Source organism: Ornithodoros turicata, chromosome 9 (assembly GCF_037126465.1).
Source record: "Ornithodoros turicata isolate Travis chromosome 9, ASM3712646v1, whole genome shotgun sequence".
Taxonomy (NCBI): Eukaryota; Metazoa; Arthropoda; class Arachnida; order Ixodida; family Argasidae; genus Ornithodoros; species Ornithodoros turicata.
Genome location: NC_088209.1, coordinates 10489503 through 10561167, shown reverse-complemented (window position 1 = coordinate 10561167; position 71665 = coordinate 10489503). Strand labels below are relative to the sequence as shown.

At 46.0% G+C, this 71665-nt stretch overlaps 3 protein-coding genes and 1 non-coding gene across 4 annotated transcripts; 1 reads left to right on the top strand and 3 right to left on the bottom strand.

Annotated features, from left to right (window-relative positions):
• Positions 1-2103: 2103 nt before the first annotated feature.
• Positions 2104-3058, bottom strand: LOC135369387 (uncharacterized). Its single transcript, XM_064602979.1, has 2 exons — positions 2580-3058; positions 2104-2485 (listed from the first exon to the last, which is right to left on the bottom strand). The coding sequence occupies exons 1-2, from the start codon at positions 3056-3058 to the stop codon at positions 2104-2106; spliced, it is 861 nt and encodes a 286-aa protein (XP_064459049.1).
• Positions 3059-3955: 897 nt separating this feature from the next.
• Positions 3956-6833, bottom strand: LOC135369386 (uncharacterized protein K02A2.6-like). The gene is made up of 3 exons (XM_064602977.1): positions 6518-6833; positions 6344-6401; positions 3956-5093 (listed from the first exon to the last, which is right to left on the bottom strand). Exons 1-3 carry the CDS (start codon positions 6831-6833, stop codon positions 3956-3958), a joined length of 1512 nt encoding a protein of 503 aa, XP_064459047.1.
• Positions 6834-15891: 9058 nt separating this feature from the next.
• On the bottom strand, positions 15892-69583 carry LOC135369299 (uncharacterized). The gene is made up of 11 exons (XM_064602897.1): positions 69406-69583; positions 64889-65055; positions 62434-62502; positions 62177-62319; positions 50968-51017; positions 46375-46483; positions 42215-42280; positions 38135-38273; positions 17259-17384; positions 16389-16424; positions 15892-16072 (listed from the first exon to the last, which is right to left on the bottom strand). The coding sequence occupies exons 1-11, from the start codon at positions 69482-69484 to the stop codon at positions 15932-15934; spliced, it is 1125 nt and encodes a 374-aa protein (XP_064458967.1). The 5' UTR covers positions 69485-69583; the 3' UTR covers positions 15892-15931.
• Positions 63900-63972, top strand: Trnat-ggu (transfer RNA threonine (anticodon GGU)). Its single transcript has one exon. It is a non-coding gene; the product is annotated as a tRNA-Thr (tRNA).
• Positions 69584-71665: the final 2082 nt, after the last annotated feature.

Genomic DNA, 71665 nt, shown 5'->3' with positions numbered 1-71665 from the left:
TTCAATAAACTTGTAAAGATTTGGTAAATAATAGCAAGTGAATGAAGCACGTGACGGTTTCTTCAGATGGGTTGCTGTTCTCACTACTGTCCCCTGAGCAGCATCAATATTATTGTGACCACAGTGCATTACAGGTACACGACAATGTAAGAAATACAAGAAATTGCTTTACCTTCTGTGATGTTGGCCGATGTGTCATATCTGTTGCACACAGACTTCGCAGCTCGTCGCCTTGCCCTTTCGTAGCGGCTAGTCGCTGATACAAGATTCAAGGGGCTCCATTGAATTTGAAAACACGTTTATTTAGGCAATAAAACGTTCTGCTTACCTTTCACGAAATGTTTACTACACACTCTGGCGCTATCCATCTTTGCTGCACTCAAATCTGAACGCTTCATTCGTGCCAACCACAGTCTCCGTCTGTTTCCACTTAACTCCATTTCGGACTTTCCTTGGGTTCTGATAATCTTTGGTATTCTAAAAAAGCGGACACTTTCAACTGTGCCTGCCTTCGGTCGTCTGCTGCTCCTGCTCGAGCAGTGCACGATTGCACAAATCACCATAGCCGACCTACTGGTGTTAGCGTAAACAACGCTCGGCTAGCTCGAATTCAGTGGTCCCGCCGCGTCGGTGGTTCACCACTATGGCGGCGCCTCCCCATCATGCATCGCGGTGTGACGTTATCGCACCCGACCTATACAGTATTAAACTATACTACTCCCGTCAGGGTGTTCAAGACACATCTGAAAGCCCAGTGCAAAGCCAGTCAAGTGTATGAGGGAAAAGAAAATTAGCAAGAGCTCTATGGCTGCACGTGTAGGATATGTTTGTAAGTCAAACGTCGCCATGCCAGTACTGGAGAGCTGTTTCGGCCTTGTTGGGCCATGATCAGCAGTACGCAGGTAGGCAACGTTTGAGCGGATGGCGGCAGAAGGTCACGTGGCACGTGGTGCCTCCCGTCAGGGTGTCCTAAGACACCTCTGAAAGCCCAGTGCAAAGCCAGTCAAGTGTATAAGGGAAAAGAAAATTAGCAATAGCTCTTTGGCTGCACGTGTAGCATATGTTTGTAAGTCTACTTAATAATGTTCTTTTTTAAAAGCTGTCTCTCTGACACCATCTACAAGCTGCGCACCGTGCGAATGAGTGCAATGCAGTCATCACTTAAATAAAAATTCAAATGTGTTTCCTGGCATTAAGATAGGTACTAGCGGTTCTGGGACTTTCGGTGGACACCTTTTAGAGAGAAATCTGCCACCGAATCGGGTCATAAGTTGCAGTAATTAATTGGTTTTGGATTGCATATTTTCGTCGCGGTGAAGGGCAAAAGGACGCCCTTCCGCTTCCTTATCCACCGAGGAATTACATGCTCTGTTTTTTCTGCTGGTTTTAGTCAGTATGATGTGTGGTTCCACCAACCAGGAGCTAAGACTAACTGTGCTAGAAATATCAAACGATATATCCCTGTCACACACAGATCTAATATATTAGGCCTATATGGTCTATGTGGACCTTCAACGTTGCTGAGGCCAGATTTCACCGGTGGCTTTTAGTGAAAATCGAAGTACAGTTGACAGGAGAATTGCAGAGCGGTGTTAGGGAATGCTAGTTCCATTAGTTGCTTTTAGTATAGCCCAGATAAAGGAACACAACTACGTCTGTTCGGTGAACACCCACTCTGACTTTATTCCTGACAAAAGCAGTAACTCTCACAAGGAGAAATAGGAGGAGGGAAGGAAACGCCAGACTAAACAAAACGGGAAGCAGAGATTAACTTCGACTTTGATCCGATTTCACCGTGGCGTGATGGATCTCGGGGGTCATGTGCACAAACTCGGTGCGTAATATATGGTGTTAACACAAATAAAAAACAGGGAACACAAATAAAAAAACAGAAATAATGCACTGGACCTGTTGTATTTTCCAACTGTTTAATTGATATTACATCAGGGTACATAGGAGCATAGTTTCCATTACGGGAGTCTGTGCGTGACTGACGCGTTGAGCGCGTGTTACACTGTGTTGCGCAATATCCCACAGTTGCCAGGGGTGATTGTTTATCTGCCGATATCAGCCGAACACGACATCTCCTCCCCGCCAAATTCTTTAGTCCAGTCCCACAATCAGCCTTTCCGGAGGTCTTCTTTTTCGTTGGGGACGGGGCGTCTTTGCGACTTGTGCATTCCCATTTCCTAGATCAGGGACTGCTGTATTCGGAGCGTGCACATTCTCAGGAGTCGTGTGCAACTCGCTCGGAGGAGTAACTTCTGCTTCTGGTTGGTGTGGTCGATCCGCTACCATGGGCTCTGGAGCAACAGAGTAATTTGAAGTTGGTCTGCGGTTTTCTTCGCGAGCGTTTTGGCGTTCGCAGGCACCCGGTTTCAGCTGCTCGATGTGCCGGCGCCAGATTTTGTCACCAACCTTTACTTCATAGGACAATGGTCCGTAGCGTCTGAGGACAAGACCAGTGGTCCACCTATCAGTTCCTCTGTAGTCACGAACAGAAACATGTTGTCCCAGTTCAAAGTAACGTTCTCTCCCATGGTTCCGCTCGAACAATTTATCTTGCTTGTCTCGTATACTGTCTTGAACACTTGTCCTGATAAGTGACAGGCGGGTGAGAATTTCGCGTCCCAGGAAGAGTTTTGATGGAGTTTCCCCAGTCCTTGTGTGGAGGCAAGTGCGATATGCAATAAGGAACTTTGCGAGATTCTCGTGGATACTCCCTTCCCCCTGCATAGATTTCAGGCCTGATTTGAGTGTCTGGACAAAACGCCCAGCAAGTCCATTGGTTGCTGGGTGGTATGGTGCTGTCAAGGAATGTCGAATTGTTCCTCATGAACTGCATGAACACGCTTGATGTGAACTGCGGTCCATTGTCAGTGACGATACGTTCGGGTATGCCGTTTCTGGCAAAGATCGTCAGTATGACATCTACAGCGTGAGAAGCAGTAGTAGAGCTCATGACGATTACTTCAGGCCATTTGGAGAAGGCGTCCACAACCACCAGGAACATTTTGTCTTGGAATGGCCCGGCGAAGTCCAATGGACTCGTTTCCATGGTCCGTTAGGAATTTCCGACGGATGATATGGAGCTTTCGGTGGCTCATTTTGGTTCTTCAGACAACCTTCGCAATTATTTGCAACAGCTTCGATGTCGCGATTGATGTTTGGCCACCATACGTAGGATCGTGCCAAAGCTTTCATTTTAACGATTCCCATGTGACCACGGTGAAGCTCGTCAAGAATTGACTGTACGAGTTTCGCGGGAATGACGGTGCGAGTGCCCCATGTTAGAACTCCTTGTTGCACAGATAGTTTATCTTTGCGTCGGATGTAAGGCACAAGATCTTCGTCCTAGTTAGAACTGTCCCAGCCATTCATGACATTCCGATATATCTTGGACAGAATAACATCTCGTCGAGTTGCGTCTCGCAGTTGTGAATGAGTAACAGAAAGTTGCTCAAATTGGCTTAAATGGTAAAGCTCAGCTCCATCTGGGCCCTCCGGTGGAACATCCGGTAGAGGTAACCGTGACAAACTGTCAGCATTGCCGTTGTCTTCTGACCTCTTATACACTATGTCGTAGTCCATGCCGGAGAGAAAGAGAGCATAGCGTTGGAGACGTGCTGCTTGCATTGCAGGTATACCCTTCATTGGCGAGAAGATCTGCGTCAACGGTTGATGGTCCGTTATAAGTCTGAAATGTCTGCCATATAAATAAGCGTAGAACTTCTGTACTCCCCAGACAATGGCTAGGGCCTCTTTGTCAATTTGTGAGTAGTTCTTTTCTGCCGTTTTAAGGGTTCTCGAGGAAAATGCGATTGGCCTTTCCGTCCCATCAGACATTTCGTGAGAAAGAAGTACGCCGAGACCATGTGGTCCGGCATCGCAAGCGAGACGGAGTGGTAGCTGCGGATTGTAGTGGACAAGGACTGCGTCAGACGCAGTTATATCTTTAGCTTTTTGGAAGGTTACTTTGCAGCCTTTTGTCCACTTCCACTTCGCAGATTTTTCCAAAAGTGCGTGCAAAGGTCGCTGTCCGGTATAAATTTTCCGAGTGGTTGATTAGCCCAAGAAAGGAACGCAGCTGACTGACGTTTTGTGGTGCTGGAGCTTCAAGTACTGCACGGATCTTGTCTTGGGTCTTGTGTAAACCTTCGCTGCTGATCTTGTATCCGCAGTACACAATGCTGTCCTGGAAGAAGGAGCACTTCTGCAGGTTAGCTTTTAGACCAAACGATTCCAGGCGCATGAGGACTTTCGAAAGATTTTCGAGATGATCCTCTTCAGTAGTACCACTCACTACTATGTCGTCTTGCGTTGCATGTGTCATAGGAACACCCTGTAGAACTTGTTCGATGGTGCGTTGCCAGATCGCAGGTGCGGGAGCAATAGCAAACACCATCCTGTTATACCGGAAGAGTCCCTTTTCTGTATGGATAGTTAGCAAGTGCTTGGACTTCTCATCCACTTCCATTTGAAGGAATGCTTGCCGGAGATCAATTTTTGTATATATCTGACCACCAGATAACTTCGCGAAAATGTCCTCAACCAGTGGTAGAGGATACTGATCCACGACTAAGTGTTGATTGATGGTGCTCTTGAAATCTCCACATATCCTGACTGTCCCATTGGGCTTTACTACAGGAACTATGGGAGTAGCCCATTCAGTGACATTGACTTTGGTCAGAATACCTTCCGATTCTAGTCGGTCCAATGCGGCAAAGACTTTTTCCTTGAGTATGTATGGAACTTGACGAGCACGAAGGAACTCGGGCTGAACATTTTCCTTCAGGTTTAAGGATGCCTTGATTCCATTCAACTTCCCGATGGAGTCTTCAAATGCGACCTTGTGAGTTTCTAGAATCTGGTTCAGCTTAGTTTTTACTTCTTCTTGAGAAGCTGTCGTTGCAGTCGGTGTCTTGAAGATTCCATTTGTTTCTTCAAGCAACTTGAATTCTTGAATCCACTCTCGGCCAAACAGTGCTGGTCCTGGGATTCTTGCAACATAGAGTTGGAGCCTTGAACATTTCTCTCGAAATTTTACTTGAACTGTGTCTACGCCAGTCCTCCTCAGGTAACCGAGGATGCGGCTGTAGAGTATGTAACACTACGCCAATCTACAACGTTGCAAGCTCATCGGCCTAGACCGTGTGCGCGCTCCGATTGGTCGACAATGTTTTGAAATCGCATTTTCTACGCGCGCATGTGCGTGTGCAGCGTCCGGCGGTCGTTTCGAAATAGCTCGCATCGGTCGGCACGGCGTCCGTCGTCTTGTGTTCCGTGTTTCAGTGATGTCAGTCAGCAGAACAGTTTGTGATTCTACGCTTGTTGTGCTGTTCTTGGGCACGACTATTATCCCACGTACAGTCTATCAACTACGGAACTGGAATGCTTCGTAGGTTGGAGCGGTTGGAGAGTGAAGAACGCGTTCGGGCGCCGTTGGATTTTGAGGGCCGACAACAAAGACAGCATTACGATTACGTGCCACACAAGTGCCTTCTGCTCTGCAAGCAACGAAAGAAGATGATTATCATAAAATCGGCCGGCACGGCGTCCTCTTGTGTTCGGTGTTTCAGTGATGTCAATCGGCAGAACAGTTTGTAGAAGTGTTCGCGGGTTTATTCATGCGTCGATGTGATTCAACGTGTGTTGTGCTGTTCCTGGACACGACTATTATCCCACTAACAGTCTATCAACTCCGGAACTGGAATGCTTCGTGAGTTGGAGCGGTTGGAGAGTGAAGAACACGCTCGGGCCGTGTCGGATTTCGAGGGCTGTGTTCGTTTTGCTCGAAGTTCGAACTACACAACGTAGTGGATCTTTGATCCGTGGTATCAGATCTTTGAATCAGTGCTTTGTGTGAAATAAATATTTCTTTTAGCCAAAAAGAAGCTTCAATTATTTTGAATATCGGGTAATGGCGGTAGGAATGAAATCCGGTAGAAGTCGACGGTAGCCAGAACCGACCGAAAGCTCAGCCAAAGTTAAGGCTCCTGATTGGCCGACTGGCATTGCATAATATCTACAACGTTGCACTCTCATTGGTCGTGTGCCCAGTGTTGTGTGAAGTATCTCAAACTATGGGCTCTATGGGGAGCTGTTGGAGCCTGGCTACGCCATCAGGTAAGAAGCATTCACTTGTCACAGTTCGAAATTTCATCGAGGTAGGTTCCAGTGTAATGTGGCTGAAATGCTCCGAGTAGACAACTTCGGGTACAATAGTATACTTTGACCCTGTGTCCATTTCCATTGGAATTACATGACCCTCAATTTCTGGTTTTAACCAAATGGGCTTCTTTCTCGGTATGTAGTTCCTCCACACCTTTGGCTGCGAGCTCACATGACACCGCTTCTTGAAGCGCCTTTGTCAAGGTCAAATCCTTCATGGTGAGCATGCGCTGTTGAACAGAGGTGCTTCGCAGGCCACAGACAAATTTGTCTCTAAGGGCTTCATCAAGGAACGTGCCAAAATTGCAATGTTCGGACAGTTTACGTAACTCAGCCAAAAACTCACTTGCTGATTCGGACTGTCCTTGAAGACGATTGTAGAAACGATGCCGCTCTGACATTTCCAACGGCGTCGGAGAGAAATAGTCCGTGAGGTACTTTTTGATCTCGTTGAACTTTAACTCCGAAGGCTTCTTTGGGCATGTCAATTTGCGGAGAGTGTTATATGTTTTCGCTCCCATGCTGGTTATAAGCGCTGCCACTTTCTTGTCTTCTTGAAGATTGTTGAGGACAAAATACTCCTCTACACGTTCAACGTAGGAGGTCCAGCTCTCGACGTTTTCATCGAAGGCATCAAGTCTTCCGACAAGGGGTGCACTCATTTCAGTAGCAAATTCCTGAACTTACAGCCCGCAGATCGATGATTCTACGTCATAAAACACATGCGATAAGTCGATGATTCCATCGATGGGGGAGATCCCATCGGTGTGAGAGATCCCATCCTCGTCGCCATTTGTTGTATTTTCCAACTGTTTAATTGATATTACATCAGAGTACATAGGAGCATAGTTTCCATTACGGGAGTCTGCGAGCGACTGACGCGTTGAGCGCGTGTTACACTGTGTTGCGCAATATCCCACAGTTGCAACGGGTGATCGTTTATCTGCCGATGTCAGCCGGACACGACAGTACCAACAACATGAATGTTTATGGCATGAGGTGATTCACCGCAACAATTGCGGTGCCATACCCGAGTGCCTGTGGGATAGTACATGAGAGGGATGACGATGAGGCATACACACTCGCACACATGACAGACGCATATGAGATATATCACGCACGTGGGTGCGCCGTAACTGATGGGATAGTGGTTCATCCGGCCCGCTACCGGAGATGAAATGCTGTGAAGATCCTTCGAAGACGACCTTGTAGACTGCAAAGTGAAACCGTCCGCCACGGCTGTGTTAGTTTTGTTCCTTCTAGAAGCTATTATATGCTAACAGCCTGCCTGTAGGATTGTCTCCCTATGTGTACCCTCATGAGGATAATATCCCAATCGTGGGAGACCCTCCTTGAACCAAACATAACCATGCGGAAGGAGTTATTTCGTCTAGCATCATGGGTTTGCTCCTGAAGTGTAATCAGATATTCACGGGATGTACAACAAGGACAAAAAATGCAGGATTCTGTCACACATTTTGAAATCGTATTGCCAACTGTAGGGTGGGACAAGCTGCAGCTTGCCTACATCCTTTTGCCTTTATAGAAAAGCCTCCATCCTTTTCCCTTTTTAGAAAACCAAGCGCCACCTGCGGCACGAAAGAGCTCATGGGAACTTAAAGCGTCTTACTACGCCCGGGGCACTCGGCGTGTTTCGCGGCCAAGCCGGGAATGACGCCATGGTAGGGTAGACGAAAGCGCCCTCACTTCATAGGATTTCCACAAACACGAGGGAGTCCTTTCTCTAGTCGTTCATATTATTATTGTGTTCATGAAACAAGTTGAAATAAAAATGTCTCCAAAAGCTGATAATGTCTGCTTATTTCTTAAGAAATATCGTTCACGTGACTCCCACTTTCGACCAATCCCATGGTCTTGCGAAACCGAAACTTTGGAGCGCGCGCGCTATGAAACCGTTGCAAAGGTCGTCCGGCAGCCGCTTCTCTCCGTGCCCGCAAGCTGCTTTCGTTCGCGGAAGATCTGCTTTGTTCTCTCAAAAATTTTCACTTGCAACTTGTTTCCACTGCAATATGCCACCTGGACGTCATTATCACGTCAACTGTTGTGCAAGATGGTGCAACAATTCAAGAAGAACGCCCAGCCGGAAATTGTTTCGGGTACCTGCTGATGAAAGGTACATGCGCTTACGATATCTTAAACTTTTTGTGTGACTATATTTAGGGGTTCAAGGAACAAAAGTTAAATGTAATGGCTCTTAAAATTGTACAGTGCATTTAGTGGCGGTGGTCCAACTTCTACGTCACACTTTACCTGTCGTCCGTCCTTACTTTTTATTTATGCATTTCCGTGACACTTCCATCTCTAATAGATTCGATAAGTGGCTCCACTACGCAAACAGGTCAGATCTGATGAATAAACCACGGCTTAAAGTCAATAAGAGCTATCTGTTGTGCTCGAAGCATTTTGGGGCATCAGACTACATGGACCCGGCACGACCGCGTTTAAAAAAATCAGCTGTCCCCAGCCTTCCAGTAGAAGAGGACCGGGTGAGGTTCCTTGCTCGACATGGTAAGTAACTGCTGAACTTTCACACTTTTGCTAAAATAATTTGGAAGGTAATTAGTCTGCACCATGCTGGCCGCGCGTTTAGCTGCCCTTCATGCCTTTTCTCTCTCTCCCTCTTGTAATAATCGTCATTGCAATTTACACGTACAGGTCTTCTTGGGAAACATCGTAATCACGACTACACAACGCAGTAGCAGCAGGGCAGTGTTCCACCTTGCACAGGTAACAGCAGAATGTTCTTTTTGCTATACATTCTGCGGTGAAGTATAGTTTTTTACTTGCAAGATAGGCGTGAAGTCTGGTATGATAAATGGAAGCAGCAGATGAAACAGTACACTCTCTACTGTTGAGTATAAAAAGAGATTTGTAGAACTGGTTTGGGTCCTTTGTTCTCCCAGCCTTATCTTGCAGCTAATGTTGTGTGGCAATGAAAAAAAAAACAGGCAAAGTTAAAACTTTAGTTTTAAAAAACAAGATGACATATTGCTCGTGCTCACATAACTAATGACGAGTTTCACAGCCATAGATCCAGATGACCCAGACATTCTGGCACCCCCAATCGAGACAAATGAGGGATCAACCCCTTCACAAGACCCATGTCACAGTATATGTAAGCAATAATTGACACTCGGTAGACATAATCATTGAGGGACACTATTATTTAAAAAATCATCTCAACACTCAGTGCTAAGCATGGACGAGGAGCCTCAAGCTCTCGAAAAGATAGTTGGTAAGGAAATACTCACTTCCCCTCTGTTTAAAATTGTACCGGTTCTGTTAAAACTTTTCTGACGGCATGCAAAACTTGCTTGCTGCAGTTCCCGACACTGGGTCGACATGTCTTGAAGAACAGGTTGACTGCATTGATGAGTTGAAGCTATTCGTCTTTAGAATGCGTATTTATTCTTCAGTTGCGGTTTCATATGCAACATTTACTGTGTTGGCACCAGTGCTTTATTGCAAAATATCCTCAGCAGATTCCACTCATTTCGTCTCTTCACGAGACAAAACCGGTAATTATAACATTTGACTGGGAGCAAGGTTCTCGCATGACTGTTCCCTTTTAACACATGACTCTCAATTATCTCAATGTGCAGGTGCAATGTTCATCGCAGCTAGGACCTCCAGCTTAGAAAGGTGCGCAGGTATGTGTGCATAAAACTTTTTTACACAAAGAGCCAAGGCCTTATGTCATCACATTTCTTGCTGTCCACAGATGCCAACCCTGCTGTGTCCTCTTCAAAGGAGGCACCAAGCTCGAATGCAACACCTGGTATGTATTGGTTTACCCAATTGTGCATGACCTTCTTATTGCGTGTGGCCCCTTCATCACAATGGACCCAAATTGTGCATTTCTTTACATCACAAACCCCATCAAAAAGAGATTGACTGCCGGCCCTGTTTACTAAGCATAGCTTTCTAGCTTTTAAAAGAAAAGAAAATTTAACAAATCCGTACATGCAAATTCCACTACATAGTTTGTAGTGGAATTACTACTCTAATTGTATCTACTATGTATGTATATCGACTCTGTATGTACTACTCTATTTTATCTCTATATTGTAATCACTACTCTATTTGTATTAAAATGATAGCACTGCATAACGCTTAATAAATTATAGTTCTGCCTATAACTGTTTTTACCGCTTTTATAAAGGTAGCCATTACACAGTGTAATTGTGGCGTTACAAGTTTCCATGTCGTTTTTCGTGGAGACAGGTTCAAATAATATTTCTGTATTTCTAGATACAACAACGGGACAATCTGAAGCTCCCCAGCGAAACAAGAGGAGCTACTCCCCTCGAATACATAAGCGCATAGCAATGCTCCAGAGAAAAGTCAACCAGTACCGCAAGGCACTGAACCGGATGAAGTTGAAGGAACAACGGACCAACATCAGGAAACAAGATGCACTTCAAGTAATGAAACGTTTCATCCCCCCAGTTGCGTACACACTGCTGTCTGCGCAGATACACCTTCTTTCTGTGAAAAAACTTGGCAAGAGATGGTCAGAATACATAAAAAAGTTCGCAACGAAGCTGTATTTTCATAGTCCGAAGGCGTACAGATTTATAGCACGTGTCATGAAGGTGCCGTCGGTGCGCAGTATTAGGAGGTGGCTCTCAAATATAAACATGAGTCCTGGCATCATCCCTGGTATCATCCGCATAGTAGCCAAGGCAACCGAAAACTGGACAAGGCGGGACCGAGCCTGTACTCCTATGTTTGACGAAATGTCCTTGAGTCAAGTGCTCCAGTATGATATCAAGAGGGATGAAGTCACAGGATATGAAGATGACGGAAAGAAAAGAACGGTCCACATTGTCGCTATCGTTGTTTTGGTATCCGGGATCTCGAGAGCGTGGGTGCAGCCGATAGCATATGCCATATCCCACAACTCGACACCAGCGGACACCATTAAGAACCTTTTGCAGGAGATAATTACAAAACTTCAAGCGGTGGACATTTGGGTGAAGGCAGTTATATGCGACCAAGGTGCCAACAACGTATCTGTGGCAACACGGCTTAACGTCACCCCGGAGCAGCCATAATTCATGGTCCGTGGTGAGAGAGTCTACTTTCTTTTTGATATCCCACATTTGCTCAAGTGCACCAGAAACAATCTTCGTGCCCACCAGCTGCAAATAGGAAAGGGAACTATAGACTGGTCGTACATCGCCACCACCACTTGCTCCCACCACCTTCGACGCCATCTCGCACCAAACCTGACAGACAAACATGTCTATAAGTTTGCTTTTGGGAACATGACTTTAAAGAGGGCGGCACAGGTGATGACTGCAACAGTGTCGTTGGCACTTCTCGTTTTGATGTCCTTGAATGAAATTCCAGCAACAGCAAAATCCACAGCAGAATTCCTTGAGAGGATGGACAAGCTTTAAAAGTTCTATCATCAAGAAGAAAGGCCAGAAACTGCGTTATGCATTTTCAGATACCTGTGAGCATCGCTAATTTCTTGAGGAATGTCTGCAGGGGATCCCAAAGTGGAAGTCCAAGAGCCCACGGCATCCACACACGATTGAAGTGTGGCAGGTCACAATAAAGGGAGTCCTTCTTCTATGGGGAGACCTGCGTGCCAACTTCTGCTTCCGGCACCTAATGACAAGACGTCTCCAGCAAGACCCGTTGAAGAACCTATTTGACCGGATTCGGGAAGAGAACGGATGTAACGAGCATCCAAATGTTTTTCGTTTACAGCTGGGCTGAAACATATATCGATTTCGAAGATAATGAAATTGTCGAAGGACAGTAACTGTGAAGACGACACCACAATGCTGTTATCGGAGCTTCAAGACATCACAATACCTGAAGAAACAGACAGTGAGGACACTGAAAGGGCATCAGCATCGCAGACACAGGAGTCGACCCACAAAGCTGGAGTCAGCCCCGACATTGTCGCGGAAAATGTTGTGTTTTACGTTGGTGGTTGTCTCGTGAAGGAATTCCTTGCTCGGAAAGCAGACGGCTGCAACAGATTCCTGACGGCCGAGGACGCTGTCTTGCCAGTTGGTCCACACCAGTTCCTAGTGATGCTAAAAGAAAATGACGTGCCGGAGGACCTCGTCAGCGACATCAGCATCCCCTCAGAAGACTGTTTGAATTTGGTGCAGAAAATGGAACAAGTATTTAGTGAATACATCGGAAGTACTTTGCATGTTTCAAATGTCTGAGGTTCTGTCCGCTGTACTCACTTTAGAAACTGACATTTTTTGTTGCGTCGAATGCCAAACCAGATTTGTAAACTGTTTTGCCAAACAAGACTGAAGTGGCACCTCAGGTTTATCAACCGTTCACTCAAGGCACATCGTTCCAGGTATTCAGCTGCAACACGGAAAATGCGAAAAATGAAATCAGCACGAAAGGCTAGCCCTGGTTCTGCGAAAGGCCAAGTACCAGTTTCTGTACACAGCCCCAGTGTTTGAGAATAGAACTGCCTTACTGTGAACGTAACCAAAAAGAACAATTGTGCAATAGTGACCTTTACAATTTTTATTTCAAAAAAAAATTCTGTACATATTTCTGTGCAAATTTTTCTTTGTTCACCTATGTACTGTGCAAAACATGACACCTTCTGTTTGGTATTCTAGTGAACTCAAAACTGCAGTGGTGTATCGCATGATCTGTTCGTTACAGCATCCTTTTTTGCGCGTTCTTGCTTGTAACTGGTGCAGATGTGTTTGCAACATGGTCTTCATTTCTAGTTTTCTTTAGTCTTTGAACGCTCCTGATGTTTGTACAATTGTGCCTGTAGTTTTTCGAATATATTCTTTTTAACATCACTATTCATTATTATGTTCTTTTTCTGATGCACTGCACGATTACACTCTAATTTGCTCTGCATTCTACTTACCATTGGCTCTTGAAATAACGGTAGTGCACTGCATGCTCTGTTCAACTTTGCACGTGATTTGAATGAATACATGAATCACATTTTTCTTTATTCACAGTGTCTCGTCTTACATATTGAAGATACTGCCGAAATAGTATCGCCGCGTTCTTAAAATGAACTTTTAACGCTCTTTCTTGTGACTGCGGTACGTAGTGTACTCTGTTCTGCATTGTAATGCGCATTGCGGCTATCTACCGTAATCGTTTCAGATGCCGTGATTTACGAAGTGCGGCGATTTAAACGAATTGCAGGCATTGGATGCATGTGTACCTTGAAGGTGTATCTTCATTGGCATCTCAAATATCGCTCGTACACCGGTGGACGAATGTGCAATTGATATATACAAGAGACAGTAAAGGCTGTTCTGTTTACCGTTCCATTCTTTGTGATCAGCGAGTGTATAAGACTGATTGGAACATTCTGAAGAGGAACTTTTTATAAAAGCGCTAATAAAAGCATTGCCTTTCTCAGAGTAGATACTTGTTTGTACTGTACTACTTCCGCCGCGATTGCAATTAAAAAAAACATTGAAACGGCACCCTGAACCGCATCACGAACAGAATTCGCCATATTGGATCGGTATAAGAAATAAGCAGCACGGCGGAGCAACCAACGCGCTAAAAGGCACCCCCGTACTAGAAATGCACATGCTCAGTGCAAAGCCGATGACTACTTGTGTCGCTGCTGTGCTCGAAAAGTGGCTCCACATAGCGAACGGGAGTGTCCCGGCCCTGGTCTTACAGCATTACGAGACAGCCAGAGGCAGAGGTAGAGGAAGAACAACAGCATTCTCGGTGTACGCAGCAGCAGCGTCAACCGGGGATAAACCATAACCCAAGCAGACGACAGAGCAGTGCCCCTCAAAGTTCCCATGCTGCTCTAAGCCGCGCGCTTGGTGTCGCACACATCTTTTTAAAATGGTCTATTAAGCCATAGTCGGGCTTGGGGGAAAGGGGGCGAATGTTAACTTACGGGAGACACAACGTTATTTTCAACGGAACTCACATTTTTTGTTGTGTGTGTGAACATTTCTACCTTTACTAATAATGCGTCTTGTAACAACAGCTGGAAAAATTGAATTATGCAGAAGAGGACGCGCGTATGAGGACAGAAATGGCAAGCGTTCGATCTCGAAATCGAGGGTCTCAAAGAAAAAAAGAGAAGAAGAGGAAATAAAAATAATCGAATATAGACAAAAATAAATAAATAAAAACGCACGCACACACACGCACAAAGGAGATACTCCATTGCTTCGTAAGATCATATGCCGCGAATCACATGTAACTTTGCCAGAGTTTACAGATTATATTTTTGAAAAGTTATGTTGAGACGTGGATTTTATATCGAGAAAAGCGAAATGGCGCAATTTTTTTTCGAGAAACAGCACATGCCGAAAGCGAAATTTTTATGTGAGTTATTTTTCGATGTTCTATTCTTCAACGATTTATTTCGTCGTCGTCTTGAACGATGCACATATTCTGAGCGTCCAACTGGTTTTCGAAGCAGTTACGTCTCTCCGCGAAGTGGATAACCATAAAAATTGCACACGGAGCGGAACAGCAATAGAACGTCCACGTGGGGGACATATATATGAAAGATGAGAGCCTTTCATCGTTAATTTATTAGGCAATTTGAGGTCTTGCTTGTATTTGTCCCTTATATGTTGTTCCAGCCTCAGAACACCAGTTCTCTCATGAGATATATATGTTCACTATGAAAAGAAAGAAGGAAAAGGTAGGCTGCGCTACGGTGCTGTCACGGGTTTCCTATTGTCAGCAAAAAACAAAAAAAGAAGAAGAAGAAATAAATAAATAAATAAATAATCTCGAAATTGATCGCAGTTCACTCAGAAGGCAACAGATCCGCAGGAACTGAATACGCGTCTTTGTCACCTGACTGTGTTGGTCGGGACCTAGCAGCACAGCTAAGGAAACGTCCGAGGACGTTGTTGCCGAAAACGGGTGGGCATTGAAGAGTAAGGTGCGGATTGTCTCCTTTAACATGACATGGGGTTTAACGAGACAATTGGGCGACGAACGGTGGTCCATCTTAAAGAGGAGCAGAGGAGTACGCGCCACATTCAGACGAAGCCTGTGGCGCAAGGACACTTCCTCCCTGGGGTAACGTCCTACCAGTGTGTGGGTCATCGTAGGGTCAGCCGAGAGCAAGGAAGAGTGCGTACTGACAGCGTCTTGGAAAAAGGCTTGACAGCTATTCGTGCAGCATCGACAAATGGCTAAACGACAGACAGACGGGGTAAGCGTGACAGAGCTAGTGCCACGATCGCTTGCCGCAGGATCGACGAGGACATTCCCCGAGATGTCAACGTTGCCCAGAAGACACTGCAACCACACAGTGCCGCCTGGAAACAGTATGGCAAGCAGGCCGAGGATCTCCGTGTAGAAGCCGTTGATAGCTTTGGGGGCATACGATGCCAGGGCCTCCAAGGGCGGTCTACTGTCTGAAAGAATAGTCCACGCTCTTGGTGTCAACGAAGAGATGTGCCGAAGAACAGATCATATAGCAAAGGCATTTTATGCAAAATATAGCACAATATAATAGCATAATATAGCAAAGGTCTTTTAGAACTTGAACCCTAAGCGACCCAAAACAAACCGCCAAGGAGATGAACAGTCTCTGTTCGAAATATCGGCGGCTTCTGTCCTGAGGCAACTCCCTTCCTACGTACCAATAAAAAGTTTGACGCAATGCTCGTTTTCATGCGCATTACATTTAATGATTTCAGGTCAGCACGAGGTGATGATACAGTTCACTCTGAAGCGAAATACTTGTTCAAGTTGTTTATTTCGACATCAAAACAAAACGTCATTTATTTTGCAAACGACAGATAACGGGGTCTAAGTCTGGTAGTTCGTAGTCGTCCAGGTCCCATATGTAGGCGAGTGTCCTCTGGAATTTCTTGTAGGTTAAGTCCAGTGTGTGTTCGTTGCCAAAGCCTGCGCAAATCTGAATCCCGAAGAAATGCTAGAATTCAGATCGAAGCTGCAGAAGTAGTTCTTTTCTGTATGGTGTAACACCGTGAGGGTGCTGCTCTACGTTCAAGATGCAAATAAGCACTGTACGGCTCGTGCACATGATATATTACTCGTGTGGCACTAGCGAACGTAGGGTTTAGGACAATCGTCGTTATCTTAGCGTTCCTTGCACTGTGTGGGCATTATTTGCCTCGCAATGTCCTTATTGTTCCCTCCAGCAATAACCCACATTCTCTGAACACATGTAGAGAGAAGGTATCATGCGAAATTGACAAGTGGATACTAACCTTATCGTCGGGTTCTGGGCAGAGGAGCGATTTTTTCTGAGTGTAGAAAATAACATTTTCAGAATTATTGGGAGTGATCTACAAAAGAGATCTCTCAAACGTGTCAACGATTTGGCAGTCACTTTGTAAAGCGTCCGTGGATCATGCTGTATGAACTGCGTTGAGCCTGGTATTTTGACTACATAACAACACATATTAACAGCATTCGAACACAACGATGTCATGTGTTACGTCAAATACTACTAAATGTGATAGAGAACTTGCGTTTACGGAAGATTTTCACACTAAGGATGTCAATGGTAAATCTGGCGTTTACATCGGGGCACATACATGATGTCAGAGAGACAAATTTTGGCAAGACGTTTATGCTGAATTTTAGAGACTTTTATTAACGGTCTTTTGACTGGAGCGAAAGTATTTTTGTTTCTTCTCTCGCATTTTGTGTCACATAATCTGAGTCCTTGCAGACCCCTTCTTATGTTCTTCCCATTTACTCTCAGAGGCAACAACAACACTTTTTTCTGACATGATGAATAGGGAATTTCATCACCACCACAGTTTTTCTACTCTATTTTTGGTGGTGGCGTGCGGAATGAAATAATGAGCCACGCTCTCAGAGGCAGTCGCTTCATTGCAGTACAGTTGTAGTCATCACTAAACCTACCACGGATGTGATTGTCGTCACTAGACAATCACCTGTTTATGAGGCCACTTGATGCGCAAAAGGAACAGCGGAAAGCACGCGCTGAACATACCTCAGTAAGTTTTTGTGTCTGTTAAATAACGTGCGAATTGTTTTCACACTCCCATATCTTACTGGGTGTTTTCCGGGTTATCCGTATGCGGCGTATATGCGGCACATGAACTTACCCAATAATCGGCTGCCTCGTTCCACACCCATCCTGGGGGTGTTCTATGCCACGTATGTAGACTTTCCCAATCTCGAACAAATCTGCCATCCGAGCAATGGGTCTGGCAATTATCCAGTTTCAGATCCTGAAAGAATGAACGAGAAATACCCATCGTTGTTAGGGCATGTTTCTTTTTTTGTTAACTATTCTCATTATTGTCGACCGTTACTAGGCAGATAGGAGTAGTGCGTTGCGATAATATGCCATGGTAGGGCGTGTTTCCTTATCAACCACAGTAACCGAAAGTTTGGTAATAATGTATGGTGCACGTGGTCTTACCCGAGAATTGCAAGTTTGCAACCCATTTTGCAAAGTCGCAAAGTTGGGAACTGTTTTCATTTACCAATAGTGATTCGCAATAATGTTCCAATATGGCGGCAGCCGCATAGTAGACGGCGTTTCTGTAACATTAGTGCCTCTAAATGATTACATTTACACATTTTACTGATTAGTTAGATCAAGCGAGGGTGACAATATCTAATATGTATATGGGCATTACGGTAGCAGGGAATAATATTACTTAAGAACAGCTACTTGGAGCAATTCGCGCCTGTCTACAAAAACATCAACCAGATGTATATCAACCAAATCAATATTATTTCCAGATACGATGAATTCACACGGCACGTCCGAGCAGCACACACCAAAAGAAGCTCAATTCCGACGTTCTGTTGTCCGCCCATTGGAAGCACGCTCCAGGATCACCAAGTTGCAAGAGACCACGACAACAGATAAATCCTGACTGCGACATGGATTGATTCAGCGATTGAGAGCGGATCCCTAACATATTGCTCAGTGTCGTGTATTATGAAAAAAAAAAGGTCATTAGTAGTTGATCAAAATGAGGCCCGACCTGTCAGTCAAAGCTGGACGCATTTCATACGTGGCCGTTTTCTATGGCTGCCTGAATCACACGAAAATGTTCCCATCATGGAAGCAGCAGGGTCGGCGAGAGAAATTGCGGCCCACGGACGACTTCGGATGAGTCCTGGAAGGAACCTCCTCCTCATGTCTTCTGCGGTGCGAGCAGCCCTCGTACCTTCAGTAGGGCGGGCCCCGGGGCTCCATCCCCGGGTGATCCCAGGATCGAACTGATTTTATTCTCCGTCGGCAGCTAGCCACGAAAGGAAATTCAAAAAACGTACCTTGGATGTACACGAGGGCGATTCCACGCGAAATGTTCCAGCGGACCTGCTCGGCCCTCACAAAACTATGGCAAATTTTTACGATTTTTTAGCGGTCTCTAATAGTGCAAAACGACATACCACCAAACGTTTCTTCCCAGATCTCACTGGGGCGGCTGCTAGACACGAGCAAAGCTCGCAGCACTGGCGAAAATCATGTCTGGCGTGAACGGCAGCTGCGGCTCACAGAAAGCACCTAGACGTGTGTGGTTTTCTTTTGCGTATAGAGGAAGCCATGCCATACACAGCGTCGCAAATCCCGCTTGTCATGCTATGATCAGTGCTGGTGTACAGAGGCCGGGATTTTCGCAATTTTCCTCCTCCTACTTCGCGATTTTTTTGTGGGATCAAGTCATTAAATTTTAATGAATATTTTTCTTTCCAAGGCCCCATGAAATACTTCAACAGGAAAAGTCGCAAGACACGTAACTTTCGTAGTCATTGGAAAAATAGGTGAAGTATGCGATTTTTCCAAACATTCGCTACAATCGAGCGTAAAACACGAAATGAAGGGGTCGGAAGAGACGTCTGAGACAAATGCGGCTTTATAGAACTAGCCTTCCTCAGCAACATATTAAAAAACCTCGAGGGTGTTTTTTTCTTCTACAACATTTTTTTTTGTTTTTATTTTTTGTAGTAGATGGTATTACGACCATAGTTACCCACGTTGCATGTATCCGGTGTTTCTTGGTCTTCTGTTTTGGTTATTTCCGTTTCCAATTTTTCTGGTCTGGTTGCTCGTAAAAAACGATGTCACTTGCACCTCACTACTCGGTCTTACCTATCTTGTTAGCTTTGGAAATATGTGTGGACAAAGTTTACACGCTTGTTAACCCGACCTGTGACGTTATGATAGCTGAATATCTAGATAACTCGATGAGTCGAGAAATGTAACACAACGATCATATTGAACAGCAAAGTCCGCGCTGTCCAATGATCTGTGCACCCAAGAGTATAGTCTCTTTTTTATATACCGAAGCGTCAAGACAAGAGGTAAGAAGCGACATTTATCGCTCTGGGCCTCTTTTCGTAATTTTTGGGGGAAATCTTCCCGGAAACAGCACCGCATAGAGTAGTCCCCATACGGCCGTTCATAGGCCGCGCAAAGGACTGCGATCCTTATTGAGAAGGGACTCATTATTTCATTCCCCGCATCACCACCAGCAATGGGGTAGAGTATCGCCCCTGGTGGTGAAACTCCCCATTCATCATCTCGCAATAAAGTTGTTGTTGTTGGCCGCGCAAACTGGGCCTCCTTTCGTAAGTTTATAACTAATGAATGGAATGAATAAATGAATAAAAACTTGTCCTTTCTTTGACTAAAATCGTTGTTCTAAAATTGTATTTCGTTATTTTATGTCTGAGAGTCAAAACAAGAGGTGAGCACGGACAGTTACCGCTCTGGGCCTCCTTTCGTTATTTTAATACAGAAGAGTCAACACAAGAGGTGGGCACCGACAGCTATCACTCTGGGCCTGCTTTTGTTATTGACGTGACGTCTGCAAGTTTGGTTTGGTAGCCAGATCAAAATTTACGGTGCCACGAAATTATGTCGAACTTGATGCCGCGATGACTCTAGCGAATTTGAGCGTGGATGTTCTGCTAGCCGTTTCAGGGCAACACGCGACGTGTTCCGGGGGTCGTTCTGGTGCAGTGTGGACTCGCGAACACTAACCCCGTGCAGGTTAGGCCCCACCGAGGATATCCCCCCCCCCCCCACCCCCGAGGATATCGGCGATGTGAACCAGAACACGAGCTCTTCCGCTTTTCGCTCCTGCTCACCCTCCTCTCCATTGTTTACACTTGCTCAACATTGCCTACATGAAACCGGCAGACCTACCGCAGAGCCTTTATACTCAGCCATTCGACAGATTTTTTTTTAATTCTGTTTCTTTTTTTTTTTTCTTTTTTTCTCACGGGCGAAGCGTCCTAAGAGGGAGAACTGCTTCGTGGACACCGTTTCGCCCAACTTGGACGATCACAGACTCGGGCTCGGATGGTACGAATGTGAGTTGTGAATGTGGATTCTGACATTGTCACGTGTTTTATATTTAAAATGCTTATTAAAGTGCTGTCCTCCGGCCGCAAATTTCTCCTGTACATCAGTTGCATGAGTTTTTGGAAAACACTCGCATTATGTAGCAGGATCTGCTGGGCGGATCGCTGTAAGCAGCACTGGTGCGGTTTTCCTGCACAGGCCCTACACTCTCGGTAAAGCAACTCTTAAAATACCTCTTAGTCCGTGTTTTACTCTTAGTAACCGTAATATGCGACGCCGACGCCCACTGCCCTATTCGTTATCATGTATTTTACTTCTAGTACCAGTTAAACCCCGCACTGTATCCGTTGAGGCACTTGTTTTTACCGCCATTTGTGCATTTACCCTTAGAAATTGACGCATAAATTTTCCCCTTGACGGATAAACCAACCCCGGACTCACGACTCACTGCTTTTACGCTTATTCTTGGTTAACCTTGCAAAAACAAAAAAGAAAGTCTGCGTGTGCGTGCACAGTGACGCAGGCTTTCTCGATTGGACCCTCCGCGTTTCGAGCAACCCAAAGTTTTCGGCTGCGGTCCCTCACGTGTGTACTCTGCTCGCGGCCGCTCGACGATGGTTATCAAATGGACTCCGTCGTGTCGTGCCGTTTTACATTTTGACTGGCGAGCCTGGACTTCAAGAGCGGCGGGAAGCACGTGCGTCTGTCGTGAAGTAGAGCGCGTTCAGGAGGTGAGTGTTGCAGACTTTTCGCTGGACCACGTGGGTGAGCCCTGCCGATTTCTTGTTTTATTCGGTGTGAATGCCCCTCGTTGTTATACAGAGCACAGGTGATGGTTGTACAAGCGCCAGTGGGGTGGCACAAACAACATCAACGGATTTAGTCAGTCAGCTGCGAGGACGCTGTCAAAACTGCGAAAACTGCGTTCGGGATACCCGTGGGCTGTAGACGCGTTTGCCTATGCTAAATGCCTCCCTGCCTGGTGTTTGATGTGTGGCCACCCGCCAGCAGACCACGGTCTTGTAGGTAAGTTACCCACACATTGGCATACACTGTGCTTCGTTCTGTTGTCGCGTGTCGCCCCCGGTGCCGTCTACTCTCTCTACATATGCCACTGTCTTCAATTTCACTAATGATGCTTTTCATTATCAAGGTTACAGGTGCAGCTGTTGCATCGGTTCTTCTAATTGCCCTTCTTCGGGGGTCGTCCTTTGTTGGCGCTGCAGCCGATGAGAGCGCAAGAGGAGCACGATGTTGCCCTTAGGGGACGAAGGGAGGGCACCTTGCACCGTTGACGGCTACAGAGCATTTTCGTTTATTCATGGTATGCGGTATAAGTGCTGCAATAGGCGGTAACATAAGAGTAAACATTTGGCGGATGGCGTAACCGTCAGCCCTTACTATCCGTCATCGCCCCAAGCGTAAGGTGATAACACGTAAAATAGCGGTCAAGAATCGAACGTTTTCTAACTTTTACTATCCGTTGCTTTTCCGAGAGTGTAGTCTGGCGCACCGCATTGACCTGGACTCAAACGACCAGCTGAATTCGCTATTTGTAAATAATAACCTAATAACAACAAATCGGCCAAATCAATTTAGCTCACACGTGCATGATTCTAGCTAACAAGATCGCTGGAGTGGCTGACGCAATCTCTGGCTGTGGCGTGCACAGGCGACAGTACCAGTACCAGTACCTGCGACCAATCTATCTCGTGAACGCGTAAATTTAGGAGGCCGGTGCAAGTGTCCTTGAAAAGCGCCGTCAGGATACTAACTACCACTGGGGCCAACGAGCCGCGGATGCCCATGCTTCCTACACATTGCAGGGCTGATTTTGAGTCAGTGTATATCACCCAGGAGCGGGAAGGGTAGTTGGAGACAGACTTTAGAGATAGCAAGATGGCATACACCTCCACAGAGGTCGACGAAGTGCCATGTGACAGGCGGAACCCACATGATAGTGACTCCTCCGGTATAAAAAGGCAGCGTAGAAGTCATCCGACGTAGACGAACCATCTGTGAACAGAGCCGTGCGGCCTCTGTACCATGTATCCATCATTTCCAAAGTAAACTGCTTGAGAGCCGGAACGGGGATCTGGCTCTTCGGCCCCAGGAGGCCAAGGATGTCTGTTGGGGGGGATGAGCTCGGCAGTGCCCATTGTGCCACTGAAGGGGCGGTCGGGGAAACATTGAAGCCAGGGATGTTTTCAGATGTTGCTGTAACACACAGCGAGAGTTTACTGTTTTTCTGCCTACGTAGCTTTTGAACCGGAGGACGGCACCGGTGGTGAGCGAGCAACCGTAAGTAGTGTCGGATGGTTTCTCTTCGGCAGAGGACATCGATAGGTATTTCTCCGGCATCGGCGATCACCGTCCGCGTCTCAGCGCTATGCGGGACACCAAGGCACGTCCGCAGGCTGCGTGCCAGTGTACACCGAAGCTTGTGTTCAGACGTGGCTGATATACCGTGCAATACGGGCAAGCTGTATAGCAGGGAGCCGCGAACCAGAGTTTTGTGGAGCACAAGAAGATCCAGTGCAGTCCCAGCGCACGCCGGCAAAGTGGCGAATCACATTCCCACAGCACTGAGCCTTTGAGATGATGAAGTCAATGTGCCTCCTCCACGACAGGTTGCGGTCCAGGATAACACGCAGGAACCTGTGAAACTTGACTTGTATGAGGGGGCAATCGCCAATCCGAAGTTGGAACCTCCGCATCTCTAGAAGAGTAGAAGGAAAGACAGCGCTTTTCTCGTTGGAGATATCCATCCCCGCGTTCAAAAAGAAGTTGTTGATGGCGTCGAGTGCTCTTTGCAACCGATGTTGAATTGCCGGCCGGGGCTTTCTCACAGTCCAGATACACACATCGTCCGCATATATGGAGACATTTAATTTCCTCGGTAGACATTCCTTGAGGTCAACCTTGACAATATGAAATAATAACGGGCTTAGGACACTTGCTTGCGGGGCACCCTGCGGTACAGCAGTCTTCTCTGCGTCACCCTCGCCTGTTCTGACAAAAATTTTCCTTTGGCTCAGGAAGTCGGAAAGCCATGCAAGCGCTTTCCCAGGCACTTGAGACCGGAGTAACGCATGGAGAACACCGGGGTGACTTACGGTGACATACGCCCGCTTGACGTCCAGGAAGACAGCCATCACGATTTGCCTCCGGGCTTTCTCTTCCTCAGCAGCAGAGACCAAATCCATCACCGAATCCATTGAACTACGATGCCTACGGAAGCCTGACATTTCCTGGGAGAGAACACATCTCCTCTCAAGCCACCATTCGAGCCTGTGCAGCACCATGCGCTCCAGGACTTTGCCTAGGCAGCTGGTAATGCTGACAGGCCGAAAAGACGCCAGATCCAAGGGGTGTTTTCCCGGTTTCAGTATGGGGACCACTAAGGCCTCCTTCCACTGAGCAGGGACTTGTCCATCCCTCCATGATTTGTTGTAGATTTCTAAAAGGACCAGGAGGCAGGTGTCAATCAGGTTACAGAGCGCAGCATAGGTGACCAAGTCCGGACCAGGTGACGAATTTTTCCGAGAAAACGCCAGGGCCGCCTTGAGTTCTGCAATCGTGAAGTCTGCATCGATGTCGGGGTCAGATGATGGAGGAGCTTGGTTAATAGCGCGTATAGCTGCAAAACATGTTCCTGAAAGCCTGAACATTTCGCTGCCTCGGAGCTCGCTGCTATGGTTATGCAAAATTAGTATGCAACTTCCTTCTCGGGCTTGGAAATCGAGAGAGACAGAGATCGCAGGGGGTTCTTCGCTGGAGGACCTTCACGGAGACTTCGAGCAACGCGCCGTACCTTCGCAGTACTGGTAAAAGTGGTCAGAGACACACAGAACTGCCGACATCTACGTACATCCATGGAGTTCACAGCCTTTAGTACCATTACGTTCGCACGACGTGCATCCTGAACATTCATGAGTTGGCCAGATCGCCGAGCCTTTCGCTCCGCCCGTCTCCTATAAGCACGCCAACGCTCCACTACTGGATCCGTACCTGCATGAACAACAGCAGCAACAACAACAACAATAGAAAGCTTTATACATATGGAATTTCCAAATCTCTAACTTTTGCCCAAATGTTGGCATATATGAAATAAAATATCATCAGAGTAGACTGAAACGGCTATAAGAAAACAAGGTGACTCCATAGAAAGTACAAAAGCCCCCAAAGTCCAGCACAGAGCGATCGAGAGAGCTATGCAAGCGCCGAAGAAGATTAGCGGCGGAGGAAGATTCGAGCGCTGGGGCGCACGGCGGAGCCACATCCTCTCCCAACGCGGCAACTTCGACTTGTGCGAGTGTGACAGTAGCCCAGAGAGATGACGGAGTCCACCCACAGTGGAGGCTCCGTACCGCGGGGGAGCCAGAGCTCCCGCCAGAGAATTCATTATTTTATACTGACGAGCCATTTTTTATTTCAATTTCATATCTATTAGCGCCTCTTTTCATTATTTTATACCAGAGAGTCAAGATAAGAGGGGAGCACCGACAGTTATCACCCTTGACCTCCTTTCGTTGTCTTATACCGAAGAGTCAATACAAGATATGAGCACCGACAGTTATCGCTTTTATTACTCTGTACCACAGAGTCAGGACAAGAGCTGAGAACCGAGAGTTGTCGCTCTGGTCCTCTTTGCGTTATGTTATACGGAAGAGTCAAGACGAGAAGTGAGCACCGACAGTTATCGCTCTGGGCCTCCTTTCGTTATTTTGTACCGAAGGATCAAGACAAGAAGTGAGCACCGACAGCTTTCGGTGTGGGTCTCCTTTCGCTTTTTTGTACCAGAGAGTCAAGCCAAGAGGTGAGCACAGACAGTTATCGCCATGGGCCTCATTTCACTATTTTATACCGAAGTGTCAAAACAGGAGGAGAGCACCGACAGTTATCGCTCTCGGCCGTCTTTCATTATTTTATACAAGATAGTCTTAGACAAGGAGTGAGCACTGACAGTTACCGCTTTGGGCCGTCTTTCATACAAGAGAGTCAGGACTAGAAGTGATCACCGACAGTTATCGCCCTGGGCCTCCTTTCCTTATTTTATACCGGAGACTCGACACTAAAGGTGAGCGCCGACAGTTATCGCTTTGGGCTTCGTTTCGTTATTTCATAACAGAGAGTCAAGACAAGAAGTGAGCACCGACAGTTATCGCCCTGGGACTCCTTTCATTATTTTATACAGGAGACTCGACACTAAAGGTGAGCGCCGACAGCTATCGCTCTGGGCCTCCTTTCGTTTTTTTATACAACAGAGTAAGGACTAGAGGGGAGCACCTACCATTATCTCTCTCGGCCTCCTATTATTTTATACCAGAGAGTCACGACAACAAGGGAGCGCCCGCAGTTATCTCTCTGGGCTTCCTCTCATTATTTTATACTGAAGAGTCAGCTCAAGAGTTGAGCACCGGCAGTTATCACCCTTTTGTCTCCTTGAATTATTTTACACTAGAGAGTCAACACGAAAGACGAGCACTGACAGCTATTGCTCTGAGCCTCCTACTACGTTCACATAATCCCCTCCACACTCTAACAAAGCAGCCATTCACTCCGGCCGTAAAAGCTCGTACGGAACCTTTCTTCCCTCCGGGCTCTTGACCCACAATTCGCTTGAACCTTTAAACACGTCACAGCTAACCCTTTAAATACCATGCCAATGATGAGGACGATTCCCAGAAGAAGAACAGTCTCTGTTCGAAATATCGGCGGCTTCTCTCCTGAGGCAACTCCCTTCCTACATCTCTACCGATTCGCTGGATTTCTACCCATCTGAGTTATTCGTCTGGGTTTCCTTTCGTTATTTTATGTCAGAGCCATGACGAGAGGTGAGCACCAACAGTTATTGCTCTGCGCCTCATTAAGTTATTTTATACCAGAGTGAAGGTGAGAGGTGAGCACCGCCAGTTATTTTCTGGGTCTCTTTTCGTTATTTTATACCAGAGCCCTGACGAGAGGTAAATACCGACAGTTATTCATCTGGGCCACCTTTCGTTATTTTATACCAGAGCCCTGACGAGAGGTAAGTACCGACAGTTATTCATCTGGGCCACCTTTCGTTATTTTATACCAGAGTCAAAACGAGAGGTGAGCACCGACAGCTATTGCTGTGTCCCCCGCACTCGTTATTTTATACGAGAGTCGAGACGAGAAGTGAGCACCGACAGTTATTCCTCTGGGTTTCCTTTCGTTCTTTTATATCAGAGCCCTGACGAGAGGTGAGCACCGACAGTTATTGCTCTGCGCCCCATTAAGCTATTTTATACCAGAGTCAGGACGAGAGGTGAGTTAGAGCACTGCACGGGCCGACTTTTCCGGGCCCGACCCGGCCCGGGCGCATCGAAAAATGGCCCGGCCCGACCCGGGCCCGGACCTTCATATTTTTATGCGGCCCGGCCCGGCCCGGTGACCCAGTGACTAGAGCCCGGCCCGGCCCGGCGTCTAAGCAAATAGAGCCCGGCCCGGCCCGGCCCGGTGACCCGGCGAGTAGATCCCGGCCTAGTATTTCCAGCCGCGACGTACGCGTTTCTGCCGATTATCAAACAAATTTATAAGTAAATTTATAAGGAGAGAAGACACACATACAAGTGATGGCGGGTTAACACCGTAACCGCACGATACCAAATTAAATCCAGAACGCACGGGGCGTTATCGTTACACTGTCAAGATTTTGCGGAGATAGAGCATGCTGTCGACAAACTGCTTCTCCCAGTCCCTAACCCTCTCACCAAGCTTTGCCAAAGTGATTGTGAAATATGTGAGGAGTGAGGAGCAATGTAAAGTGGCTTGGAGAATGTTCTAGAGGGTCGAATCATATGCATAATGCAGTACCATTTGCTTGTCTTTGCAAAATATGCACAGGAATGACGCAAGCGCATGATGATATGAACTAATGCATCTCCAATGTGTGGAATTAGCTGCGTGGCCCGGCCGGGCCTGACTCTCGGGAACATATTTGTCGGCCCGGGCCCGGCCCGGCCCGCGGTGGTGGCGTATTTTGTCGGCCCGGGCTCGGCCCGGCCCGGAGCACACAGCCAATAACAAGCCCAGCCCGGCCCGCGGGCCGGGTCGGGCCCGGGCCGGGTCGGGGGCCCGGGCCCGTGCAGTGCTCTAAGGTGAGTACCGACAGTCATTCCTTTGAGTCTCCTTTCGTTACTTTATTCCATTCAAGACGAGAGGTGAGCACCGACAGCTATTTCTCTGGGCCTCCACTCATTATTATATACGAGAGTAGAGACGAGAGGTGAGCACCGACAGTTATTCCTCTGGGTTTCCTTTCGTTATTTTATATCAGAGCCCTGACGAGAGGTGAGCACCGACAGTTATTGCTCTGCGCCCCATTAAGCTATTTTATACCAGAGTCAGGACGAGAGGTGAGTACCGACAGTCATTCCTTTGAGTCTCCTTTCGTTACTTTATACCAGTCAAGACGAGAGGTGAGCACCGACAGCTATTTCTCTGGGCCTCCACTCATTATTATATACGAGAGTAGAGACGAGAGGTGAGCACCGACAGTTATTCCTCTGGGTTTCCTTTCGTTATTTTATATCAGAGCCCTGACGAGAGGTGAGCACCGACAGTTATTGCTCTGCGCCCCATTAAGCTATTTTATACCAGAGTCAGGACGAGAGGTGAGTACCGACAGTCATTCCTTTGAGTCTCCTTTCGTTACTTTATACCAGTCAAGACGAGAGGTGAGCACCAACGGTTATTGCTCTGGGCCTCCTTTCGTTATTTCATAGCAGAGTCAGGACGTGATGTGAGCACCGACAGCTATTTCTCTGGGCCTCCACTCATTATTATATACGAGAGTAGAGACGAGAGGTGAGCACCGACAGTTATTCCTCTGGGTTTCCTTTCGTTATTTTATATCAGAGCCCTGACGAGAGGTGAGCACCGACAGTTATTGCCCTGCGCCCCATTAAGCTATTTTATACCAGAGTCAGGACGAGAGGTGAGTACCGACAGTCATTCCTTTGAGTCTCCTTTCGTTACTTTATACCAGTCAAGACGAGAGGTGAGCACCAACATTTATTGCTCTGGACCTCAACTCATTATTTTATACGAGAGTCGAGACGAGAGGTGAGCACCGACAGTTATTCCTCTGGGTTTCCTTTCGTTATTTTATACCAGAGTCAGGACGAGAGGTGAGTACCGACAGTCATTCCTTTGAGTCTCCTTTCGTTACTTTATACCAGAGTGAAGATGAGAGATGAGCACCGCCAGTTATTCTCTGGGTCTCTTTTCGTTAGTTTATATGAGAGAGTCAAGGCAAGAGGTAAGCACCGACAGTTATTCCTCTGGCCCTTCTTTCGTTATTTGATATCAGAGCCCTGACGAGAGATGAGCACCGACAGTTATTGCTCTGCGCCCCATTAAGCTATTTTATACCAGAGTCAGGACGAGAGGTGAGTACCGACAGTCATTCCTTTGAGTCTCCTTTCGTTACTTTATACCAGTCAAGACGAGAGGTGAGCACCAACATTTATTGCTCTGGACCTCAACTCATTATTTTATACGAGAGTCGAGACGAGAGGTGAGCACCGACAGTTATTCCTCTGGGTTTCCTTTCGTTATTTTATACCAGAGTCAGGACGAGAGGTGAGTACCGACAGTCATTCCTTTGAGTCTCCTTTCGTTACTTTATACCAGAGTGAAGATGAGAGATGAGCACCGCCAGTTATTCTCTGGGTCTCTTTTCGTTAGTTTATATGAGAGAGTCAAGGCAAGAGGTAAGCACCGACAGTTATTCCTCTGGCCCTTCTTTCGTTATTTGATATCAGAGCCCTGACGAGAGGTGAGCACCGACAGTTATTGCTCTGCGCCCCATTAAGCTATTTTATACCAGAGTCAGGACGAGAGGTGAGTACCGACAGTCATTCCTTTGAGTCTCCTTTCGTTACTTTATACCAGTCAAGACGAGAGGTGAGCACCAACGGTTATTGCTCTGGGCCTCCTTTCGTTATTTCATAGCAGAGTCAGGACGTGATGTGAGCACCGACAGCTATTTCTCTGGGCCTCCACTCATTATTATATACGAGAGTAGAGACGAGAGGTGAGCACCGACAGTTATTCCTCTGGGTTTCCTTTCGTTATTTTATATCAGAGCCCTGACGAGAGGTGAGCACCGACAGTTATTGCCCTGCGCCCCATTAAGCTATTTTATACCAGAGTCAGGACGAGAGGTGAGTACCGACAGTCATTCCTTTGAGTCTCCTTTCGTTACTTTATACCAGTCAAGACGAGAGGTGAGCACCAACATTTATTGCTCTGGACCTCAACTCATTATTTTATACGAGAGTCGAGACGAGAGGTGAGCACCGACAGTTATTCCTCTGGGTTTCCTTTCGTTATTTTATACCAGAGTCAGGACGAGAGGTGAGTACCGACAGTCATTCCTTTGAGTCTCCTTTCGTTACTTTATACCAGAGTGAAGATGAGAGATGAGCACCGCCAGTTATTCTCTGGGTCTCTTTTCGTTAGTTTATATGAGAGAGTCAAGGCAAGAGGTAAGCACCGACAGTTATTCCTCTGGCCCTTCTTTCGTTATTTGATATCAGAGCCCTGACGAGAGATGAGCACCGACAGTTATTCCTCTGGGCCTCCTTTCGTTATTTTATACCAGAGTCAAGACGAGAGGTGAGCACCGACAGTTATTCCTGTGAGCTTCCACTCATTATTTTATACGAGAGTCGAGACGAGAGGTGAGCACCGACAGTTATTTCTCTGGGTCTCCGTTCGTTACTTTGCGCGATAGCCGACAGGGAGAAAACATGAGTGCCCAGGAATAATATTGCGACCGTGCCGTAGACCGTCCAGTTATGTATGGCGAATTGGAGCTTCAGCTCTCAGCAGCAATGAAACAGGCACCACCAGCAAAAGATGATAGCAACTTCGAGGAGTGCATTGACAAGCACGGAGTAAAACGTGTGAGTGAGAAGACAAACACACAATTGCCCATAGCACGTTCGCGATTTCTGATGTCAGTTTTAGCCAGGTTGCGTTGGGTTAGGTTAGGTGAGGTTAGCCAAACCAAATCTGAAGATAAACAAACACTGTAAAAAAAAAAAAGAAAAGGAAACTCTTCACATCGAGAAGCAACTCTATGATACAATGAACACCGCTATCATCGTATTCGTAGGAGAAGGTGCGTGTCTTGTCATGATAACGCGCTGCCGAAGCGGCAGAGTAACGACGTGCTCGAGTGCCAGGCCAAGAGTGGTCCTTTACATTTCTTGTTCCCTCATTTTAGGGCTCCCACCAGCGCAAGATCGGGAGTTGATGAGACACACGTGATCGGCCTACTGATACAGCGCTCGGTATCAGTCGTTGATAACACCACAGTGCGCACCGTCTGAGTCCTTCACGCGCTGCAGAGAGAGAAACGCGTATGGCATATTTCGGGAATATATCGCATTACCTAAGGTGTTGTAAGAAAGTGTATTTTCTAATTTAGATAAAATTATAAAAAGTACACATTTATGAAGCACACAGTTCGTGGACGCGTGTCCGAGAAGAAGCATCTACGACGACTGTATCAAGAAATGGTGCTACACCGGGTTGATTTTCACATTTCTGAATTAGTTCATACACGAATCATGCGCGGACGTAAGGGGGAGAGGGCATGGTCTGGTCCCTCACAATTTCTCTCGAAAAACAGCGCTTCAATTGGCCTTAGGTAGTGCATATATAGAGCATGTTGTCCAAGGTCAGAGCCCAATCCTCAGAAAAAAGCCTAGATCCACTACCGTATGGGATACCCGTAAAAGGCAAACCAACACAACAGATGGGTTTCAGCGAATGAAGTGAGCCAATCGCATAGCGACAACAAGCATAGGCCCCGCTTCATGCAAAGGAGTGAAGCGGAGTGTACGGGATTCCCTGTCATTAGGCCTTTTTTTATGTTCATTCGCATGAAGCATAATATTTGTCGGATATCCTTCATCACGTTCATCTTGACTGTCAGCAGGGTATACTTTTCGGAGGGGGCCGAGCCCTCCATGTGAAAGTTCCAGTGGGGGGGCTGAGGACCTAGGACCCCAAGCACCCACACGGTCGGCGTCTATGGTTACAGGTCCTGCTATCTTTTGTGGAAGTGGTTTTCCCACAGTTCGAAACGTTGTTGTCGTAATTTAACAGTTCGTGCCTCCTCGATTATAAACCCTGCTGTGTTTCGTGTCAATCAGAAGAGGCACTCTCAGAGAGGCCGACACAGCCAGTAAAGATGCGATTTAACCAAAGCGCTAGTTACAAAATGCACGTTTATAAACATTTAGATAACTGCGCCGGCATCGTGCATCCGAGAAAGAGGAAAAATGCGCGCCATAACTGCCAACGCATAAACGGGTCTCGAAGTCTAAACTAGTCTCGAAGATTTCAGTATATCGGGTTGCATAAGGGTGGAATGAGTAAATACCATTTGCTATTAACATAGCCTAGTAAAATAGATATTTGAGAAGCAGACATTTAGAGGACTATTCCAGTGTTCGATTTTTAACGGTAGCGGTAGTGGTTCTTCTTTTGCTCTTTTGGGGCCTGTGTAGCGATCAGAAACCTAACAACGCATTCCTGCGACTTCCTACTGAAGCGTGCACCCTCTGACTTTGGAATCATTTATATATGCGACGCAACCAGTATAGATACAAATCTTGAAGTGAAAATACGGCTTGGTGACCGAAGAAGTATCTGAAATAAAGCTGAGTTCAGGTACTGATACACCGCGCTCACTAGCAGGTTTCTAATCTGTTATGGGATGTGATTCACTTATGTAGTGCAGACGGCGCATGTAGCGCCACCTTGAACGATGGTTTGACGAAATAATGCTAAACAGTTTTCACACTTCTGAATTGGTGCTATATCTTTTGTGGAAGTAATCTCCCGGTAGCTCGAAACGTCGTTTGCATAAGCAACCATCACGTGCCTCGAGTAAAGCCTGTTATGTTACGTATCTATTGAAACACAAGCTCACATGGCTTTAACCGGGTTGGACCAGTATAGCGCACAGCTATTCCAGAAAGGAGGGCGAAGGCAGGGAGGCACGAACTGATAAACAAATACAAGCAAACAAAAAACAGTAATAGGGAGGAGAAAGATACGTCATTGGATCACGGAATGGTTTCCACCGTTTCGACCAATCTAAGCCATCCACCAACTCCAAACATTTCGGGGGATGGAGGGCTTCCAGAAGTTCCGGATGGGGTCACCCACACGCTCGGACTGCTGCTTCTCGGACGCGTGCGTGTCGTCTGATGGAAATAGGTAAGTCTGCCGTGCGCATTGCAATTGTGTTTAGTTATACTCTTGCATTTTCGTTCAATTTCCTCGAAATTTACTAGGGTGACGGACACTATACGCTGCTGACCAACCGTGTTTGTGGATACTTCATTACCTACAGCGAATACTGCAAGCGACGGTCCGTGAATAACCAGTACTTCTGCAAGGAGTGCCTCCGCAAGGCAATAGCTACAGAGTGTCTGTGTGTCTACACTCTTGGATCTGGAGCATGTTTCGCGCTGGAGTTTTAATGTGAACTTCATTACTGTTTCCTGTCAGGGGTGGGAGGTCAGCAGCGTAGGCTCGTTCATCGTCTTTCTCTCTCTCTCTCTCTCTCTCTCTCTTTTTTTTTTTTTGCATGTCATAAGGTTATGCAGAATTATGTTGAGCGGCTCAATAGGCCTTCTGTACCTGGGCCTTTGTGTACACTCTTGCTTGGAGCACTAGTTCTGCATAATCTGTTTTGTGCACGTTTTGCATTTACTGTTTGGAATTGCTTGGTATCTTCCATTCTACCTTCGTTCTTTCAATATATAATTCTGGAGAGACTGCTACATTGGAGCACACACATCAAATGTTTTAGGATTTAGGGTTCGGCGGTCGGTTGGTTGTGCAGGTTATCTTCAAGCAGAAGATACACGGTAGCCGGGTTCGAACCCGGGTGCCGGCTATGCTATCTGGGGTTTTGCCTGGGTTTTCCTGAGGCGCTTTCAGACGTATGTCGGCACAGTTCCCTTAGAAGTCGACCCAGGGCGCACATTCCCCAGCTTGACGTTGCCCACAACGGCAAGCCCTCTCGCCATGACCACCCCCACCACCTCTTCAAGCAGAGAGCTATGTGGGAGGGGAGACGGCCGAATGGACGGCATTAAGCCTCGATACTAAAGGTAAACTCGCACTCGGAAACGCATTTATTCAGGCTCTAACAAGTCAGCAGGGCGTAGAACCGCATGATAATGCATGTCATGTAATTGTAAATTCAGAACGAGGCTGTATTCCATAGTACAGCTCGCTAAATATGAAGAAACTAATTGTATTTGGGTGATCTTCCTAATCAGTGTTCATGTTGAATTACCTGCCATTGGGTGCATGACTCCAGCTCGCTTGCTTTTTAAGAGTTATGTTACTAATGCGTGGTCTTAAATGCACTGTTGCAGAGAAAAGCATCTGAAAGGGAAACCATCGTGAGGTAAACAGTATCGCTGAAATTTCGTTCGTTAGCGCACCGATGAGCACACCATCGAGGATGACGATGCCGCCAGAGCGCCGATTCACGCTGCCGCCGCCAGCCCAAAATTGACCCAGCGCCGCCACCAACATAAACGGCATCGCGGCACACTTCTACACCACCACCACCAAACCCAGTGCAGACAGCAGTCGACGGCGCTAAGACACAACTCGTGAGTCCCCGAGCACGTCGTTGCACCGGGGGCTCGTAATGGGAGGCCACCATCTAATCGTTTTGACCCAACATAGAGTTAATATAGGAATACTCTAGAGAACGTACTTGACCGCCCGGGCGCAGCCATCCGTTGGTCATGGACAGTGTTAGTGGACGAATTTCAGCCGCCTAACTACAGCGGAGCTGCTCCGTTTGTTGCCAACACTGTGCAGTCACGTGGTATGAGAAACTGGGGAACGAGCCTATGGAGTACCATGGAGGCAACGGCGTCCACCATAGGAAGCGAGGCCAGTCGTGTAATTCTGTTGAGAACGCACGAATCTTCTGGTTACGTGCAGGATTGAGTAGTGCTATCGGAATCACAAGGTAAACGTTGCCATATCAAACGTGAATGATATCTTATCTATGAGATTAACTGCGACACCGCCAACCCTTTGCTTTCCACCGACACGGATGAAGATGTTTCCGCCTATGTCGTGTTGAAGTGGCGTTTGTGTGCTTTGCGAGCGAAATCAATAAATCGTTACCCATCATAACAAATGTAGGCATGTATTTCCGAAGGCAACAGAATTCCAAAGATGAATACACACAGTAAACCGCCATTTTCATGCTGCTGTGCGGACCAACGGGAACCGGAAATAGCAAAAACAAAACCACCCGCCATTCCATGCTCTGGTCTGTCGGGTTTCGTGATAATAAAGTGATGAACGAACGGCAGCACACAAGCAGTGATGGGCAAAGTACCTCGAAATTATACTTAAAGTAAAGTACCAAGACCCTGGCGTCATTAGTACTTCAAGCATTCTTGACAAATGTTCTAAAGTCATCAAGTCCTAGGTTAGTGCTAACCCGTGAATACGAACTAAATCAGATGACATACTTTGCAGTTACATGTAGATAGATAACCAGTCAGCTGTGCTGTGATTATGTAATATACCCTGACAGATCCAAGATCACACGCCCCTAGTGTGGTGTTCCGGTACTAATCTTCTGCTATAACAGGCCAGCAAAGTCAAGGGAAAAAAAGTACAGGTCAACGGAGATTATATATTTCTGGGCATTTCATGCTGCTCTTTGAAATACAACATGTTTAACAAAAAAATGTGAAGAAAATAAAAGGAGGATGAAGCACAATGTAAGCCACCATTTTATACGACTGTGATGTGCAGTAATGTAATCCATATGACCAATTATAAAAAAAAACGTAAAATGTAGAACTGAATGTATGTGTGTCTATCAAAGTGTTTATCATGTAATGCAATCACACATTGTGATATAAAACGATTATTGATTGCCAATGAAGGAAATAATATAACGAAAGCATAGAAGCCTGCATTGGGAGAACTGAAATGACAATTGACCAAGTCATTGTACTGCCGGTTGCAGTGTCATAATGTGTGCGTGTCTTTGCATTTCATTCGTTTTACATAATTGGTGAAGCGTTGATAGCGTTGATACTTTTTCAACATTTCAAGCCTCTGAACAATAAATTTGCTCCAAGAAATATGCTCTTTAACAGCACAAAACTTCGTTTCGGTAAAATGTCAGACTAGGCCTCTTGGTACTGCATCCCACTAAAAGCGCTAAAATGACGGCAAGAACACGAAAAACACAGATAGCGCTATCTGTGTTTTGGTTTTCTTGTTGTCATTTTAGCGCTTTTAGTAGAGTGCATTTTTGATAGTCTTATGTGATTTTTTGTCTGGAGTGCAAGTTTGGGTACTTGAGTAATTGATGGGAAAGTACTCGGAAAAAAGTAATTTAAGTACGATGCAAAGTACACGATTTAAAATATACTTAAAGTAAAATACAAGTACACAAAAATGTACATAAAGTAATCCTTGAGTACTTGTAGGAAGGGAGTTGCCTCAGGACAGAAGCCGCCGATATTTCGAACACACACTGTTCTTCTTCTGGGCACCGTCCTCATCATTGGCATGGTATTTAAAGGGTTAGGTGTGACGTGTTTAAAGGTTCATGCGAATTGTGGGTCAACACCCCGGAAGGAAGAAAGGTTCCGTACGGGCTTCTACGGCCGGAGTGAATGGCTGCTTCGCTAGAGTGTGGAGGGGATTATGTGAACGTAGTGATCTAGGCTACAGACCCGTTACAGAAAAATTGAGGGTTCACGAACATATGGACGAAACGGGACAACAGGCAAGAATTGGCAAGCATAGCGAAAGATAAGGAGGTTAGTGGTTACGTGGGGAAAATTCCAGAACGAGCAAAGAGATTTTTATTTTAAATTTGTAATACAAAGTTGTGGCATGCAATAAAGAAAGTAGAAAGCAGTGGCCATGCAGAACATAACAGATGATAATGGAGGTAGAAGGGAAAAGCATATTTTATTTGTGAAATGTTTCTAGGGCGCTTTGTGATTTGATGATACCGGACGGGTGAAGAGCGTTGAAGCCCGTACGGAACCTTTCTTCCCTTCAGGCTGTTGACCCACAATTCGCATGAACATTTAAACACGTCACACCTAACCCTTTAAATACCATGCCAATGATGAGGACGGTGCCCAGAAGAAGAATAGTCTCTGTTCAAAATATCGGCGGCTTCTGTCCTGAGGCAACTCCCTTCCTACATCTCTACCGGTTCGCTGGATTTCTACCCATCTACATCCTTGAGTACTTGGTACTTCAAGTACTGCCCATCACTGAACACAAGCAAGTGATGTCGTTGGAAAATATTCACTGCGTATTTGCTTAACAAATATATATGAGATACGCACATAGTACGCCAAATTTAGATAGCAAGTGATGGATTAAGCAAAAGGAGCACGTCAAATTTAGCAGAATGAAGCTGTCAACGGAAGGCAACACCTTCCATGACCAACGGATGGCAGCTCCCGTATGGTCAGGCTCTTTTGAGCGAGTCCGAATCCCCTGTAACCCAACACCCTTCGGTTTCGACTCCCCCTACCGGTCGCGGTACGCTGTGGTCCCTGACACTTCGCCAGGCCTCCACGTGCATCGTGATGATATTCCCCGGACCTAGCGGCACCTGGTCAAGCAACGCGCTCCCTTACCGCGTCGCCAAGCACTGATCACTCGCCCTGACGATGCGTCAGATCGGTAACGCCTGCACACGCTTGTGACAATGGCTCACGTCGCGCCCACGGCACACGCTCCGCCTGCCTTCGCTACCCACATCGACGCTCCGGTACTCGTGGGCCACCAGCGGCCAGCCAAGTTACCGCCCATTTCTGCGGCATGCCTCTTGTCGCCCCGTCTCTCTACCCGCCCCGCGTCGGAGGCGCGGAGTACTGTGGTGGCCACCGACGACGTTGGCCACCGTGATGTGGCCCCTGCTGCGCCTGTGACGATGTGCCCCTGCTGTCACGCGCTACGGCGGGCGCTACTGCGCTGGCACGTCAGTTCTACCGGCGCCGTCCTAGCGTGAGGTCATGCACATCTGCCCGCTGGGGCGTTCCATCATCGCCGATCGGAACTCGTGTAGGGGAAGACCATCCCCCTCTATAGTTTTATACCAAAGAGTGAAGACAAGGGGTGGGCACCGGCAGTTATTCCTCTCTTTTTCTATGTTTCTTTCTCTCTTTCTTTATTCTCTCTCTTCGATATTTTATACCAGGGTCAAGACGAGAGGTGAGCACCGACAGTTATCGTTCTGGGTTTCCTCTCGTTATCTTATACAAGAGAATCAAGAGAAGTGTGAGCACAGACAGTTATCGCTCTCGGCTTCTTTTGGTTATTTTTCATTGTCAACTGCAAATGTTGGCAATGTGCACATGTTGCCCAGTACAAGAGGTCAGCACCGACCGTTATCGCTTTAGGCCTTACCGAAGGAAATCTTGAAATTTCATTGCTAAAAATACTCAATATACAGTGAAGCTATTACATAGCTTCAGCTTTGATGTTAAAAATATTAGAAATGAGAACACATGATTTATATAGGTTGACCGCTCGCTTCACAGCCCGTTTGAGATGTGTATTTGAAATACTCACCCCATATTCGCCTGGTACACGGAGTTCTTGTTCACAAAATGGCTCTTTTCTGATGTTGAACATACCGAAAAATGATGGTACACAGCATGTTTCGGGTGTATTGAAGCACACCAGTCCTTGTTCCTGAGCAAGTGCCATTCTAACAAAAAAATTAATAAAAAAGCCATGTCATTTGTGATTATGCATGCCTGCTTTGCCTAGAAAGAATGTAGACAATACTCAAGGGTTGAGAAGTGTCATAAATAGTACAGTTATAGTTACGAAGGCTTGCCGAAAAGTTCCCGGTCGGACCCTCTTCGAGATACACGAACGCAATTTCGTCAGCGTGAACACAAAGAACGACGTGAAGTCGAAAGAGTGAAATGAGGCAAAACTAACACGTAACGTTTGTCGGTCTGTTTTCCTGGCGACATGCCACGCGTGCCGGAGGGTGGTTTATAGCGCCAAGCACACGGCCTGTCAACAGAACCATGCCGAATACAAGCGTTGGAAGATGGAAGTTTTGAAAGACGCAAGGAAGTTCATGTTCATGCAGAGAAAAAAAGAAAACCCTGAGTACATGATGCAAATATTATGTGCCAACTGACTATCATACTCAACGGTGAAGAAGTGGTGTACGAATTTTCACCTTGTATTGACATCGGGGATGCCAGGTAATCATGGAGGCTTCCAACGTTGTCAGCACGCGAAATTGTTGATTGTGTCCCTTACCTTGTTTGGGGAGATCGGTAAAGCGGTGAAAACGATCGCGAAGACCTTAGCCATTTCCACGCATTGGATTTGTCATTTACGCGAAGCAACAGTTCATATAATGGTGGGACTCGGGATCTCCGAGGCTGAGAAAAATTCAGCGATCTGCGGGAAAGTTCACGGCGCCGATTTTCCGGGGCAGGGAACGCGTTTGATGACTGACCATCTTCACAAAACAGAATACGTAATGCAACATGCTTACGTGGAGTTAAGTTGCTTTGTTTTCTTATTGCAAACCTGTATGACTACGCGTGTAATAGAATAATCTTGGACGATGCATTTTTAAAGAAATATACACACTTATTCGTATTTGTTTTGGTTTGAGATCGACTATTTGAAATGTGAGAGATCCCTTCACGAGCTCACCCTGTGAGCATGGATCCTGTATCTGGTGCACTCTTAAAAATGAACTTCACCACATAGCACGCTCCTAGCCACCCATCATCCCGAATGACAACGTTCTCGCCCTAGATTTGTTGAAAACGGGAGGAGGAGCCTATTTTGTGCCGTGCATAATGGACACAAAATAGGCTCCTCCTCCCGTTTTCAACAAATCAGGGGCGAGAACGTTGTCATTCGGGATGATGGTTGGCTAGGAGCGTGCTATGTGGTGAAGTTCATTTTTAAGAGTGTGCCGCCACCCCATAACAGATGTCAGCACAAGTCTGTAAGCCCTAAAGAAGCTATACTGGGAAAAGTACCGGCATCTTTTTCCCTTTCACTCTGCGACCTTGGAGCTTCAATGGTGGCAACGTCACAGGTCGCCGAAACAAACCATGTAAAATCAAAACGTTTAAAAATAACTATCTGAAATATTAAACTGCATAATAAACTGTGACGAATAAACGATCCGAAATATTTTTTCCCCGTCCCTGATTGGTGGACACGCGACGGCTCCACGACCGCCACTGAAAATAGTGTGTTCAACCCGCTTGCGGCTAGACAGGACTCGAACTGTGAACGAGATTTCGCTACACCGGCAGTAGGTTGTCCGTCTATATGTGACACGTGGCCAGCGTTGCTAAAGATTCGCTGGCGGAATTAAGCTCATTCCTCATTCAGTGGCTCTCTTTTCGCTAACACATCGATTAGTTGAGCTGTCAGAACTCAGCGGCACTAGACCCTTGGCCTCATGTGTACCACTAGGAAAAAGACAACATCACAAACCAGTGAAATTTAATATAGAGGCACTGAATCCTACTTCTGCCCACCGTATCAAGCGAAAATGTGGACAGCCGTGTCCCCTTTGCACTACAAAACTGCCGAGGGAGTCGTAAAGATTCGGATACGAAGCGCTGTCCCCTACCTTAAACTCACATTGCCGCCACTTTAAATTCTGCTACGTGTAACAGATAGCTGGCGTAATAACATCCAGTGCGAATGACCATCGTCGTGTATTCCATCCACACCACCACCTTATAGCCCTCTTCTTCAACCTCACCTTCCTCCCAGGAAGCCTATTATTTTCGTTCACAGCTCAGCGCTCAGATTGCTCGAGTGTCAAGAGTGCGTGTCCTGTATTCATACGCGCATCGTTCATCACTTTTAAACTGGATATTCCAAAATCCAAACCTTTTTAGAAGTCTAATTGATAACAGTACAAACATCAGTAAGAAACATCATCTAGCATATTCAGCCGAAAAGAACATCGTGTCGCTCATACACTGTCATACAGAACATTACCTGCCTAAGCCTAACATGATTTATTTCAACAGCGTTTATTTTGAGGACGCGTGTTTTTACGCGGCTTATTTCAGGAACTAGATTTTGAATGGTGGAATTTTAACCGTAGGTTTTATAATGTTTTATTTTAAAACATATGTTTTCGTCACTATAGCTGTAAGGTCGCGGAGGCAAAGATCAAAGAATAGTGGTACCTTTTCCCAACGCAGGTTCTCTAGTAAGCCAACTCCTTTGAGAAGTATCGATCCAGGTGATCAGAGACATGGCGACCTGTAACCGCGTACAGGTTCGTGTACTTTGTGCACTTAGTGCCTACACGTTACGATAGTTTTGCTTTGTCAACTCTAGCCACCTTCGTGCCCGTCTACTCACAGGACAGCCTTAAAGTAAGATAAATGTCATCCTTAACTTAGTCGTTTTCTTTCTATAAAACGACTAAGTGGGGCAGCAAAGTGTAATTCAGTAATTCACCTCACAGAACCATAATGGTCGCAGAAATTGAATTTAAAACGCGCCGCAAAAACCGACCGTGCGCAAGGTTGCTGGAGAGCAGTACCACCTTGTGACCTTGCGCTGATGCTATAGGGGCCGGGCTCGCTGAATGGTTCAGACAATAAACCTCTACCCGAGAAACGTCATCATGACGTTGGTAGACACACCGAAACCAAAACAGATCGGAAGGGGAGAGCTGGGTTCCACGAATGGACAATTGTTCCCTGCCTCCTACTGAAAGAAAAGTAGGACCGAAGGTCGCGTCCTTTTCAGAGACCATCGTAATCCCCTCAAGACCGTGGCTTTCGGGCGCGACCTTGTTCGCCACTAGCTTTGAACGTAGTACAACTCTACCAAACTCGTGGCGCTGTCGAACATTATGACGTCATTTGTTTACAAACAGGTAGAAGTCTATTGTCTGCGAGTCAGCTGTTCAGGGCTCTGAAGGAGCATTGTCCACACGTAAGCACCCGCGGGACAATAAAATCATCCGTGCCCACGATTCCTAATCCCCTGGGAGGGAGCCGGTTTACTGACTACAAAAGAAGAAAGCCGTCTAACACAAAACGAAACAGGCAGGCGCTGACCTCGACAGGCTGCGCAGACGCTATGACATAATAAGTCGTCACTCCCATGTGGCACCACGGTTGGCGAGCCGAGGGTGAACCAGCGCGGATGTGCTAGCACATGTTTTTTTCTGGTAAGAAAAAAAAAAAAAGAAGAAGAAGCTACGTACATCAAGACATTTTGTGCTGTTCGGCAAATTGACGCTTATACTTTCATCAGATGTCTTACAGTTAAAGTATTTTGGATGGCTCTCTGTACTCCTTTAACTGTTACTTGACTTGGATTCCAAAGACAGATATTGATAGTGCAGTAAAACGAATGACGCTATACTCCCGAGCTCTTACAGTTCACTGCATTACCATTACCAAAGCGGTTGGTTAATGATGTATGAAGTGCCCGAAAAAAAAAGGAGAGGGTGGGGTAGATTATGCATGTACGGAATTGCTCCGCGCCACAACGCTGAGATGGAATTATTCGTGATGTGCGCTGCGTCAAAACCCTATCTGCCCCAGTTATTTATACATTCTTGGAGCATAAAGATAAGAGTGTCTCCAGGCATTGAGAATATTTTCCCCCGACTAGACTTACCGGTAGAACTCTTGAACGTCCCTGCAGGTTGATCTCGCATCACTCAGGCGTCCAGTGGGATGCATGCTAAAGAACAAATTCGTATTCATGCAAGGCATAGGCATTATTCCCACGTTCTATAGGTAACATAATCTATTGTAATGATTGAGGAATATGAGCTATGCGCCTTGTGGCAGTTGCAGGTGTGTGCGCTATGCATGATTTATTACATCTATAATGTCCTTATTGCACTCACAATACCTTCCCGCACTTCCGAGTTTTCTTGTGCGTGAACGGTACCCAATCAGGGTAACTTTTCCTCTCTGTCTTCAGAATATTTTAGTGATTTCACAGTCCTACCTTCTTCCACTTCACCACAGCCAATATTTTCTCTCTCTCTTTTTCTTTTTTTGGCAGGCCAAGCTTGGCAGAAAGAACTTGACTTAACACCAGTCCGGTATTGAGTGCAAGTCGTGTCTCATAGCGACCTGACCCTTGCATCATCCACGCTTGGTTTTTCAAATGGTTTACCAAAATCTGGCGATTATGAGAAAGAATGTTTTCTCCGGCGAGAATCATCACATGCTCTGGTGTTGGAGTATCATCGTAGAAGCTGGTTTCAGATATAGCATTCACATTATATGTAATGTTCTTTTTTTTTTTTTTCGCAAACTAAATGTTCACCCCGGTCAAAGCAACTTCGCACTTTCCACTATAAGTGCACTGCCCTAGCAAGTTTAATTCTGGACTTACGCACTGCATGATTAGGGTAGATATCACTTGATGCATTCGAAAGTAAACTAACAGAATTGCTGCACGTCCCCGATGTTCTCAAAAGAAATATTGATATTTAAAAAAAAAAGATATTGTTTTGCGCCATGTGAACGGAAGCGAATGTATAGCTCTAATATACTCTATTCAACCATTCTTATATTTTAATCTCATCATTACATTTTATTTTTATTTTAATATGTTAATATGACAGCATCGTTCCAACTGTTGTCGGCACCAATTCTGAAATTCCTCTTAAACTTAACGCTGATAATTGTGGCGTCATCTCTAGAAAGCCATATGAAACGGCGTTTGATACGAGCGACGTCTTAGCATTGTTTATACTGGCACCATCCATGGAAAGCAGCGTGGAATGGTGAATGGTGGTGGCGTGGTGGTGGTGTGACGTTCAAGCCATTTAAACTTAGCGCGCCTAGTGAACATTTGTATATTTGTATATTGGATAACTGGACTTATTCCCTTTTTAGTATTTTTGTTGCAATGACATCTGCATGCGGGTGAAATAAGATTCAGGGCTATACCGCAATCTATAGACAATCTTACAAAGACGGGCGCGCCACTAAGCGCGCGGCGCAAGGCAGCATGGGAACTTTGAGGGACACTGCTCCGTCGTCTGCTTCGGTTATGGCTTAAGGGCAACCTCCATGGAGCGAATTTTTGCAACGAAGTTCGCGCGGCAGACTGCCACGCGCATTCCGCCGCCAGTTGTTCGCCGGCACCACCTCCATGGGGCGAAAAACCAGCGGACGGCGTCGGGAAGTCATGCTGTGATGTCACTGTTGCCAGGGTATAAGGTGAAAGCTTAGTGAAATCAGTTGCTCGAAAAATTGCGTTTAATGTCACAAATTTTGCAACTAAATCCAACAACTGTCTGAAAAGATGCGCCCAGTAACGTACCGAAAGGCATATTCACTACTGCGTAAGGAAAATATGCTTCCTGGCAGAGAATGCCTCATGTTCTAGCGCTGCAGTTGGCGAAAGCGCGAGCAGACGACAGCACCCAGTTGGTTCACCGGCTATGGTTCACCATATGGTTCACCATACCCCGGTCGACGTTGCTGCTGCGCACACCGGGTATGTTGTTGTTTTTCCTGTACCTCCACCTCTTGCACCCTAGTAATGCTTTAAGACGCTCGAAGTTCCAATGAGCTCTTGCGTGCCATAGGTGGCGCTTGCTTTTGTAAAAAGGTCTTGCTTTGTAAAAGGCTGCAGTTGGCGATACAAGATCTTGCTTTTGTAAAACGTTTTGTAAAAGGTTGCTTTGCCGCAGGTGGCGCTTTATTTTTGAAGCGTGATGTGGGCAAGCTTACGCTTGTCCCATCCAACAGTTGGCAGTACAAGGTCTATTGGTATATTGGCAGTGTAAACGATTCAGCGTAGTGGAGGGTGTTATTAAATTTAAATTACCACATTAGTTAGCTGAATGTAGAATATGCTAACTCCACAACACATCCCAAATTTGGGGTGAGTTAATTGTAAAGCACAGGAGTGTTGGCGCTCTACTGAAGCACAATACAGCGTTACCACTCAAGTGCAAAAGCAATGGGGCGGAGTTTTAGAACTGGCCTCAGTTGTTGACTTTGTTGGGGAAAATAAAGCGAATCAGTAAATTAAGAATATAGGGAATAGGGATACAGGGAAAGGTAGGCTAACATGATAAGGAAGATGGTCTCACAAGTTCTGTGACTCTTCTAATCAGTCAATAATACAACAAAAACGTATATTGGCTCGCTGTAGGAGGGTAAGAGACATGAAATACATGTCTGTCAATGGGATGGGCAGCCAGATCATTTTGTACACATGCATAGAAATGGTGTGGCTTAAAGTTTATTACGATACGGAAATGAACTTGGTCGTCTTCCTACGTCACATGTCCGTGTCAGCGGTACAAGTTAGCGTTGTAATCGGAAAAACGTGTGCGCTAAGCTAATAAGTCACATTATGCTGGCCGTATGGGCACTATTTTCGAGACTGAGCTCGCTTAGTATCCCAACAAGCCGATCTATAGGCTGCTCCACTGCACTAGGGTAACTTTTTCCCACCTGGCGTCACTGTCGAAGTCTGACTTCTGAAAACGGTGTTTCCATCAAAACCTTGCAATGCTATATAGAAAAATGGGATATTTGTTGCTCCTGGGTTTTCTTGAGTGTCGCTAAGTCAGACACAGGAAATCGATGCTAACGGGACATGCATGTAAAATAGAAACGTGCGTATCTGTTACACACTTTGCATTTGTTATTCGGGGAAACTAAGCTGCGATTGCTTTACCAAATATTCACTTCATGTTTTCTCTGTTCGGGATTTGTCGACTTATCCCCTTACTACATACATTGGTGATGATGTCTCATTATTAGCTTCCTCTGCATAGCGTGATAACAACCGCGTCGACTTCTAGAAATTTTCCCATGTTTACGCTCACGCACAGCTCGCTGTTCGCTCAGCAAAAAGTGGTTACACGCTTAGCGATGCACTACATTTCTGAGTTGAGTAAATACATAGCAGAAGAAATTTGAAAAAGGGACGGCGGCACAGGGACCGGGTGCTGACTCCCAGTGACCATCAAACCAGAACGCGTGGACTCTGTAGCGTCATCAGTGGCGTGGCATCAAGCTTCTCCTCCTCGTTATAATCGGAGTGGCGAATTAAGAGTAAAGCGCGGAGCTATGTTTATGTGAGTTTTTTCCTAGGAAACAAATTGTACACATCAAAACCTTTCATGCTACTCGGTAAATTGACACGCACACTTTCATCAGACGTCTTTAATGTGAAGAAGTTTTGGATGGCCCTCTGCGCTACTTTAAAACGGCATTTGAGCGAGGTTTATTGAGGCGGCCACACATGGAATGTAATGTGAAGTGTTTCGTTTTTTTAGAGATGTTCATATTTTAGCGCGTGGTGGCGCCATCACTGGAAAGCGGCGAAAAACGTTCGTGTGGGGGCGTTATCTATTGAAAACAATGTCAAGCGCACCCGTGACGTCAGAGTGCCGCAGGCGTGGGAGTGAGATGGCGTGGTGCCAGAATAGGCGTGACGCCAGAGACGCTCCAAGATAATGGACGGCTGTATGTGATCAATTGGCTTCTCCCAATGTTCTAAGTGAAAAATATTGAACAGCCTCCACCCGTTCAAAGTTTACGAAGAACACAAAAACAAAGAAGGAGCCCAGGAGGCGAACTCATATGATCAGGCACTATGCGGCGTGCGCAGCAAAATGTTCTCCGCAATTGTATATTAGTCATGTCATAACTATAGCCACCACAAACAGAAGTCACCTGCATGCGCCTTACCTTCTCTCCGTGGATGTAATTACTCAAAGCCAAAGTGGCATAGAGTGCATGTTCTGAAGACGACTATAAATGTCAGAAATGAATGCTGAGGAAGTGGCTCACAATTTAAGAATCCCCCGCCGCAGTTCGTCAAGCCTGGCATAGGCGTACGGCTGGTCCCAGAACAGGATTAGATTATGCGTTGAGCACATTTTACCAGTGGCATTGTACCCTGCAATATTGTTACAACTGCCGTTGGAATTTTTATCATCTTCAAGAAGTCAACAATTTCAGTGACATAGGTTTATCTCAGTGGATCCACTGTGGCTCAAAAGAAAATCAATACGCACCACATGGAAAATAGTCCCTGGATAGCACATGGAAATCATATCACTGCGAAAGGCACGCGCACTAATTTACTATAACACTAGACGGGAAAAAAAACAACAGCAGCTTTATTTTGATATTATGAATAAGGAGTTTCACCACCAGAGGTGACACTCTACCGCTTTGCTGGTTGGTGTGGGGGATGAAATAATTAGTCCCTTCCCCTCTCCAGAGCCCCCTTCAATTTTTATGTATTTCTGTTAGCGATGCGCACCCCCCACTTATAATAGGATCCTGTTGTGCCCAAAAGGCGGCAAGAAAGAGAGAAAGGCGGCCACGCAGCTCATACCAAGACAACTGATACATAGCCAAGTCACACCAGACAACTCATACCACACTGAACTCACACGAAGGCAATTCATACCACGCTCAGCTCATACCAGAACAATTCATACGAAGACAACTTATAACATGACAACTCGTAACATGACATCTTATACCAAGCGAAGTTTTACCACACTAAACTTTGTGTTGCAGGAAAGAGGTTGTTTTTAGAAGTTGTTTTTCAAACTCAAAACTCCAGTCACGTATGGAAAAGCCATTTCAGAAGAAAATAAATCACAGACTTTCACATATGCTGAGGAAATGTAACGTTTCCACAAATGATATAAAGCGCGCTGACGGACTGTTAAACCGTACTACAATGATCATTGGAAATATGGAACTGGAAACAGGGAGCTCCAAAAAAGAATGAAAAGAAATGAAATCCAAACTGTCCAACCCTCTACTCGTCGTCATGGCATACTCCAGAGCTTTGCAGAGTACAGCATGCTGCTTGTAAGAATAGGAGGCCTCTCCCTGGATGACGTTAACTGTCGCCAGGCCGATAAGCCGTTCAGGAGTACCAGACCAATTGACTGGACGTAGACACTGCTGTTTAGTGTTCGCCCCGTTTTACCACAGTCCTTCAATGCTGGTTCTATGAAGTTCTACTTCGTCTATCTTGACTATTATGAAGAATGGTTTGCTACTCCCTGACCGGCACTTGTAGCACCGACCATCCCGAATACAACACCTGGAGGTGCCTGCAAATGGACACCTTTGAAATACTATTGTAATAGGCTAGAATACGGATTGAGCCAATTGATCACCTATTCAAAGCACTAGTGTCGTAGCGTTCCATGTGACTACGAAAATGTGGGGCATTTTCGGTTTGGTTTCTTTTAAAAAAATTCCCGTTTCGCGTGCTAATTGCAGTACACTTTAAGTATCCTTGAGTGTGCGTGTGCAAATGTCATCTGTGGGGTTTGTACAGTTACAGTATAAATCACATTCTTTTTCCTGATATGACTTCTCCCGACCTGACTTGAATTGGTATAGTACAAAAAGAAAGCTAGTCGCATGATCAACCCACCTCAGCATGATCAACACTCGAAACAAGTGAAATGTGGTAGAAATTGCCTTGGTGTGAGTTGAGTGCCGTATGAGTTGTCTTGGTATGGGCTTTGGTAGAGTCGAGAGAAGAAGAAAAAAAAAGTCAGGTGTTTAAAAGGGCAGTCGCATCAGTAAAGAGATCTATGAAACCAATACCACTATGTTCGCCATCAGCCAACAGTCTAACTGCCTATTTTTTTCGTTCTAAAAGTGCTTCAATATTAACTAAACGACAACACGAACCAGGTAAGGGTGTTTCAAATGGTTGTAATCGTATTCATTATTGCGCTATTGCATTGAGCACTGAGTCTTTCGATTGGGTCATTTCATTTCGATAGAATTACGTTTACATAGTGAAACACTGCTTGGATAGCCCATCCTAGTAGAATTCTAGACACTTTAGTACAGCCCAATTGATAAACTGGTTAGGCTACTTTATACAGTAGAAACAATTGGTGCAAAATGAAAGCGTTGTACGATTGTAGCTGTTGCTATGAGACTGGCTGTGATACTCACTGTTACGTACTTGTATGAAATCATATTTTTCAGAACTCGGTGAACCTGAGTTTTCGTTAGTTGAGCATCTCACATAACCGTCACGTTAGGTTGCACTGTATGTCATGTGACTTTTTACAAGACTTATAGTCCGCCTCAGATATGCGCCTCATACTTTCCACTCGGACTGTTTCAATCGTTTAGGTGAGGGCACTTCATACTCGGCTAAAACGTCGCGTAATATATACCCTACAGCCACCGTTCACACCTTCCGTTGTACAGAAATGGCTGCTAGTCATGAAGCCAAAAAGATAAGTTCAATAATGACAGAGCAAGGGTGTGGCTACGGCGCTTCAACGATACTGATTTTGAGCGGAACGTGTCAAGTAGAAAGCCGATTTTCTATGAATTCGCGATGTCATCAGCCTTTACATTCAAGAAGCAGAAGCATGACAGAGAACCATCTAAGGAACGCGCAGTAGTGATATTAAACTATCGATAGTACATCGATACCGTTGAGAACGTAACGATGGCTGCATGATAACTGATCATTGATGGTTGCCACAATTCTACTAAGCATTTCTTTTACATCAAATTTTTCTGCTGTAACAGTGCACAAAGTAGGTCTCAAACGGACTGTACTAAGCTGCATCAGTAATTAATAGGATGCGATAACGTTACACTAGATTAACGTAATTAGGTTGCTGGCCGAAATGACCGTGCTCCAATGCTCTCAATACAATAAGGCATACAGGTATTCGAAGCAATCCTACTTTTCTTGCATTCTCTTTGAGCCCCTCATCTCACTATGCGAATAACATAGTGAAACAACACGTGAGTGACGCATGAGAGACGATAGAACTGTTGTACCACAGTCGCGTGAATGGCTCGCGCCGGGTGAGGCGTCTCAAACATGGCGGAATTCCGGATGTTTTCGTGCGCACGACAAGAGATCGCTGGGTTTTGAATACAGTCGATTAACTTTCAACTTTGAAATAACAGTGCAGCGTTACTCCACGCTCATCACCGACAATAACGTCCAAAATCCTATGCGAATTAATATATTTAAAGTGTAATTTGGTGTAAAGCAAGGCAAGAGCAGAAGACGGATGTATGCCGGTATTCCCTTTCTGGCAATCGAACCATTCCAATCAGAAGTTGGTCTTTGACGATCGTCCGGCGTTTGCAAGGAGCCTGCTGTTCGCGTAAAGTCTGTGGTGTCTCTGTAGGTTAGCGTGAGACGTCTTCGTAGAGTAAGGAGCCTAACAGTGTGCTCAACGCGGCAGGCGGCAGACTTTTGGATAGCATATTGCGGTGCGCACCCATGCAGCGTGGATTGACCACGTGCGGAGTACTGCACCAACGAACGTGGGGTCGCTGTGATGACGGAAAGCAGCAACATCGTCAATAACTCCGGTAGGTGGCATTTTCATAACTTTAGCACTAGGAAGGTATCAAGTTTGGAGCTCTCAATGTTGTCTGTTTCAAAGTTTTGACCAATGCGTACCATTCGTGAATCACACCGTAGGATCAATGGGATGCTCTCAGCGGTGGAGGAGCTCAATAGTTATAATATAAAGTCTTTTAGAGATTGCTTCCATCAAGCCGTGCGTAGCTCATGGATCCGATGCAAGCGACCACTACCACCCTTCGAGTTGAGAATGGCCCCTACACGAACGTCGTAGAGCGGATGAAGAAACGAGAGCAGAAGGATGACGAGATCCGTAAACTGGAGCAATGGGGAGTTAAACCTTAGTGAGTTTCACAACAAAATTCAATAATTTTGCGGGATATAGACTTAACCCGGTTTTGTGCTCACCATTTTGTAATAAAAGATGAAACAGTGTTCGCCACCGAGAACACATCCTGTTCATGTATCTTTTATGGGCCACTCTATTCAGACAGAGGTAAGATAACGGGTGAATCAGGAAGGGGAGAAATGAGCCAGTTGTTTCCTGCTGGGGCAATCGGGACGACGGAGAATCGCACTACAGTCAACCAGAGTACCTTGGAGCGAATCGCCTCAATTCCAGTTCTTGTGCCCGCGCTTAGGTCATCATGCTGTTACTGTCGTTTGGCCTTCCTTAGCCGCTGAGAGTGCAAATCTTTAAAGCTCGTTTATGCAAACTTTTCCCGTAGAAAAAAACTTGGTCTGGTAGACTATGGGGCTGTGCCGAACATTACCGTGTCAGTCTCATTCACACGTTTCCTTATGGGATGGTCCCTTTAAGCATACCTGGAACCGCGGCAGCGACTAGCCGCTCGCATTATTATCAACAAGGCCTTATTGCGGAATAATAGCGGTTGTAATTCTCTTTAAGTCGTTCTGCATAAGATAACTTCGCAATGTCTTCACTGTCTTCAACCAACCGAGCAGGAAAAAAAAAAGAAACAAGAAAGAGAAGTACGCCAAACAGCGTACAACAGGAACGCATTCGAAAGGAAGTACTATGTCCTTACATGTGTAGCTACCTCCGTCTTCCCCGGGATGATGATACGGCGGTTCTGACCTGCAAGAATGCGAGTTTTACTAAGATGGTGACCAGGTGCGGATTTAGGATTGGGGGGGGGGGGGCCTAAGGGGGCCCTAGTTCGGATGTCCTAACCCCCCTCAATTTCAGTTGTTACATAGAGTGTCAGTTGACATTGGTAGCATAATAGCATGCTTTCCAAGGCAGGACCCCCCCCCAGAAAAATTCAGGATCCGCCCCTGATGGTACAATATCTGATGCGCAGGATCACTCTTTATATCCACGTGTGATATTTGGATATCTGGGCTGAGTCTTCGACGATGCTGTTCAGCCGGCTCAAATGTGGCAAAAAAATTAAACGCTGGAACCTGAAACGTATTTTTCGCTCAGGAAGCCAGGGAGATTCATATCAGGTAAACATAGTTCCCGCAGTCTGTGTAAGCTCTTACCCGGATAGTACACACTTTTCGACTTCGAAACGGGAATTACTGCGTCTATGTCGCTCTCGGAACACAGCGAAGCTTCCTGAACTGACTGATGACTTGGTGTTATCTTACCAGCGATCCAACTACTAGCGGGGTGCACTGGACTGGTGTGCACTTTTATGGCAATTTCGCCTATGTGGCGCTCGGAAACAGCGCAGCGTCCTAAGCTGTCTGATTACTTGGTGATACCGTACAAGCGACCCAACTACAGGCAAGGTGCACTGTAAAGGGCTCATGTGCACTTTTATGGCAATTTCGTCTATGTGGCGCTAGGAACACAGCGAAGCGCCCTAAGCTGTCTGATTACTTGGTGGTATCGTACCCGCTTTCCAACTACTGGCAGGGTGCACTGTAAAGGGCTCGTGTGCACTTTTATGGCAATTTTGTCTATGTGGCGCGCGGAACACAGCGAAGCGCCCTAAGCTGTCTGATTACTTGGTGATATCGTACCAGCGATCCAACTACCGGCAGAGGGCACTGTAAAGAGCCCGTGTGCACTTTTATGGCAATTTCGTCTATGTGGCGCTCGGAACACAGCGAAGCGACCTAAGCTGCCTGATTACTTGGTGATATCGTACCAGCGATCCAACTACCGGCAAGGTGCACTGTAAAGGGCTTGTGTGCATTTTTATGGCAATTTCGTCTATGTGGCGCTCGGAACACAGCGAAGCGCCCTAAGCTGTCTGATTACTTGGTGATATCGTACCAGCGATCCAACTACCGGCAGGGTGCACTGTAAAGGGCTCGTGTGCACTTTTATGGCAATTTCGTCTATGTGGCGCTCGGAACACAGCGAAGCGCCCTAAGATGTCTGATTACTTGGTGATATCATACCAGCGGTACAACTACAGGCAGGGTGCACTGTAAAGGGCTCGTGTGCACTTTTATGGCAATTTCGTCTATGTGGTGCTCGGAACACAGCGAAGCGCCCTAAGCTGTCTGATTACTTGGTGATATCGTACCTGCTCTCCAACTACTGGCAGGGTGCACTGTAAAGGACTCGTGTGCACTTTTATGGCAATTTCGTCTATGTGGCGCTCGGAACACTGCGAAGCGCCCTAAGCTGTCTGATGACTTGGTGATATCGTGCCCGCTTTCCAACTACTGGCAGAGTGCACTGTAAAGGGCTCGTGTGCACTTTTATGGCAATTTCGTCTATGTGGCGCTCGGAACACAGCGAAGCGCCCTAAGCTGTCTGATTACTTGGTGATATCGTACCCGCTTTCCAACTACTGGCAGAGTGCACTGTAAAGGGCTCGTGTGCACTTTTATGGCAATTTCGTCTATGTGGCGCTCGGAACACAGCGAAGCGCCCTAAGCTGTCTGATTACTTGGTGATATCGTACCCGCTTTCCAGCTACTGGCAGGGTGCACTGTAAAGGGCTCGTGTGCACTTTTATGGCAATTTCGTCTATGTGGCACTCGGAACACAGCGAAGCGCCCTAAACCGTTTTTTTTACTTGGTGATATCGTACTAGCGATCCAACTACCGGCAGGGTGCACTGTAAAGGGCCCGTGTTGCCTTTTATGGCAATTTCGTCTATGTGGCGCTCGGAACACAGCGAAGCGCCCTAAGCTGTCTGATTACTTGGTGATATCGTACCAGCGATCCAACTACCGGCAGGGTGCACTGTAAAGGGCTCGTGTGCACTTTTATGACAATTTCGTCTATGTGGCGCTCGGAACACAGCGAAGCGCCCTAAGCTGTCTGATTACTTGGTGATATCGTACCAGCGATCCAACTACCGGCAAGGTGCACTGTAAAGGGCTCGTGTGCACTTTTTTGACAATTTCGTCTATGTGGCGCTCGCAACACAGCAAAGCGCCCTAAGCTGTCTGATTATTTGGTGATATCGTTCCAGCTATCCAAGTACCGGCGGGGTGCACTGTAAAGGGCTCGTGTGCGCGTTTATGGCAATTTCGTCTATGTCGGGCTCGGAACTTGTTGATATGGTGTCATCAGTGGCCCCACGGGACTAACCATCACACACCTCATCGCCCAGCAAGGGCTGACCATCACTTCGCCCTCATCTCCATTCCTCCTACATCTTCCATCCTCTTAAGAGGTCTCACAGTGAGGATATAGTTCTTGCACCGCGACAGGAGCTTTCCCGACAGCTTTAAAGTACTCTTGAGCCGCATTCTCTGGAAATTCTCGGACAATCGTGGCAATATCACAGTGGGGAAGAACCCCACATGGTTAGAGATATGGTTCTTGCACCGTCATAGGAGCCTTTGCGACTACATCACAAGAACTGCTGTGTGAATTCCTCGGGAGTTCGCGGCCAACACTGTCAATGTCCTCGTGGGAAAGTGTCCAACATGGTTGCAGATATGGTTCTTGCACCATGATAGGAGCCTTTCCGACCGCTTTAAATGGCTTTTGTGTTGCGTGCTCCGGGAATTAACGGCCAACACTGCCAATGTCTCTGTGGGAAAATGTACCACATGGTTACAGTTGGGTTGAGTCGGTAGTTATGTCGCTGGCACCACATCACCAATTAATTAGTCGGATTAGGACGTCTCGCTGTGTTACAAGAGCGAAATGGTCGAAACTGCTAAAAAAAAGTGCACACTAGCCCTTTAAAGTGCACCCTGCCAGTAGTCGGGCCCTTCGCACCATATCACCTAGTGATCAGTGAGCTCAGGACGGTTCGTTGTGTTGTCAATGGGCATCATGGCACAGATGAAGTTGCCAAAATCGTGCATACCAGCGCATTAAAGTGCCCCCTGCCTAGTTGTGTCGCTGGCACGACATCACCAACTAATTAGTCAGCTTATTTTCTAAATATTGTTTCACATACTACTGGCCCAAATTCATGAGCCTAAGTAGGGGTGGGCAAAGAATGAAGCAAGGGCAGCATCAGAACACGTCAACGATAAAGCTGTGGAAAACTGTTCTACAGATGAACTATTCAGCACTGTTTCAGGCAACGCATTCCACTCAACAATTGTTCTTGGGAAAAAAGAATACTTAAAACAATCATTTTTAGCATTGAAAGGCTTCAATCTTCGTGATCGTGACTGGCGTGTACACCTTCCTGCGAAAGGCTGCAGGTACCGCGAAGAATCTATTTTTAATCGCCCATGAACTGCCATAGATACAAAAATTTCAAACGGTGCTTCAAGCGACGCGAGGCCAATTTTGTCCGAACGGGCCGTAGTCTACAACTCACTGACTGAGTCCGTCCTCCTATAGTTATAGAAAATAAATCGCAGAACTTTCCTCTGAACAGCTTCTAATTTTGACACATTTGGTACCATGTAAGGGTCCCATATTACACACACGTACACCAATACAGACAGGAGATATGGATTGTATGCCCTTAATCTCGTATTGGCTGTGGCAATACTGAGATGACGCCTCAAATAATATAATTTCCTGTCGCCTTTCTTACAGTGTTGTCAATATCCATATTCCACCTGAGATCTTCTGTCAAGGTCGAGCTTAGGACGTCTCGCTGTGTTCCCAGCGCGAAATGAACGAAACTGCCAAAAACGTGCACACCAGACCTTTAAATTGCCCCCTGCTGGCAGTTGTGTCGCTGGCACCACATCATCAAGTAATTAGTCAGCTTAGGACGTCTCGCTGTGTTCCCAGTGCGACATAGACGACATTTGCAAAAACGTGCACAGCTGCCCTTTAAAGTGCACCCTGCCGGTAGTTGTGTCGCTGGCACCACATCACCAAGTAATTAGTCAACTTATTATGTCTCGCTGTGTTCCCAGCGCGAAATAGACGAAATTTCCAAAAACGTATACAACAGCCCCTTAAAATGCACCCTGCCTATATAGTCGTGTCGCTGGCATCATGTCACCGGGTCAGCTTAGGACGTCTCGCTGTGTTCCCAGCGCGACATAGACGACATTTTTGAAAATCTGCACACCAGCCCTTTGAAGTGCACCCTGCCGGTAGTTGTGTCGCTGGCACCATATCACCGAGTCGGCTTAGGACATCTCGCTGTGTTCCCAGCGCGACATAGACGACATTTCCAAAAATGTGCGCACCAGCCCTTTGAAGTGCACCCTGCTTATATAGTCGTGTCGCTGGCACCATATCACCGAGTCAGCTTGGACGTCTCGCTGTGTTCCCAGCGCGACATAGACGACATTTCCAAAAATGTGCACACCAGCCCTTTGAAGTGCACCCTGCCGGTAGTTGTGTCGCTGGCACCATATCACCGAGTCAGCTTGGACGTCTCGCTGTGTTCCCAGCGCGACATAGACGACATTTCCAAAAATGTGCACACCAGCCCTTTGAAGTGCACCCTGCCGGTAGTTGTGTCGCTGGCACCATATCACCGAGTCAGCTTAGGACGCCTCGCTGTGTTCCCAGCGCGACATAGACGACATTTCCAAAAATGTGCGCACCAGCCCTTTGAAGTGCACCCTGCGTATATAGTCGTGTCGCCCGCACCATATCACCGAGTCAGCTTGGACGTCTCGCTGTGTTCCCAGCGCGACATAGACGAAATTGCCAAAAATATGCACACCAGCTGTGCAGGTAGTTGTGTCGCTGGCGCCACATCACCATGTAATTAGTCAGCGTAGGATGTCTCGCTATGTTCCCAGCGCGACATAGACGAAATTGCCAAAAATATGCACACCAGCCCTTTAAAGTGGACTGTGCAGGTAGTTGTGTCGCTGGCGCCACATCAACATGTAATTAGTCAGCTTAGGATGTCTCGCTGTGTTCCCAGCGCCACACAGACGAAATTGCCAAAAATCGCCCATGCACACCACAATGCACACCAGCCCTTTAAAGTGCACCCTGCTGATAGTTGGGTCGCTCAGTTGAAGGCTTCGGATGGAGAGGCCGTGAGGGCTTTGAACTGATTTGATTCATGCAAAGGCTGGTGAGGGCAACGCACCAAAGTGTGGCGTGAGGGTGAGGGCCAGTAAAGGCACGCATTTGAGGGCCGTGAACGTGAAGGCGAGTGAAGGCATACGCTTGTGAGGGACGTGAGGGTGAGTGAAGGCGTGCCGTTGTGAGGCCCTTGAGGGCATGTGCCCGTGAGGGAGAGTGAGGGTATGTGCCCCTGAGAGCTGTGAGGGCAAGGGCGAGTGAGGTTTAACCAAAATGCCCACCTATGATCCGGACTCATCTTTTGCGTTATCACGGAAAAATTGGCGGAAAGGGTATGGCGATAACAAGGGTGCCTTATCTTGTGACACGCCGCGCTGATAACCTGTCATGCTATGCGAAGGGAGGCGTTCCTGGAAGCTTTAAAAGATGTGTAAAGGACGGCATCGGGGCTCTTTCCTGATTATCGGCCAGGCCGAGCGGACCTCGGGCTCTCTCTCTCTCTCTCTCTCTCTGTTGTAACTGGTAGGTAATAAATGGCTTTTTGTTAGGTACTTCTCGTGTATAGATGAGCGAACGCGAATGGCACCGGGAGTGGGATAGCCTGCGATGCGGCAGGAAGGAAGATGTTCCCACAAGTGGCGCCCGACGTGAGGCCCAACCCTCGTTCGTCGGAGGCTGCGCTTGGATGGTGCTGTATGTCATCCGGAAGGCGACTGGTGAGCAGAGGTGGGCGTTTGTCCTCACGAGCCTCGCCCTCACCTCAATTTTCTGGGAGAAAAATTTTCCTCGCCTCAGCTCACCTCAAAATTTTTTGAAAATTTTTCCTCACCTCACCTTAAATAATGTTTTGAAATGTTTCCTCACCTCACCTCACCTCTTTTTTTTCGAAATTTTCCTCAGCTCACCTCAATTTTTTCAAGCTGTGTATTCGATGTGACGTTCGCATGGATTGAAGAATCTTCATCATTAAAGTCGCGTTGGGTTTGAGTGACTGCCAATGAACTCGTGAAATTGCTTAGTCAATGTAACGTTTTCTTTTTTTTTCTGGAAGATTTGGCCTAATCAATCACAGAAAACGCTTCGTGGAACGATTGTTATACCTGTAACAGTTGCGCGTATCACCGGCGAGAGAGGAGGGGAGTCCCCGCCCAGGTGAGAGACAGAGGCTGCAAAAAGAAGGAAAGATATCCCGTGTACGCGCGGAAGAAGTTTTCATCAAGTGCGCGTTCATAAAGTTTTCATCACCTCACCTCAATTTTTTTTTGAAAATTTTCCTCACCTCACCTAGAAAAATGGAAAATTTTCCTCACCTCAAATATTTAAAAAAATATTTTCCTCACCTCACCTCAAACATCACCAGAAAAATTGGCCCTCAGCTCACCTCACCTCAAATATCGTGAGGTGAGGGTGTGGAAACCCTCACCCTCACACGCCCTCGCGAGGGTGCCCACCTCTGCTGGTGAGAAGCGGCCACCCATCACCCGTTCGGCTCGATCGTCTGGCTGGGATAGGAATGTTGCATCCTCAAATTCGACTCATATTCAGGGTTCCAGCGCCATACCCATTTGCTGGATGTTCCCCTTTCTTGTTTTGTGTCAGGCCGGATTCAGTCTGACATGTTTGTTTTTGTTATTATTCCCAGCTTCCCCGGCCTGACCATGGACGGCCCACACGCTGCCATAAGGGTAGGCTATCGGACCAGGACTAAGGGCTTAGCAGACCGTAGGGTCCGGAGGGGCAGGATACTATTTTCGAGGACTGCTTCGCACAGCACGTGGCTATGCATGCCAGAGATGTCACCCTACGTCTCTCTTCAGATGACGTCATCACTGTGCAAACCGCCGCCACAATTTGACGGCACCTCGAAGAAGACGTGAACGACGCTCAGTCTACCTTTCGCGTTTGGCAGTACCCGTTATTTCTGGTAAGGCTTTATCTTCCAGCGGAAGTTTGTGACGAAGCTGGCCAAGCGCAGATGCGTGCGAGACGAGGATTAGGGTGCCCCGCTAGTCTCGCTCGTGTCGCAGCCACCAGCCTCCCTTGTTCCCGCTGGCTGCAAACGCACAGAACGCTGCTATATCGGCTGCTAGAACTAGTGCTGTCGACCAAGTTACCTTTCGATAGAATTATCGTCTTCACGATGCCATTCTTTCTTGGTGGACTTAACAGATCCTCCCGTCAGGAGGTGCCTCCCGGTCGTTGTATACATGTTTTCTTTTTCCAGTTGCATGATGTCCAAGAGGCGCAAAGAAGATTGCGGCCCAGCGAGGTTCCCGGTCGGCTCGTACGAGATCTGCACCAGACACCTCAGCCACCCTTCAGAGGGCTCCACGCTTTCGGTCCCCGAAATCCATAAAGGTTGCCCATCGTTGGGGCGCATTGCATCGAGCCAGCACAGAAGCTGCTCGCACACCCAGGGTCTCCGAAGGAGACGTTGCCGCCGCCGCAGTAGCCGTGTTGGAAAGATATCGTACTGAGCTATTACGACGTCCTGAACAGCCCACGGATCGCGTGAACCACGTAGATGACGTGCTTATCGATATCCCCGAGGAAGTGGACCTCTGAACCAAAGTCTGACACCGGACAACCTGGAATTGGTTCATTATTTTTTGTGTGTTTCGTGAGCCCCAAAGTGCCCCCAGGAACACTCGAGCTTTTCAATGCTTGATGTATTTTTGAAGTAGGGGAGATATGGTGATAACAAGGGTGCCATATCATGTGACACGCCGCGCTGATAACCTGTCACGCGATGTTAAGGGAGGCGTTCCTGCAAGCTTTAAAAGATGTGTAAGTGACGGCATCTAGCAAATGCTGTTACATAGATGTTACAATAGATGTTACATCTTTTTCTGATTGTGATATATATTTATTGATGAATATACCTCAAAGGCCCTTGCGGCCATTACATCAGTAGGGACATCAACATGCGTCACTTAACAAACACAGAAGTTACAAGGAACATACATATCTGGAAGACAGACTCTTCTTTTCGTTTGGTCATCAGTCTTGCTCAAGAAATTGTTCAGTGTAGCAACGGTAGACAATGTCAAGAAAGGAGTGTTCATCTATCGTTCGGCAAGACCCATAAAAACCGACTGTTGTGTTTCAACACAACATATTGATCTCATGAACCATGCATCATCCTTCATAGCTTTAAATCATCCTAAATACAGATGTTGAATTATTGTAAACACGATAGACGAGCTGTGCGAAGAGGTACCTCCAGTTAGGACCTTGGGTACTTGAACCCTCTGGCTGTTTCTGTGGAGAAGGCTTTCGAGATCCTGTTCACTGCACAAGGTGGGATGACCATCCTCTTGATCTTCCTAAGCTTGCGCCAAAATCACCTTGCAAACTGGCGATGATCTGTATCTGTTTTTGTTTTGTCTACACAAAAATACGCAAAATATAGTTTAGCCAAATACGTAAGTGGTCACAGTACAGGGTGCGTGCAGTGGCATTTCCAAATGTAACTGAGAGCCACTGCAGTATATCTGCACACTCCCTGTATGTTACTACACATGGTGTATTCTTTTAGAAACCAACATTTTTTACCTTTCACTGAATCGACAAGCAAGAACACTCCACACACTCGTTAAAAACCTAAGCGCAGGGCAGTACATAAAAAGGTGGTTTAGGATTCACCACACTGACAACTGACAACAGTTGCTTATGTTGCTTTCCCCCAGTTCAGAGTTGTGTGTTGTATTGTCTCTTTATGTGCTGCCCTGTACTGGAGTTTTTAGCGACTTTAATGCAGGACCAAACCGATTTTGAGTGTCCAGATTTTAACATGGTTCGACAAGAACACATGTGACTTACTTGTGAATATAGTCGCTCATAGGTTCGCGCTGCCCACGGAGTTCAAAATATGCTACCTTTTATGCAGTCGTATTGAGGCACAGAAGTTGGAAATCTTCGTGGGTTGTAATGCACCCGTACTGCAATCATTAGGCATTGCTTTCGAGCTCCTAGCAGCACAAGCATTCGATCTCCTTCGTGATTATGACACACGAGCCGCACCGGCACACTAAACAACAAGTGCGCATTATATATGAGGACACGAAATTTAAAGAGAACGTTAACGTGTTCGCTGATAGTGTGCGCTAAAAAGCACATCGCTTACCAGTCTGTCGAAGATAGGCGACTGATGGTGTTTGCTTCATCTGTGCCTGATGTTCGTCGAACTTTGACTTCGGCTCGCATGCGCGGCACCGGCGACGTTTCGAAAGCAAGGCTCCCGAACTGTGCAGCACACAGAATTTCCTTTTTGCTCGTAGAAAGGTCAGAGAAAAGTTCCGAGCTCGAAGTCCCCGCATTTCTTGCATCGGCGTCCATTTTGAAGATCGCTTCCCGGATGCCGCTCTGACTAACTCACTAACAACAGAACTTCTGGCCCGGGCACCTAATGAACATTAGTCGCATGCTAGCGTCACGCACCCGAAAATTGGGGAATCCACTACAAAGTGGCTAGATTTCGGCCCCGATTGCGTGAGTTGAGGAGGAAAAGTCAAGCCGGTTTTCAGTTCCCCGTTTGGCAAACTTTGCTGCCGCACACAGCCAAAATATTTCGCGTGTGGCTTGGAGGCATATTATACCTTCGTAATAGATGCAAATCAAAGATTTGTCGAACGACGAAGGTCAGGGTCCTTTTCATTTACGTTGCTGATTAAGCGTTTCGGAAGAAATGCAATTGCAACACAGCATTGACATTGCTTGCAAAACATTGCATCAACAATGTAAACGCCACATTACCTCAGTGTAACATATTCAATATTGCTTCAGTAACATCATCGCAATATTAGCTTTACGCAATCTTTGAGACCTAGCATGAACATTGAAGCAATTATATAAGTATATATTGCTACAACGACGAATGTGGGCATGAGACATCGCTGCAACACTTGAACGTTGAGGTAACATTGATGCAACATTTTGTCCTATCTGGGCATATACTTCTTCGTAAGTGCCCTCAAAGGTCTCTTCACCTTTCTGAATACCATAACACTTCGATCCTTATTGTGAAGGGGCTCATTATTTCATTCACCGCATCACCACTAGCAATGGGTTAGAGTATCGCCCCTGGCGATAACTCCCCAGTCAACATCTTGTAATAAACTTGTTGTTGTTGTTGTTGTTGTTATTTAACATGTTGTTCATCGACTAAGGTAAATACATAAATTCAGGACTCTGAATTGCCTCCGTTAAACTAAGAAACAATCAAAGCGAAACGGTGTTACTTCTAGACTTGGAATATTGGAGCTTCATGTGGTTGTTTTGTCGCGCCCCTTGGCCGCTGGCCAAGTAGGCTTGGGAGCGCCGATTTTAAAAAGAAATAAACAAACGTGATTGGTGGGTTCGCAGTTTTTAGCAATGGGATTCGGATTCGCAGATCTCGAATCCCTGCCTAGGATTCGTGGATTCGGTTGGCACATCCCTACTTTTTAAGAGATGTCTGATTTCATGTGTCCACAGAGCAGCACGTCATGTGCGGCCTCCTTTCTTACTGGGCGAGTGTGTTATACTACATCAAAGGGAACTATTGGTAACAAAGTTTGCAAGGGCTGAGGTACACAAAGAAGACCTCGAAGTACAACTTCCACTTCGCACTCGGCTGAGGGACGCGCGCCGGGGAGATTTCTTCTTAGGCCATTTTATCTGAGAACCTTCCCTATGGGAAAGTTTCATCCAGGGACATTTTGTACTACATCCCTCAGACAGAGGGAAATATTAGTAACAATAGATGAATACGTTACAAGCAACAGCAACAGCTTGCTCCTTTTGTCTGCACTTATAGTCCCACTGATGTACCTCGACAACTGTGAAAACTCAAGAAAATAAACAATGGCTGCGCTTCTGTTTTCCCCGTTGGGAAAGCAACAACTCTATAAAATATAAAACCTCACCCAAGCAATATGATCACTATGTCGGCTGCACTCGCTGCAGCATTGCCATTCACGATTTGCTGAATACTCTTCACGGTGTTATTGAAGTCTTCACTCCGAACATTATAATACGTCCCAAGCTTCCTCTGTTCATGCTCTGTCAACTAAAAAACGCAAGGTGATATCAGATATGTTTTAAAATGGTTTCAATTGGAAAAAAAGGCAAGTTGATATCAGATGTGTTTTAAAATAGAAGCAAGACATGTAATTTTACGTACCGCATATGTCCCACTGCACTTCAATTTAATGTCGCACATTGGATAATCTTCTCTGTACATGAACACCAGCTGAAACCATCGGAATCTTATGTCGGCTTATTACGTTTGTCTCTTGTTATATGAATATGGCTAGCACACAACGGGGATCTGCGATAGGGTTTACCCAAATAAAGCTTCATCTTCTGCAAACGAAGTGTTCATCCTGAACATTTCTAAAGATGGTTGTGTCAAAGACCAGTCTTATGAATTTCCCCATATACTCTTCTATGTTCAAAACGGTGTTACTGTTCGTAGTTGTTGTTTACCACATGCAGCTGATGGTCGAGGCTGTACAGGATGGGGCTTGATGCTCGACCTTCCAATTGGATCGCAGGTTATTTTGTAGTTGTCTGTTCGTAAAAACTCGCATAAGTTGACTTCTTTTGTAGGCGCTTTACACCAACAGGGCGAAGAAAACGTTTATGCTTCGAGCATTTTCCAAGCAGAAGGTATCCGGAAATCTGACAGTTAGGATCTACTTGTGGGAAGTAAGTTCCGGGGAATTAATTTGAAGATTCATGGATAGAACATCACATGTTTCACATATAATGAACGGCTGTACGCCGAAATAAGTGTTTTAAAACAAAACCTTAAAAAAGTCACGCTTAAAATTCTACTCTTCTGAATTCATTTTCTGAAATAAAGTGCTTAAAGGTACACGCCCTCAAAATAAACGCCGTTGAAATAAATCATGGTTAGGCTTAGCAAGGTAATGTTGCGTATGATAGTTTATGGGTGACACGATGTTCTTTTCGGAGGAACATGTTATTATGATGTTGCTTATTCATGTTGGTATTATTATCAAGTATATTTCTTCAAACAACAACTTTGGATTTCGAAATACCCAGTTTAAAAGTGATGAGGACGACGCGGGTATAAATACAGGACACACACGCTTGACCTTTGAACCCGCCGAGAGCTGATCTGTGAACGAGGATGATAATGAGATAACTGATGTTCTGAGGCTGGAACAACATGGAAGGCACAATCACATACAAGGCCTCAATTTGCCTAAGAAATTAACGATGAAAGATGAAAGTCACTGAAAAGATTAGCCAGCTGTAAGAGTCGAACCCAAATCTTCTGGATTGCCGGTCCAGGGCTCTACTAATTCAGCTAAGCTAACACACCTTCTCAGCCACTTCCAAGGTGCGTCATCTGAAGGGACAAACCAGTCACTCTCTCTCACTCATCCTCCTTTCACTCTTACATTTTTGCACACTCATACACACATTCATACGACAGGGATCGACGCAAGCGGCAATTGTTGAACATGAGATAACTGATGTTCTAAGGCTGGAACAACATAGAAGGGATAATCACATACAAGGCCTCAAGTTGCCTAAGAAATTAACGATGGAAGATGAAAGTCACTGAAAAGGTTAGCCAGCTGTAGGATTCGAACCTGGAAGCCGCTGAGAAGGCGTGCTAGCTTAGCTCAATTGGTAGAGCCCTGGACCGGTAATCCAGAAGATGTGGGTTCGAGTCCTACAGCTGGCTAACCTTTACAGTGACTTTCATCTTTCATCGTTAATTTCTTAGGCAACTTGAGGCCATGTATGTGATTGTCCCTTCTATGTTGTTCCAGCCTCAGAACATCAGTTATCTCATGTTCAACAATTGCCGCTTGCGTCGATCCCTGTCGTATGAATGTGTGTATGAGTGAGCAAAAATGTAAGAGTGAAAGGAGGATGAGTGAGAGAGAGTGACTGGTTTGTCCCTTCAGATGACGCACCCTGGAAGTCGCTGAGAAGGCGTGTTAGCTTAGCTCAATTGGTAGAGCCCTGGACCGGTAATCCAGAAGATGTGGGTTCGAGTCCTACAGCTGGCTAACCTTTTCAGTGACTTTCATCTTTCATCGAGGATGATAAGCTTGGAGGGGGGCAGAAGATGTTATGGCGGTGTTGTGGACGGATTGTGCGGCGACGGTCATTCGCACAGCATGTTATGCCAGAGAGATAGAGAGAGATAAAGCCTGCCAGCATACACGACCAATAAAGTTTGCCAGCCGCCCAATCGGAAAACATCCCCCCACTTTGTTGAAAACGTTGGCCACGGGTCACATACAGAGAGACAACCGACTTCCGGTATAGCGAAATCCTCATTCACAGTTCTAGCACTGGCTAGCCCCAAGCGCGATGAGCGCACTATTTTCCGCGGCGGCGGAAGAACCGTCGGTTTTCCACCAATCAGGGACGGTGCATTTTAAAGATTTATTTCGAAGTGTTTATTCCTCAAAATTTTGTTTTTCCAAGTTTATTTCGAGAGCGTGGATTTTCTCCTGGTTTATGCTGAAGAGTTTATTTTGAAAGTTCGTTATTTAAGAGATTCATCTTTGAACGTTTTATTTTTCCATGATTTATTTGGGCGTCATCCCTAATGAACTGATGGCGTACGGGCAGCCTCAAGTACGTACAGCGTTCAGTATGCTCTGTGAATACAAGTACAGCTCCGTAATGTTGGAGGGCATGACTACACTTCGTTGCAATGAACGAAAATGCTGGTCGCCGATGAAGAATATATTTATCGGCCTCCAGGCGTACATTGTACTCCAGGGATCAGACTCTCGAACGGGAACATGGTCTGAAATAGCATAAACGCATTAGAAATTACTACGTACACTGAATCATAACATATGCGCAGTAAATATTTCAGTGTTCATTAATAAGTTTGATCACTTGGTTATTTGACGCTTTCGTCCCTCAATGGCAGGGCTGCGTCTACTTCTTGTCTTGGGTAAGGGGGACAAAACAAAAAGCAACACTGAAGCTTCCTTAGTTTAATATGAAAAAGCTTTGGCGTGAGGGACCGCGCTTCACCAGGTACAAGATGTGAAATTCACGTATATAAAATTTATACAACGTGTACCCAAAAAACGTGTCATTTAATTATAATTAAAAAAAACTACGCCACCTAGAATCATGATCTTAACGCCATATGTTCTTATTAGGATCTTGCCACCTCCTGATGTGAGTGTCATGTAGATATATACAGGGTGTCCCAGCTAAGTGTATACAGATTTTTTAAAAATATATGTAAAACTTTTTCCAAGATGAAATCAATTGCAATATAGCATACGCTGAATGGCACTCCCTCGGAGGGCATTAGCAAAGTCTAAAGGCAATGTCCACATTAACTTTCATTAATTAACTTGTTAATTATAAAAGCTACAAAGTTGTCCCAATGAGAACATCTGTTCCTTTCGGTCACCTGTTATTGTAGCCGTTTCCAGAACAAAAATTCGTTCGATAGGTCGCCCGCAAAAAATTCGTGACGGAACGTCATTCTTTTTCTTTATTTTGTTCATTGCACTTCTTAGAAGACGCGTCTTTCCTTCATCCCCAATATGAGAGGGAGAAAGAGCACACTATCGCCTCTCGCGTCCTAGAAAGAGATTAAAAGGAAACAGAACATTTCTATCCAAGATAAGGCCAGTTCCGATAGAGTCACTCGATACATTTGTTTTTGTTTTGTTTCCGCAAGTTCAAGCTCATCTTCGACGTATGAGGCGGCACTGTGCTCCTTCCCCCTCTCACGTTGGGGTTGAAGAAAATACGCGTCTGCGAAGATGCGCAATGAACGAGAATAAAGAAAAAAACGCCATTCCTTCACTAATTTTTTGCGGGCGATCTATGGAACGGATTTTTGTTCTGCAAACGGCTACGATATCAGGTGACCGAAAGGAAGAGATGTTCTCATTGGGACAACTTTGTACCTTTTATAATTAACAAGTTAATTAATGAAAATTAATTAAGGCATTGCCTTTGGACTTTGCTAATGCCCTCCTAGGGAGTGCCCTTCAGCATATGCTATATTGCAATTGATTTCATCTTGGAAAAAGTGTTATATATATTTAAAAAAATCTGTATACACTGAGCTGGGACACCCTGTATGTAAATATTTGCGAACTCAACTTGGAAATTTGCCAAGTGAAGGTCACTGTTTTACCACACCAATGTGAAGAGCGTGCCGAATTCACTCAAATTCATGATAAGTGACAGAGATATTCATGAGCTATTCCATCGAAAAAAAATAGCCGAACATCATGCCTTTCGGAGCACCGAACTATTACGCGTGATGACTTTTCGAGCGCAGTCGCTCACAGTCCGACGAAAGGAGGTTCCAAAGCCAGCCCACAGAGTGAGAATAGAAAAAGTGACAGTTCCTCTAATTGGGAGAGGGAAAGCATTATCCCAGGGAAAGTCGTAAGCGATAGGCCCTGCCTGTGTTATCTCTATATGCGATGCCGGGGTGGGCTGGGTTTTCAACCTCCTTTTGTCGGACTGACAAAGATTGCGCTGAAAAATTCATCGTGCGCTATTCAATGGGAGCTCCGTAGAGCATGATGTTCGGCTATTTTTTTCCGATGGGATAGCTCCTGAATATCCCTGTCAATTATCATTAATGTAAATTAGACACGCCCTTCACATTGGTGGGGTAAAAAAGTGACCTTTACTTGGCAAATTTCTGACTTAAGCTCGCAAAAATTTACATAATTAAACTTACGTTACACGACACTCACATCAGGAGGTGGCAGAACCCCAATAAGAACAAATGCCGTTGACAGCATGACTCTAGGTAGTGTAGTTTTTTTTAAATTATAATTCAATGACACGATTTCTGAGACAGCCTATAGAGTTTACCATACACAGACACGACAAAAAGTGGGGAGGGGGGGGTACACACTCAAAAAGAATACAAAACAGAAACAACTGGAAAGCTACCAGTTTTATTACTGTTTGAGTGTTTGAGGTCAACGCAGTGGGAAAAGAGAAAGGCAGAACCTCTCATAATGGACACCAAGGTCATGGTGACGCATCTTCGCGGAAGGCAACCTCCAAAAGTGTGAGAAATAGGTGGGATTGTCTGGATAGAGGGGTAGACTGCGTGTGTGTCATTCATTTTTACCTTTGTTTGACAAAGCACGTGTGCTGCCCCTCCCCTTGTACATACTCCTCTCTCATTCTTTGGGATTGTCTTGGGTCACCATGATATCCCATTCCTGTTGAAGACAGCGCCGCTGTCGAAACGTCGAATACTCCCTCTTAGTTTTTAATAAAGTCCCCCTTTTATACCTTGTCCTGTAGAAGCACTGTCTCCACTTCTGATCCTTATTCAATATATATTTGTAGGTCAAAGAGGTCAATATATAAGACGGCTACGAAGTTGAATAACAGTAGAATAATAAGACGTGGACAACAGATTACAGGAAAGTTAACAAAAACTAGTTAGCTAATTCCTTAACTAACAAAAACAAAAACTAACAAAAGAACAGTTCTTTTTTAATCTATGTGTTAAACTACCCGTTGAATAAATTAGTTTTTGTGAACTTTCCTGTAATATGCCGTCCACGTCTTATTATTTTACTTTTATATATATTTTTATCTGTACTTACTGGGTTAGCACTGCGGCCTCCAGAGGTGTTGCTAACACCCTGGAACATTGATGTCTTGCAGAGACACAGTGTTTGTGCGACCCAAGAGCGTGTCGCATCCCTGTCGCAACCGAAGGGCCATATATGTAAGTCTCAAAAGTCACCACACCACCATTGGACAGCTGTTTCAGCCTTATTGGGCCTTCGTCAGCGGTGCGTAGGTGGGCGTCGTTTGAGCGAGTGGCGTTGGAAGGTCACGTGGAACGTGATGTCCTCCCGTCAGGGTGAGAAACTCACCTCTCAAAGCCCAGTGCGCACCCAGCGAAGTATTAAGGGAAGAAAATTAGCAGATGCTTTTTGGCTGCACGTTGAACACATGTTTATAAGTCCGAAACGTCGCCACACCAGCATTGGACAGCTGCTTCGGCCTTATGGGCCTTCATCAGCAAGGCGTAGGTGGGCGACGTTATTTACATAGGTTGAGGTAAAAATATTATCAAACGGCCACGAAGTTTTACAGAAGTTGCAGAAAAAGACGCGGAAACAGATTTTGCGGAAGTTACAAACACTAGTTTATTGCGTAGGGTGACGTTAAAAAGTAAAATGGGCAAGGGGTCGATGTTTGGACAGTGACCGTATTCGTCAGGACAAAAGACCATTTTGTTAAAGAGAAAAGAGAAAGAGCTCACTATCGGCTCTTGAGTCCTAGGAAAACACCAAAAGAAAACAGAAAATGCAACCCAAGATAAGTGCAGTACCGATAGCGTCCCGCAATGCTCATCTTCCACGGATGAGGCGGCACTGTGCTCCTTGACCGTCCAACCCGTCCAAGCAAAGTTCCCGTGATGGTGCATTATTAATGTTTTTTTTCTTTTTTTTTTTCAGGTTTCCTAGCCTGCTGGAAAAGAATCGCGATTGCATTTTTTCTTTTGAATTTGATACGTTATTTTCGATTTAAAATTGGTTTTTGCTCCGTTTCAATAAACGGGACATAGCCTCTTGAATCATTCCGCGATAGATCAGCAGCCTATGATACGCGCGAACGTGCGACCGTAGGAGACAGCGCTCTCATTTTCTCGTTGTTTTGGTTTCGTCACTGGTCATCCTCTTCCATTTGCAGAGCCATTGCTTAACGTGCACCGTGCCTACTCGGTGACAGTGTAACATGGGTCCCTAATCCTACTGGACCGACTGTCTACTCTAGGGCCACATGGTACTCACCTGTCACATAGAACTACCCTACTCGGCTGTAGGATGAGGAACGCACCCATTTTGCCAGCCACTTGATAGTAATCACATCTTTCGTTTATCACATGTTTTAGGAAGCGTAAAGACGTTCCAATCTGCTAAAGCGAAAGAGAAAGGGCCCCTCTCCACTGACGCAATGGCTTGACCGGCGCTCAAAAGTGTGTTAAAAATGTTATGCGCTTGTTGCTTGAGCGCAACATGCAAAACATTTACTTGGTCATTTCGTCCGCCCTTCGTCCGTTCCCACACTCAACTTATAAGGCTGTGTTCTACACTAAGCTGCGAATTCGACATAAACAAATGCCACCTACCGATAGCAGAAGCTCCGTTGAATGCAGGCTCGAGGTTGCATATCAAAAAGTAAAGGAACTGTAGCATGGAAAGCTTCATGACTGCACTCGATTAAACTGCACGATGTAGTCGTAGCTTCTAGACCGGGTTTGCGTTTGAAACCGGTGGCGCCTGCAGAACGGCCGCCTTTTTATTCGGAACAAGTGGTGAGTATTTCGAGTCATTAAATATATCCCAGTTGTAAAAACGCAAGCTGCGTCCTGCGTGAACGCTTTGGCCTACCTTTCTCTTCTTTATTTTTTTTAATAGGAAGACTATGTGGCGAAGACACGAGAAGCGTTTTTTTTACAGGCTCACGAACAGCTTGTTTTCCATGCTGTTCATTAAGTATAAGTCTTCGCAAATATGGTCGTGCTTCAACCAACGGGTGTTACGTGCTATGGGTTCTTTTAATGTATCAAAAGCGTTCAAATATAGAAAGAGGGCAGAACGCACAGATGCCGCTTTCGCTGTGTTTCGTCCTCTCTCCATATTTTACCGCTTTTAAATATGACACTGCCACAATACTGTATCGATATGCCCCAGCTGTTCCGCGAGAGGGAGGGGTGGCGTTTTCTTCTACTTATGTTTTCATTTTTCTTTTCTGTAAGGGCCATTCATTTAGCGGCTCTTGATGAGAATACCAGAATTCGTCGGATGATAAGCTGCAGAAGGGCTAGTTCCGCTGCAGGGGCAACAACATCCACCGCGACAATGATCTTAACGTGGTTTGGCCGAATCTCCTTAATTGTCCCAGGGATCTCAGAAGTGGGGAATTGAGATAGCTTTAAAAGGGGGTGCTTCGGAGCGTTCGGTGAAAAAATTGCTGCACATCGTAGCTGGTGCAAAACACCAGCAGTATATCAGCCATCAACTTTGTTTCTTTCTCGTGTGGCGCATTATGCCTCAAATAAGTGAGCAATCAAGCCGATACAGGATTGTCGAAACGTAGAAAACACGGCGAGTCAAACGAATGACGCGTACATATATATCGTATTTGCACGGTCCCCCACTTTGTTCAACATTTTAGGCCATATACCCTCACTAGCCCTTACTTAGACCACACCTAAAAGCTTTCCTGTACGTGTGTACCGTTTAAGGAAGGTGTGTGTGTGTGAAAGTGACATGCAGTAGCTCACAGGTGAAGCACATTTTGACAAAACTTTATTTTAAGTAAAGCTGTTAAAACACTGCAAAAGTCACCAGCGTATACACTTTACGCACGCGGAGCATTGCGACAAGACAATGAGGGTACGGCGCTTGTCAAGGGATAGACAATGACTCGATAGTAATGTTCATAATATCACAACGGTATATTGTCGAACTGTTGAACTTCTAGAAATAATATCGCAATCTGAAACACCAGTTACTTATGTTCCTGGATGATACATCTTCAACTCCCGTGGGCTGACTCTAAGTCCAGAAATGCAAAATACCAAGTGAAAATAATTTGCGAACAAATTTCAATAGATACTAAGCGTCCAAAAGAGCTGTCGAATATACTACCGTTTTGGTAGCATGCCTGCATGCTTATAGTGCCTTGCAAGTGACATACAGAAAGCCAGATAGTAACGCTGTGTTCATCACACCACAGTCCAATATTTGTCAGTTGAACATTGTTATAAGAGAGAAACTGATGTTCTGAGGCTGGAACAACATAGAAGGGACAGATACAAACAAAACCTCAAATTGCCTAAGAAATCAACGATGAAAGATGAAAGTCACTGAAAAGCTTAGCCAGCTGTAGGGATCGAACCCACATCTTCTCGATTACCGGTCCAGGGTTCTACCAATTGAGCTAAGCTAACACGCCTGTCCAGCGACTTTCGGGGTGCGTCATCTGAAGGGACGACAAACCAGCCACTCACTCTCACTCACCCTCCTTTCACTCTAACATTTTTTGCTCACTCATACACACATTCATGCGACGGAAATCGACGCAAGCGGCACCTTTTGAACGAGAGAGAAACTGATGTTCTGAGGCTGGAACAACATAGAAGGGACAGATACAAACCAAGCCTCAAATTGCCTAAGAAATCAACGATGAAAGATGAAAGTCACTGAAAAGGTTAGCCAGCTGTACGGGTCGAACCCACATGTTCTGGTTTACCAGTCCAGGGCTCTACCAATTGAGCTAAGCTAACACGCCTCTCCAGCGACTTTCGGGGTGCGTCATCTGAAGGGACGACAAACCAGCCACTCACTCTCACTCACCCTCCTTTCACTCTTCCATTTTTTGCT

What these genes read in the sequence shown, in the direction of transcription:
- LOC135369386 (XM_064602977.1), bottom strand. Translation starts at nt 6,833, where the DNA reads ATGAGTGCACCCCTTGTCGGAAGACTTGATGCCTTCGATGAAAACGTC. An exon ending in AGGACAGTCCGAATCAGCAA is followed by an intron (nt 6,402 to 6,517) that starts GTGAGTTTTTGG and finishes TCTGTTCAACAG; the next exon opens with CGCATGCTCACCATGAAGGA. An exon ending in GCTTCAAGAAGCGGTGTCAT is followed by an intron (nt 5,094 to 6,343) that starts GTGAGCTCGCAG and finishes CATACTCTACAG; the next exon opens with CCGCATCCTCGGTTACCTGA.
- LOC135369387 (XM_064602979.1), bottom strand. Translation starts at nt 3,058, where the DNA reads ATGGAAACGAGTCCATTGGACTTCGCCGGGCCATTCCAAGACAAAATG. An exon ending in CAGGACAAGTGTTCAAGACA is followed by an intron (nt 2,486 to 2,579) that starts GTATACGAGACA and finishes TCGTGACTACAG; the next exon opens with AGGAACTGATAGGTGGACCA.
- LOC135369299 (XM_064602897.1), bottom strand. Translation starts at nt 69,484, where the DNA reads ATGAAGCTTTCCATGCTACAGTTCCTTTACTTTTTGATATGCAACCTC. An exon ending in CACAGAGCATACTGAACGCT is followed by an intron (nt 62,503 to 64,888) that starts GTACGTACTTGA and finishes CGATGGTTTCAG; the next exon opens with CTGGTGTTCATGTACAGAGA. An exon ending in GACGTTCAAGAGTTCTACCG is followed by an intron (nt 38,274 to 42,214) that starts GTAAGTCTAGTC and finishes TTTTTTTGTTAG; the next exon opens with AATGGCACTTGCTCAGGAAC.